Source organism: Chlorocebus sabaeus, chromosome 15, assembly GCF_047675955.1.
Source record: "Chlorocebus sabaeus isolate Y175 chromosome 15, mChlSab1.0.hap1, whole genome shotgun sequence".
Classification (NCBI taxonomy): domain Eukaryota; kingdom Metazoa; phylum Chordata; class Mammalia; order Primates; family Cercopithecidae; genus Chlorocebus; species Chlorocebus sabaeus.
This window is the reverse complement of record NC_132918.1, coordinates 44,496,686-44,568,774: the sequence shown is the minus strand read 5'-3', so window position 1 is coordinate 44,568,774 and position 72,089 is coordinate 44,496,686. Positions and strand designations below refer to the sequence as shown.

The window sequence follows — 72,089 nt, the reverse complement described above, 5'->3', positions numbered from 1 at the left end:
GAATAATAATGTATAGACATTACAACTGAACCTATCAAGATTTTCTAAGCACCTTATTGCAAGATAAAAATATAGAATACATAAGGAGGGTATTAATGCAAAAATAATATTTCTGTGCTGACCTTGTGGAGGAAAAGTCTTCTCAGCTAAGTTTTGAAAGAAGAGTAGAAGATATTCACAAGCAAAAGACAGCAACATAAGCAAAGGAAGGCCATGGTGTATTTTAAGAATACAAGCAGTTAAGTATGACTATAGTGCAAGATGGAGCAAGGTATGGAATTTACAGAGACTCTGGATCTTGAGGAAGAAACAATTAACTGTGGATCAAAATTGGTGTTCTCTCTTTCATGGAATAGAATTGTTGCTAAGAAGTGGCTGTCTAGCCTGGGACTGTATTTCCTTGCATAGAGGTGTGGCCACATGACTGAATTCTAGCCAGTTGGAATGTGAGAAGAAACAAGGGTTTAAGTTCTAAGCAAGAATTTTTAATAGGTGAGCCTTCACTGCTATTTTCCATCCATTGGTTTGATGCAGAAGATGATGAGCTCTTAAGGGATGGCTGAACTGCAAAACAAAGAATCCCTCCACCCTGAAATTCCACATGAATAGAAGTTGTCCATTAGCCAGAAACTCTCACCTTGATAGTCATATAAGGGATAAACAAATTCTGCTGGAAAATTTGTTATAGCAACTAGCACTATCCAAACTAATAATCCTGGAAAGATTGAGGAGTCGTTGGTATAAGGCCATATACCATAGAGAGGACATTGGCTTTTATCTTGGAGGATAGTTTGAAAAATGATATAATTTTAAGTATCATAAAGACACTATTAAGCTCTTGTTTTAAAAAGACTAAATTAGTGACAGTGTGAAGAATGATTTGTATGATAGGAGAAACAAACAGCTAGATCATTTTAGTTACAATTCAAAATCAAAATAATGTAATCCTGAACTAAAATAGTGAGGTGGTGTTAAGTAAAATTAAAAAGGAGGGAGGTCTCTAAGGAATTTTTAAAAAAGAATAGACAATGCTTGGCCACTCAATCGATTTGGGGGAGAGGAAGGAAGAGAATTATCTTAAGAATGTTTCCACCTTGGGCAATTGATAGTACCCGTATATATATGAGGGATTGCAGAAGAAGATTTGGGGGAACAGTCTGGTTACATTAATTTTGTTTGAGAGGCTTATGGGACATCAAAGTGGAAAAAACTGATAGCTTGTTCAGATAATCTTGCTTACCTCTTAGGAGTGAAACAGCTATATGCACAGTAATTGAACCCATGGATTAGATAGATCAACACTGCTGAAATGTTATTGCATGAAGAGGAAGTTCAAGTATGGGAAATGGGGACACTCGTGTTTAAAGACCATGGGTTTGTTAATCTTTCCTAAAGCAAACTGAAAGGGAAGACCAAGAAAGATGTGTAAGACAGCAATGTGGTTTTTATGAAACTAAAATGTGACAGACTTACCTAAGGAAGTGATGAATGGTGTCACAAATTGAAAGGAAATAAAAGAAATTGGAGCTGTGGTCGTCAAGTCCTGCCTCACAGTTCACATAGTATCATGTCCTTTTGTTTGTACCTAGTGACAGTGAAAGAGTACTTACATATACCTTGTGGTAAAACACAATGTCTGATTGACTATGCTCCCCATCCCCCCAGTTCCATAAAGGAAAAAATGTCAATAATCAGAAGATATATCCCACAATGTTATGCCGCAATCTGAAGCCAACTGGGCAGATGCTATCTGAATGGAAAGAAAGTAGGATCTCACAGTGTAGTTTCTGGTTTTACTAATGTAGTTGTCATGTTTTCTTCAGGCAGGGGAGAGAAAGAGAGCATTCTTTTAGCCAGCAGGAAGGGAGTGAGCGTGCTGCTGCCTCGGGTTTCTCTGGGAGGAGGCACAGGCTGAATCTATCTATGAGGCTAGCCAGTTGCAGCTATGGTTTTATCAAGCACCACCTGATGAACTTGACTGCTTCATTTATTCACTTTGCAAACAATTACCACTTACCACAAATCCAAACCTCCCAAACCAAACAAAATGGTTAGATTTACGGCCTAAAGGTTTCTACTTGTTTAGCCAATTGTTGAGTGACTATCTTAAGAGACAAATATTATAGAAATTGAAGCACACACAGAAAAGAATTTTTATAGATTTCTTCTCACTTTTAGTTCAATATTTAAAAGTTTACTTGAGTGAGCTCTAACAATTAAAAGGCCATTACCAATTACAGAAAGGTCAATTTTATTTAAATGGTGGGGGTAGAAACTATATTTCAGTGGTTTGCAGAATAAAAGGGAAGACAATGAAATACAGACAATACATTTAGAATTTTTTTTACAGTTACTTCAATTACTGTTAACCAAGCTTATTCAAAAGACATTATAGGCAAATATCATGATCACTAACCATAATATGTAATGAAAACCTAAACTTCACCTGAATCCATTGAACGCTATGTTTATTAATTGGAAATATAAATTTTCCTGGAGGTATCACAAGCAAAAACAAGGAAAGAGACATTTTAATATAAAGTTCTGAGACCACTTTGAAACCTATTAACTGAAGATCCTAAGATTCAGATATAAGGTGTATTTGTCAGGGCTCTTCAGAGAATCAGGACCAACAGGAAGCATACAGGTGATAGAAAGGATTTATTGTGAGGGATTGGCTATTGGGATTATGGAGGCTGAGAAGCTCCATAATTTGCCATCTGGAAGCTGGAGACATAAAAAAGCCAGTGGTGTAGTTCCAATCCAAGCCTGAAGGCCTAAGAATCAAGGAAGCCAGTGGTGTGGGTTTCAGAGTCTAAATGCCTGAGAACCACAAATGCTGATGTCTGAGGGCAGGGGAAGATGGATGCCCTAGCAGAAGAAGAGAGGGCAAAATCATCTCTTCCTTTGCCTTTTCCTTCGATTTCGTCTGTCCTTCAGTGGATTGGATATTGCCTACTTACTTTGGTGAGACAGACCTTTATTCAGTCTGCTAATGCAAACAATAATCTCTTTGGGGAACGCCCTCACAGTCTATAAGAGATAGAAAAAAACAATTTGTTTTTCCTATTCTCACACACTACTCAGCACTCACTTTCTGACAATGGATGTTTTTGTATTTTTCTTCACATGCCAAAAGGACACCAACTAGGTGTCCTATAATTCAATGTAGTTCTTACACTGTCTACCTGGAGTTAGAGTCAGATCCTACAGGTTAAGGGATCAGTCCCAAAAAATGTCGCCCCCACTTCTGATGCCAATCACGAGGAATAAATTGTCACTTATACTTCTTACCAACAGGCTATAAATCGGGTTCTCATGACCCACTCCTAGGTTTGACTAATTTGCTAGGATGGCTCACAAAACTCAGGGAAATACTGGCATTTACTGATTTATTACATAAATGAAAGATATGATAAAGGATACAGATGAACATATGGAGAGATGCACAGGGTGAGGTCTGGGGTAGAGAGAATGGAGTTCCTATAACCTCTCTGAGTGTGTTACCCTCTAGGTTCCTACATGGATTCAGCAATCCTGAAGCTCCCTAAACCCAGTCCTTTTTTTGGTGGCTTCATTATGTAGGCATGATTCACTAAATCATAGGCTGTTGCTTATCTACTCAACTTTCAGCCTCTCTCCCTGTGTTCCCAGGGGTTGGGACTTTAAAGTTCTAACCTTCTGATCACATGGTTGTCTCTCTTGATAACCGCTTGCTCCTGAGGCTATCTGGGAGCTCATCAACAGTTATCTCACTAGAACATGAAATATTCCTATCATACAGTGAATTCCAAGGGATTAATGAGGGTGTCTTCATCAAGAACCTGGATCAAAGACCAAAAATCTAGCAAAGGATGCACCTAACACTCCCATTGTTCAAGAAATTAAGAGAGTTTTAGGAGTTCTGTGCTGAAATCTAGGGGCAGACACCAAATATATATTTCTTATTACCTCATGATATCACAAATCACACCCAGAAATAATGTTCAACAAGCTATTGGGCATTTCTTGGCCCAGTCAGTTTGACACATACAATTAACCATCACAAAAGGGTTCATACTTCTGAAGTACAAACATTTGCTTACTCAGTCAGAGGCTGAGATTAGATGTGAAATTCATACTCCTTTATGAATGCTAAATTTAAACAAAGTAAAATATCACAAAAACCCAAAAAGGGTCAATAATGCCCTTAGTTCTTTAAAATCATTATGAATCTGTCATATATAAATCTAACTTGAGTTCAATATAGGTAACATATTACATAAGGTCTATAGATAAACATCACAATTACTTATACTCTATCTTGTTTGCCCTTTGCTTGCTGTGTCCTCTGATCACTTTACTCTTTATTTGTAACACCTACACCCAGGTCACCAGTGGAATCAAAATTGAAAACAAACAGTAACATGTGGCAACCACATATGGTTTCTTAGATGTTAGCTCTCCTTTCACAAGTTCGGTACTGGTGGTTGTCCAAAATTTTATCTATATTTTAGAAGGGTAATATTTTAATCTTGAATTTTCCAGTAATGATAGCTGCTAGTTATTTCTTTTGTGATATAAGAAAGTAATTACTAATGTTTATTGCAGGTTTGAAAATTCAGATGGTGACCTGAATTCATCTGCAAACTAATATAATACAAATTTATACCAAAGCAGGAATTTCATTTATAGATTGAGTCATTTATCTGCAAAGAGATAATCATAAAGAAAAAAATTTTCATAGCTAGCTTGATAAATATAATGTTACTTCAAAGAAAGTAACTTTCACTTGTTAGTCTGGCAAGCAGATTAAAACCTTTCCTTCACTGGGTACTGAATGTCTAATTCATTCCTTTGCAAATTGGAGTATTACCAGGTTAAATTTAGTCTGGGCTATAGTAGTTGAGAAATTCAACAATTCACGATAGATGGTTATAGATTTCGTAATGCTCATAATTGTAATAAAATTTAAAAACTGGAAATAAATATCCACCATTTTTCCATTTTTTTAACTTCTGAATCATTTCATGAAGATAAATTTCCGGGTGGGTTTCTGGGTCATAGTGCATGAACATTTTGATACACTTTATCATCTTGTCAAAATGCTTTCCAAAAGAATTTTATCACATTTGCTTTTACATGAACATTGATTTATATATCTACTTCTAGGATAATATACATGAAAAATAAGATGCTTTTATTCATGAAGGCTGATATGTGCTTAGATTATTAAGCTTTAAATTAGATGGCTAAAATGATTTTGAAGAATTAAAATAGTTTTGATAAATATAGTCTCTCTTTATGTATTTGTAAGCGCATCTATATAATTTTTTAAATAATGAACTTGATTTAAAATTCTTCCTTACAAACATGAGGGCAAGGAACACCTGGCCCACCCAGGGTAGAGAACTACTTAAGGCATTCTTAAACCACAAACAATAGCATGAGCAATCTGTGCCTTAAGGACATGCTCCTGCTGCAGATAACTAGCCCAACCCATCCCTTTATTTTGGCCCATCCGTTTGTTTCCCGTAAGGAATACTTTTAGTAGATCTTATGACTAGCTTGCTGTCAATAAATACATGCGTAAATCTCTGAGACTGTCAGCTCTAAAGGCTGTGAGACCCCTGATTTCCCACTCCACACTCTATATTTCTCTGTGTGTGTGTCTTTAATTCCTCTAGCACTGCTGGGTTAGGGTCTCCACGACGGAGCTGGTCTCGGCATACAAATATTATTTTCATATGTATAATGTTAATACCAGGAAATAATAATAGCATGAAGAATTTGAAAAGGAAAATCACAAATAAACTACTCTATATAGACATCATTTACATAAGATGTTACTTAAAGTGAGAAATTAAGATAGCAACTTTCCAGTGATTTGCCTTCTAGTTTGTACTGTCTTAACATACTAAAAATGAAGTAGTAGGATGAAAAATAAAGAAGACTTTATTTATTGTGACTTAGTAGAAGACTCACATTCAGTGTTCAGAATATGTTAATGCTCATAAGGGACCAGTACAATAGTGACACGAAGGACAGAAACAGCAAACTGCCAAATCGAGGTGATAATTGTAGGGCAATATATCATACACTTAAGCTTTTCTTGAAGCTGCTTACTATAGTTCGGATGTTTTTCCCCCAAAACTCATGTTGAAATTTAATCTCTAATGTTGGAGGTGGGGCAAAAACAAGGTGCTTGGGTCATGGCAGTTGATCCTATGTGAATGGGCTTTGTGCCATCCTTGCAGTAATGAGTGAATTCTCACTCTGTACTTCCCTCCTCTCTCTCTCTTGCTTCTTCTCTCATCATGTGATCTCTAGAAATACTGGTTCCCCTTCCCCTTCTGCCATGAGTGGCAGCAGCCTGTAGCCCTCACCAGAAACAGATGCTGGCACCATGCCTTTTTGTGCAACCTGCAGAACAGTAAGACAAATAAACATTTTTTTAAATATATAAATTACTCAGTCTCAAGTATTCTTTCATAGCAATGCAGTAGACTAAGTGATTTCTAAAACTGGATATTTCTAGAATGTTTGTGTTCAAACCAATGCTAGGCCTTTTAGGTCAATTTTATTTTTAAATTGCAAAATTGTTAATTTGGCAAGGAAGTATGTAGAGTTAGTGACATATATATAAATAGAAGGCTAATTCTACAGATTACTGTCTTCTTAATTACCTTTTTTATTTTATAAAAGTTCTATATATTATAAAGTAATAATAAATATAACTTTTATAAAATACACAAATAATAAGAATTTCTAAAACCTTACCACATATTAACAACCTCTCAAACATAATGTTCTTCTTTCCAGTCTTCTCTGTGTGTGCAGTTCTATTTGTATTTTTAATAAAATCGCTTCAGACTGTTGATACAATTTACTTTCCTACTTTCCAATTATACATGACAATTGGATCCCTACAAATGTATTTCAAGGTTTGCATATTATTCTAATAATTATATCATAATATATTTAAACATTATTATTATATATAACATGGTGAGCAACCTTATATATCAAATATATGAGCACCTAGAATTATTTGGGTGAGTTAAAGTCCTAGGAATAAAATTATTAGGTAATCAGTCCTATTTGTTGTTGCTAACAAGTAGTGGTACAAAATGAAACTAGTGTACATGGAGAATGAGGAGTCTGGTATCTATTTTATCCATACAGGCTTGCAGATAGAATGCAGAAATAAATATGCAACAAACAAGCTTTCTGTAATTCAGCAGTTAGTTTGGCAGTATAATAGTTGTCAGAATCAAAATGGAATCAGTAATGATTCCATTAGGAAAATCCTGACAAATAAAACCTGGAAAGACCATGAAGAGAAGGTTCTCATGCTTACATGCCTGATAGGAAAAAAGACTCTACAAAACCACAACCTTGCACAAAGGCCACCACAACCTTACACAAAAAGTCCTTCTGCAAGAATGTCTGCCCAGCAACTGCCTGTACAACCTCTGATTGGTATCACCCATCTTATTGATCTTTGTAGCCAATGATAATTTTTAAAAAATAATTATGTAATCCTTATTTTTTCTGTTAAAAACCTTTGTCTTTCTTTATATTCCTGAATATGAGCATGGTGTACTACGGTAGGGATACTCTAATTGTAATGCTGTATTCTCAAATAAACATCTTGTCTTTTAGAGAGCCTCTCTCTTTGCTATTTATGTTGACAGTAGTGCTACTAGTTTTAGGTAAAATACTTTATGGCATAGTCCGGGCTGATATTTAGCAGTTATGTGCCTGCATGCAAGTTATACAAATTGGTTGACACTTATATTAGTGTTTTTTTGTTTTTTTTGTTTTTGTCATTTTATTACTGCTCTAACAAATTACCACAGATTTAGCAGCATGTAACAACACAAATTTGTTGCCTCATACTTCTGTATGTCAGAAATCTGGGTAGGCTTGAGTGGTGTATTAGTCAGGGTTCTCTAGAGGGACAGACCTAATAGGGTATATGTATATATATTAGAGGGACTTTATTGAGATGAATTGACTCACACGATAACAAAGTAAAGTCTCATGATAGGTCGTCTGCAAGTTAAGGAGTAAGGAAACCATTGGTGGATCAGTCCGAGTCCCAAAATCTCAAACATAAGGAAGCTGATAGTGCAGCCTTCAGTCCTTGGCCAATGACTCAAGAGCTCCTGGAAAACCATTGGTGTAAGCCAAAGAGTCCAAAAGCTGAAGAACTTGGAGCCTGAAGCTCGACGGCCATCTGATGCATCCAGCACAGAAGAAAGATGAAAGCTGGAAGACTCAGCAAGTCTGCTCTTCTGTCTTCTCCTTCCTGCTTTATTCTAGTTGTGCTGGCAGCTGATTAGATGGTGCTTACCCAGATTGAGGGTGGGTCTGCCTCTCCCAGTCCACTGACTCAAAAGTTAATCTCCTTTGGCAACACCCTCACAGAACACTCAGGAACAATACTTTGCATCCTTCAATACAATGAAGCTTACAGTCAATATTAACCATCACAAGTGGGTTCTCTGATTTGGGTCACATGAGATTGAAAGCAGGTGTTGGTCAATTGGGCTTTTACTAGTGGGAAGCCCTGGAAAGAATCCACTTCCAAACACCTTTAGGTTGTTGGCAGAATCCATTACCTTGAGTATGTAGAACTGAGGTCCTGGCTTCCTTGTTGGTTGTCAGCTGGGGAACCACCCTTAGGTCCACAGGGGCCCCTGCATCTCAGGGCCAGTGATTTGTCTGACCTCCATCTCTGATGCAACTTTTTGACTGCCTCATCTGCTGTTTAGGCCCCATGTTATTACATTAAATCCCCCCTGGATAATCCAGAATGCTATTCCCATCTTAAGGTCAACTGATTGGTAGCCTTAGTTAAATCTAGACTAATGTTTGATCAAATAACCAGGGTAAAGAAAACTTGGGGAGAAATCTTTATAATTCCATCAGTCACAGCATCTATTCTAATTGCTCAGCTCCCATGCCATCCCAGTCATATTTTTGGTTATCATTCCTGAATATAATATTTTTCTGATAGCAGTAAGATATGTCAGAACCTTGGTTGTCAGCACTATTCCTCTACTCAGCATTCATGCTTGTGGGAGAACCAGTTGTAATCTTGGTATGACTAAGTATTGAACTCCATTGCAATTGCAGCTGTTTTATCATATGGATGGTTCTGAGTCACTCTCAGCATTCTATCAGAAGTTCTGCAAGCTAACTCCCTATCTGGGAGGCCAAGTCCTCAAGAATCAATCAAGTTAAACTTTACCATCTGTCCTGCCCATAAAAATGCTTGTTTGAAGTTCCAAGATTTGGAAAAATGGTGGTTTTTTGGTGCTTAGCCTCGTGCTCACAGGTAATAATTTGGTACAGGTCCACAGTAGCTCCAAATGACCCTGAAAGCTGTCAGTGTCTTATGCTGTGGAAATACTTACTTTGGATTAGAGTTTGTGAAAATTCAAAGTCCATTTTTTGGAGAAGACTTGAGACCTTAAAACATCTCATGTACCCCATAAATATACCTACTATGTACCCACAAAAAAAATCCCTTGAGTCCTGGAATAACCATAGGATATGAGTTTCAGAGGGACCTCTCAAAACAAGTGCATTTTCTCCCATTACAATAGAGCTGAGTCACCTTTGCAGAGTACTTTGAGAACTCTGTATTAGTCCATTTTCACACTGCTATAAAGAACTGCTCAAGACAGAGTAATATATAAAGGAAAGAGATTTAATTGACTCACAGTTCTGCATGGTGAGGGAGGACTCAGGAAACTTACAATCATGGAGGAAGGTAAAGGGGAAGCAAGGCGTCTTGTTCAGAAGGTGGCAGGAAGGAAAATGAATGCAAGAGGAACTACCAAACACTTATAAAACCATCAGATCTTGTGAGAACTCACTCATTATCATGAGAACAGTATGGGGGCAACTGCCCCCATGATACTATTACCTCCACCTGGTCTCTCCCTTGTCATGTGGGGATTACGTGGTTTATGGAGTTTACAATTCAAGATGAGGTTTTGGCTGGAGATACAGCTAAACCATATCATTCTACCCTTGATTCTGACCCCTCTCATATCTCATGTCCTCACATTTCAAAACACAATCATGCCTTTCCAACACTCCCATAGAGCCTTAACTCATTCCAGCATTAACCCAAAAGATCCAAGTCCAAAGTCTCATATGAGACAAGGGAAATTCCTTCTACTTATGAGCCTATAAAATCAAAAGCAAGTTAATTACTTCCTAGATACAATGGGGATACAGGCATTGGGTAAATACACCCTTTTCAAATGGGAGCAACTGGCCAAAATAAAGGGGCTACAGACTGCATGCAAGTCCCAAATCCAGAGGGGCAGTCAAATCTTAAAGCTTCAAAGTGGTCTCCTTTGATTCCATGTCTCATATCCAAGTGATGCTGATGCAAGAAGGAGATATTCACAGCCTTGGGCAGCTACACCTTTGTGGCTTTGCAGGGTACAGCCTCCCTCACAGCTACTTTCACAGGCTGGCATTGACTGCCTGTGATTTTTCCAGGTGGACAGTGCAAGTTGTCGGTAGATCTACCATTCTGGGGTCTGGAGGACAATGGCCCTCTTCTCACAGCTCCCCTAGGCAGTGCCCCAGTGGAGGCTCTTTGTTGGGACTCCAACTCCCATTTTTTTTTTTCATACTGCCCTAGCAGAAGTACTCCATGAGGGCTCAACCCTTGCAGCAAACTTTTGCCTAGATATCCAGGTGTTTCCATACATCCTCAGAAATCTAGGTGGAGGTTCCCAAACTTCAATTCTTGACTTCTGTGCATCTGCAGGACCAACGCCACATGTAAGCTTCCAAGGCTTGGGGCTTGTACCCTCTAAAGCAAGGGCCTCAACTGTATGTTGGCCCCTTTTAGCTGCAGCTGGGACACAGGGAACCAGATTTTGAGACTCCACAAAGCAGTAAGGTTCTGGGCCTGGCCCATGAAATGACTTTTTCCTCCTATTCCTCCAGACCTATGAAGGGAGTGGCTGCCATGAAAACCCTTAACATGCCCTGGAGACATTTTCACCACTGTCTTGGTGATTAACATTTGGCTTCTTGTTACTTATACAAATTTCTGCAGTCTGCTTAAATTTCTTCCCAGAATATGGGTTTTTTTTTTTTTTTTTTTCTGTTGTATGATTGGTCTGCAAATTTTCCAGACTTTTATGCTCTGCTTCTTTTTTAAACATAAGTTCAATTCCAAATCATCTTTTTGCGAATGCTTAAAACTGAATGCTATTAACAGCACCCATGTCACATCTCAAACCCTTTGCTGCTTAGAAGTTTCTTCTGCCAGATACCCTATATCATCTCTCTCAAATTCAAAGTACCATAGATCTCTAGGGCAGAAGCAAAATGCCACCAATCTCTTTGCTAAAGCATAGTAAGAATCACCTTTATTCCAGTTCCCAACAAGTTCCTCATCTCCATCTGAGAGCACATCAGTCTGGACTTCGTTTTCCATAACACTATCAGCATTTTGGTCAAAGCCATTCCACAAGTCTCTAGGAAGTTCCAAACTTTCTGTCTTCTGAGCCCTGCAAACTGTTTCAACCTCTGCCAGTTATCCAGTTCCAAAGTTGCTTCCACATTTTCGGGTATCTTTTAAGCAGTACCCCACTCCCTATGGGTATCAATTTACTGTATTAGCACATTTTCACGCTGCTATAAAGAATTGTCCAAGACTGAGTAATTTATAAAAGAAAGAGGTTTAATGGACTTACAGTTCTGCATAGCTTGGGAGGCTTCAAGAAACTTACAATCATGGCAGAAGCATAAAGGGAAAGCAAGATACCTTTATCACAAGGCAGCAGAAAGGAGAACGAACCCAGGAGGAACTACTAAACACTTATAAAACCATCAGATCTCATGAGATCAGGAAAACAGCATAAGGCAAACTTATTCCATCAGGGAAACAGCATAAGGAAAACTGCCTTAATGATTCAATTACCTCCACCCAGTCTCTCCCTTGACATGTGGGAATTATGGGGATTAGAATTCAAGATGAGATTTTGGGTAGGGACACAGCCAAATCATATCAAACTCTTTTACAATTATATATAGTTTTTTTTTTCTTTTTTTTTCTTTTTTGACAAAATCTCACTGTGTTGCCAGGCTAGAGTGCAGTGGCATGATCATGGCTCACTACAGACTCAACCTCTCAGGCTAACTGATCCTTCCACCTTAGGCTACCAATACCTGGGACTAAAGATGTGGTCCATCATGCCCATCTAATTTTTATATTTTTGTCAGAGATGGGGTTTCGTCATGCTGCCCAGGATGGTCTCGATCTCCTGGGCTCAAGAGTTCTACTCACCTTGGCTTCTCAAAATTCTGGGATTACAGGCATGAGTCCACCACACCCAGTGTATAATTCTTTTTAGTAGAAGAAATGAAGTATTTTATTTTGAAAAAGAGTGCAATTGTCTCTTGGAATCCTTGGGGGAGTTGTTCCAGAATCCCCCTCAGATATCCCAATCTGTGGATGCTTAAGTCCCATATGAAATGATCGTGTATTTGCATGTGATCTACAAACCTTTTCCTCTATACTTTAAATAATCTCTAGATTATTTACAATGTCTATTAAAATCCACACATTTTACTACATTTGTGTGGCTTCAACATAGTACTTGGCAAAGCAAATTCAAGTTTTGGTTTTTTAAGTTCTATTACATTATTTTTTTCTGAATATTTTTGATTTGCACTTGGTTGAATCCACAGATGTAAAACCCAGGAATCCAGAGGGAAAATTGCCTTCATGAAATATGAAACAGAGCATAAAAACTACCAAGATTAGTGTCTTCTGAATCAGAGTAGCATGGCCTTTTAGTGAGTACAACTTTGCTTGCAATGGTTATTTCTCTTTTTACTGGCCAACGTAAACCCGTGGCCATCTTACAATAGGATATTTAAATTTAATTTTATCTTTTATTCCCGTTCTTTCTCTCTTCCTCTCTACCCCTTTCATTTCTTTTCTTCCTTATTTTTCTGTTTTTTGTTTGTTTGTTTGTTTTTTTAATTAAATTTCTGGCAGGTTTTCTCAATTTATCTTTCTGACCCTAAATTAATTTTAAATTTTAGTTTCCTATTTTCAACTCCTCCTGCCTCCCACAAATATCCTTTAAAAAAAAAAAAGTTTCAGCCAGGCACAGTGGCTCACGCCTGTAATCCCAGCACTTTGGGAGGCCAAGGTGGGCAGATCATGAGGTCAAGAGATCGAGACCATCCTGGTCAATATGGTGAAACCCTGTTCTCTACTAAACATGCAAAAATTAGCTGAGCATGGTGGCATGCGCCTGTAGTCCTAGCTACTTGGGAGGCTGAGGCAGAAAAATGGCTTGAACCCAGGAGGTGGAGGTTGCAGTGAGCCAAGATTGTGACACTGTACTCCAGCCTGGCAACAGAATGAGACTTTGTCTCAAAAAAAGTTTCTTATCCTTGTTAGGTAGTTTTTTTTTTTAATATTCCACAAGATATTAGTTATTAATTGGGATTTTTCCCCACTTTTTTTCTTGCTACTTGCAATGTCTCTGTTTCTTTTATGTTTTGATTTTTGTTTTTCTGAGATCTTTCTTAAACATCTGGGGATTTTCAGATAGTGTATTTATATTTATGCCAGAGGAAGTAAAATAGCAGATCTCAGCAGCAGGGTTTGTCCATCAATTTTCCACACCATGTGGTGATTTGTTTAAAATATGATTCTGTGAGGTATTTTCAAATTTTGTAGAGGTTTCTTTTTGTTCTTTAACTATTTAATTTCTCCACAAAACTTTTTTATGTTCTATTACCATTTTTTTTGTCTCCTAGAAATATCATCAGAATAGTGAATATGTATTATTTAGTCCTCCCATGTGTCAATCAATGAATAACCTGTTTATCTATTGAATAGACATAAAATTGGGCAGTTAATACATCTTAAGATTTTGTTTTTAAGTTACTGAGTGACACTCATATTTTAATATTGCCCAAACCCATTTTATGTTTTATAATATATGTTATATTTATGTGTTCCAAATTCTAAAACTATAGTTTAGATATTTTACTACTGAAGTAAAAATAATCATAGTGCTTGTAACATCCAAGATGTAATATCATTGTATTAGTCTGTTCTCACAATGTTAATAAAGGCCTAACTGAGACTACATAATTTATAAAGGAAAGAGGTTTAATGGACTCACAGTTCCACATGGCTGGGGAGGCCTCACAATCATGGCAGAAGACAAAGGAAGAGCAAAGACACATCTTACATGGTGGTGGACAAGACACCTTGTGTGGGGGAACTTTTGTTTATAAAACCATCAGATCTCATGAAACTTATTCACTACTATGAGAACAATATGGAGGAAACCACTGCTGTGATTCAATTATCTCCACCTGGCCCCGCCCTTGACACCTGAAGATTATTGTAATTCAAGATGAGATGTGGGTGGGGACACAGCCAAACCATATCATTCTGCCCTAGCCCCTCCCATATGTCATGTTCTCACATTTCAAAACCAATCATGCTTCCCAACAGTCACCTAACATCTTGATTTATTTCAACATTAACTCAAAAGTCCACAGTCCAGAGTCTCATTTGAGACAAGGTAAGTTCCTCTGCCTATGAGCCTGTAAAATCAAAAACAAGTTAGCTACTTCCTAGATACAATGGGGGTACAGTCATAGTCATTGGGTAATTACATGCATTTCAAGTGGCAGAAATTGGCAAAAACGAAGAGGTTGCAGGCCCCACACAAGTCTGAAATCCAGTGAAGCAGTAAAATCTGAAAGGTCCAAAATGATCCCCTTTGACTCCATGTCTCACATCCAGGTTATACTGATGCAAGAGGTGGGTTCCCATGGTCTTGGGAACTCTGTCCTTGTGGCTTTGCAGGGTAAAGCCCCCCTTCCGGCTGCTTCCCTGGGCTGGCTTTGACTGACTGCAGCTTTTCCAGGAGCGCAGTGCAAGCTGTCAATGGATCTACCATTCTGGGTTCTGGAGAACAGTGGCCCTCTTCTCACAGCTCCACTAGGCAGTGCCTTAGTGGGGATGCTGCATGGGGGCTCCCACCCCACATTTCCCTTCCACACTGCCCTAGCAGTGAGGGCTCCACTCTTGCAGCAAACTTCCACCTCAACATCCAGGCATTTATATACATCCTCTGAAACCTAAATGGAGGTTCCCAAACCTCAATTCTTGACTTTCATGTACCTGCAGGCCTAACACTGCATGTAAGCCACCAAGGCTTAGGGCTTGCACACTCTGAAGCAAAGGCCTGAGCTCACATTGGCCCCTTTTAGCCACAGCTGGGATGCAGGGAACCAAGTCCTGAGACTGCATAAAACAACAAGGCCCTGGCCTGACCTGTGGAAAACATTTTTTCATCCTAGGTCCCCAGTTTGTAATGGGAAGGGCTGCTCTGAAGACCTCTGTACTGCCCTGTGGATCTTTTTCCCATTGTCTTGGTGATTAACATTTGGCTCCTTGTTATGTATGAGAATTTCTGCAGCTGGCTTGAATTTCTCCTCAGAACATGAGTATTTGCTTTCTATCACATTGTCAGGCTGCAAATGTTCTGAACTTTTATGCTCTGCTTCTTTTTTCAACATGTTTCAATTCCGAACCGTATCTTTGTGAACACATAAAACCAAATGCTTTTAACAGTACTCAAGTCACCTCTTTAACACCTTGCTGCTTAGAAATTTCTTCTACCAGATGGCCTAAATCATTTCTCTCAAGTTCAAAGTTCCACAGATCTCTAGGGCAGGGGCAAATACCACCAGTCTCTTTGCTAAAACATAGCGAGAGTCACCTTTGCTCCAGCTCCAAAAAGTTTCTCATCTCCGTCTGAGACCACATCAACCTGGACCTTATTGCCCATATCACTATCACCATTTTGGTCAAAGCCATTTGACAAGTCTATAGGAGGTTCCAAACTTTCCCACATTTTCGTGTCTTCTTGGAGTCTTCCAAACTGTTCCAATCCTTGCTTGTTATCCAGTTCCAAAGTCACTTCCACATTTTTGGGTATCTTTACAGCATCACCCCACTACCCTGTGCCAATTTACTGTATCAGTCTATTCTGATGCTGCTAATAAAGACATACCTGAGACTGGTATAAAGGAAATTTATAAAGGAAAGAGGTTTGATGGACTCACAGTTCCACATGACTGGGGAGGCCTCACAAATCATGGCAGAAGATTAAAGAAGAGCAAAGAGACATCTTACATGGTGGCAGGAAAGAGAGCTTGTGCAGGGGTACTTCTATTTATAAAACCATCAAATTTCATGAGACTTATTCACTACCAGAAGAACAATATGAGGGAAACTGACCCCATTTTTCAATTATCTCCACCTGGCCCCACCCTTGACACATGAAAATTATTACAATTCAAGGTAAAATTTGAGTGGGGACACAGCCAAACCAAATCAATTATTGACACATGCAATGCAATAGCTACCCCTATGTTATGGACATACATTTCTGTCAGTTCATCTCAGTAAACATCTGGCTTTCTAGGCAGTTACCTGAGCTTGTAGTTATGTAAAACTCCTGTTTGTTTGTTTGTTCATTTTACATGGACGGTTGTGATGGAAGATTGACATACTCTCCATTTTGAAATTTCTTTTTTTTTCTTTTTTTTTTTTTTTTTGAGACGGAGTCTTGCTCTGTAGCCGGGGCTGGACTGCAGTGGCTGGATCTCAGCTCACTGCAAGCTCCGCCTCCCGGGTTTACGCCATTCTCCTGCCTCAGCCTCCGGAGTAGCTGGGACTACAGGCGCCCGCCACCTCGCTCGGCTAGTTTTTTGTATTTTTAGTAGAGACGGGGTTTCACCGTATTAGCCAGGATGGTCTCGATCTCCTGACCTCGTGATCCGCCCGTCTCGGCCTCCCAAAGTGCTGGGATTACAGGCTTGAGCCACCGCGCCCGGCCCTTGAAATTTCAATGATGAATATTAGTCAAGTCTTAGCTATTACAAGTATCTGCTTAAATTTTCATCTGTTCTACAATAAGACAATTGATCTTTATGGAAATTAATTATATCCAAAGCACAGTGTTCTTGACACCATGGGGAACAGACAGGAAAATGGTTCTGAGTCAAATCCTGCCCAGAACAAGCTCACAGTCTAATAAAGAAAGTGCACCAGGGACAGAAAGTAAATAGCTGTAATACACAGTAGAATATGGTAATTTCACAATAAACTTATCATTGCATTTTTTGCATGAAGTGAATGGAGAAGGTAACACACACTGGAAAAAAATTAGAGAACAATTTTGAGGCAGGAACTATGTTGACATTAAAAGATAAAGTAAATCAGGCATAGTGGCTCATGCCTGTTCAGTATTTCACGAAGCTTGGTGAGAATAGGTTGAGGACAGGAGTTTGAGACTAGCCTGAGCAAGATACTGAGATCCCATTTCTCCAAACAAACAAACAAACAACCAAAAACACAACAACAAAAAAAAATTAGCCGGGCATCCTGGCATGTATCTATGGTCTCAGCTATTCAAGGAGGATGAGGTGGGAAGATTTCTTAAGCCCAGAAGTCAGGGCTGCAATAAGCTGTAATCACACAACTGCCCTCCAGCATGGGTGACAGAGTGAGACCCTGCCTCAAAAATAAAAAAAAAAAACTAAATATGAAGAGTATTTGGACCAGTAGAAAAATAGAAAAAAAAATGTACTAAGGGAGATGGAAAAGCATAAATGAATGCAGGGACATCAGAGTGCCTCAAGCATAGTTAAATTTGAACAAAGTTAGTCAGGCTGAGATTTAAAATTAAGATGTCATTCTTTTTGCTTCAGAATTAAATTTGAAAGGTGTTATACTGATATTTCAACTTTTTAACCTTGAGGTTTCACTGCCTCCCTCTCTTGTAGGCTAATACATGTGCAGGTTTGTTTTTGTTTTCTTGTTTTTGTAATTGTACATAAATGTGTGAAGGGCAGGAATTAAAATCTGCATCCTGTGTGGTGATTTTTGATAATTCCTCAGCCCTCACAGCTGTTCAATTTGCAGTTTGAATAACTGAAACATTCCATCTTGCAAAGAGATTTACATTTTGGTATTCTCTGGAAGATACAACCAGGCATAAACACAGTGAGTGATGTGCCTATATAAATGTCTGTTGCAGTCATAAATGCACATGGTGGACCCTATTTTATGAGAACAAAGGGATAGAATTACAACTTGAATATCAAGAGTTGAAATATGTTTTACCTCCCACAATGAGAAAAAATCATAAGTCATAGCAAAGAGTTTACTTTAAGAGTCAGTCACTGTAAATCATTTTATAATTATTGAATACATGTTTTTAAAAATCCATTCTACTTTACTTATAATATTTATTTTTGCAAAATCTATGTTATTTATAATACAAAGCAATACAATAATGTTTCTGTACATTCAATCTCATGGAAAAGGTGAGTAGTTCATTCATAGTGGTTATTAAAGACTGTGGGTAAGAAGGAGATAACATTAATTTCGTATAGCTGAAAATGTTTTATAATATATATATGACAGAATTTTATATTTGCTTCAGAAAAGTAATACTAATATCTAAGAAAACAACTAGCAGTTTGTCAATTACTTGTGACAGTTTGTGAATCACTCATGTGGATTATACATTTACAATTTTCCTTTTCTTTCTTTTATAGTATTATGAAATAAAGCAAAAAATTAAGATTCTGTTTTATTTTCTTTTACTAATACACAAATCTGGCTCCTAATTCTTGTGCCAAAGTGCAGAGTGACTGGTGCATTTATTAAGCATATGTTAGCAAAACAGTCAGCAACTGATTATACATTTGTTTATGTGAAATCTACATGTTTTGATTACTTTTTCTTGTTTTGGTTAGTGATGTCTTTATTGCTGATATTTACCTTTATTTGAGAATGAAAAGACATAATATTTATAATTTGTAGATTATGCTTCTTACCAACACTTATATTAAAATATTTCCTGGAAAGGGAGTGAAAACTCTGAATTCAAATAGAAAATAAAAATTTTCTTTGGATTATACTAAATCATAGCTTTTCCAGGAACATAGTAATATGTTTATATTGCATGTGTAATTTACATTTCCTTTTATTTATTTTTCAGACCCTTTTTTTCTTCCTTAATGGATGTATTAATTCTTCAAATTCTTCAAAATACAGTAAAACTTTGTTTTTTAAGTTTTTTTTATGTTTTTTGATTTACATTTGTTTCTTCATTGGTCAGCTATGTTTTGGTTATCTTGGTTTTCTATGCTTCTTATATGTAGTGGTTCTTAGTTCACTTATATTTAAGAATGGAAGACTGGTGACTCTTGTTATTTTTCTCTGTTGTATATACTGTTGTCCATTTTTCTACTAGATCTCTCCCACTAGTAGGACTAGGATTGGGAACCAAGGTAGAGACTGTGCTTATTGCAATTAGGGTGAGCAGATGAGGAAATCACTCTTTGGATGCTAAAATGAGGAGAACTTCTTCCTTTGGCGTGGGAAGCCATTCCAGAAACTTCAAACTCTTAGTTCTCCCTTTGCAATTAATTAAGATTCAATAAGAGTACTAATTTGGATTCCTGAAAGTATAATGCTGGGCTGCTTAGGCTTAGTGTTCATTGAAACAAGGAAGAGGCTAGCAGTGAGGTTGGTGTGGGACACCTGACTAGCATATTTCATTAGACAGACTTTCAATTACCTCTGTTTTTAGTTGTTTTTCGTACTCCCACCTTGCATGGTATTGCTGTCTTTGAGCCAGGTAGCTCCTTGGGATAAGGACTTTTCTCCATAATAGGCTGTTCGCATGTACACATTTAATCTGACTGATAGGTTCACGTATTCCTCGATCCATCAGTGTTCCAATATGACTTGGAACTTCAGCCTAGAATTTATGAATATCTTTGTAAAAATATCCTGTGCTTGCTTTGGCAGCACATATACCAAAATTGGAACGATACAGAGAAGATTAGCATGGCCCCTGCCCAAGGATGACACACAAATTTGTGAGGCAAATTTGAGAGGTTGTTTTGTCTATCATCATTTGCATTTGCTATAATTGTATGGGGAACTTAGGAGAGAGGAGAGACAAATTATTTTCAGTGTGCCATTTTGAACTTTAAAAGGCACTTTCAGACACTTGGTTTTAAAAGATCAGTCTATGCCAGGTGTGGTGGCTAGTGCCTGTAATTCCAGCACTTTGGGAGGCTGAGGAAGGCGGATCACCAGGTCAGGATATCGAGACCATCCTGGCCAACATGGTGAAACCCCATCTCTACTAAAATACTGAAAAAAAAACAAAAACAAAACCCCACAACAACAACAAACTGTAGTCCCAGCAACTTGGGATTCTCAAGGGATCCTGCTGAGGCAGGAGAATCACTTGAACCCGGGAGGTGGAGGTGGAAATGAGCCGAGATCACGCCACTGCACTCCAGCCTGGAGACAGAGGAGACTCCATCTCAAAAAAAAAAAAGAAAAAAAAGAAAAGGATTAATCTAGCAATTATATGGAAAATGGATTGTAGGATAGACTGGATGGTGTCAGGGAGAATAAGCAGGTTTAGGAATAAGATAATGACAGTTGTGAATACACAGGAAGAAATAATTTCTTCCCTTAGAATGATAGATACAATTTTAATGTAAATACAATATGTGAATATCCAGACTACGTTCTGCTCTAAATTATTTTCTAATTCTATAATTAGGTTCTACATAATTAAAATTTTAACTGCTAACTTTAATTAACAAATTATATTTTCTAAAATCTAATATGGAACCATGACATCTGGGTTTGCATGCAGCCCATACAGAGGAATTTATTCAAAGTTAGAAGCTCTAATTCTTTATCTAATTCTTTATTTTTCTTTGTGTTTTTTCTATAACCCCAGAAAAATTATATCTGAGCTTAATCTCATGATTAACAGAATGTGCAGGCTTTTGATTCTGGAATAAGTACCTCACTCTTACTAGAATAACAGGTTTATTGAGCTGTTTTTATATTATTATTCTCTGGACTTTGTTTATATTTCTGGTAATTCCTCTGCAGCAAAATAAAATAGTCCCGGCTTCATTACGACCTGGCAGTGCTACCCTCTCCCAGATCATCGTGGTTGTTATTACCTTTTTATGTTAATTCCAAGTTATTTTTCTTACATTTTTAAAAGTCACCCAGTTTATTTACTTTCTTGCTTTTCATTTTGCCCAGATGCATTAAATTAGGACCCTCAAGAAAATGAATTTAAACTGCCTTCTCCAAGGCCTAATAATATTCTAAGATCTAAATCCAAAGGAAATAACTAAATCCTATCTTTTTTGTTAACTTGCTGTAACATTTAGCCTGGTTAATCACTGCCCACTTTATAGAAATCTCTCCTCTCTTAATTTCTAAAGCATCAGACTTTTGTTTTTCCTGCTATTCTCTAGGCAGTTTTGCTCTGTCCCTTGTGGACTCTTCTATTCTCGAAAGTATGGTATCCCAGGGCTTTCTTCCACTTTTGACACTTATCTTTTCCTGCTCTGTAGCTTCAAGGTTTTACGTCATGCACTCATGGTTTAAATTTCTAGTTCAAAACTTTAAGCTAGAACATTCTCCTGGCAGGTACTTGCAAATTTTCTGGACTTTGATGTTCCATAAGCACCTCAAGACCAGTACATTAAGAAATGAATTCCACCTTCTCAACTTCTCTTCTTACTGAACTTACGTGCTGTAAAATAAACTAGTAATGAAAGTATTACAGTATGCATTGATGGTAAATTAGATACCAACTAATTTCAGAGTATATATTTTGTCCTATTATTTTGATGAAAGGACACATACATCCTCATAAATTATACACTTACAATGCACCCATAAATATAACAATTTAAAACACTTTTAAAAAAGGATGAATATATCTTTCCCACCTTGAGTTCTCATGTTGGATTGATGCCATATCAAATCAAATAACCACTGAATTTTGTGAAATAAAATACTAACAGCTGAGATTCTAATATGTTGGGTAGTATGATAAATCCCAGGAAAACTTATCCATCTTTATGAGTTAGACATTCTGACAAATAAATCAATGAAAAAATGAAATAGATATGTACCAAAGATGGATTTATTTAGTAACAACTGAAAAGAAAGGTTGACAGTAGTCATATAGAAAAGAAACATTATTTTTAAAAATTTTATTCTTAACTTTTTTCCTATGAATTCAAATGTCACAAGGTTTTCCTTATGAGGCAAATCTGAATAATTATTTTGAAAAATAGTTGTACTTTAACGATTGTGTGTGTATGAGCCGTGTGTGTGCTTATATGTATTTTTATATCTATATATTAAATGGGTTTATTATTCAAAAATTTAAAAACACAGAATTATTTAAAGTAGTATTTAATTTCCTCCATTATGCCTGACCCTACATTGAAATAATTACTGTCAAAATTTTAGTATGTATTCTAGATTTTTGAATTTTAGAATGCCCTATTTAGTGTACATGTAATTATTTTTGTTTATTAAGATTTTAAATGTATTATTTCATTTCATTCAATTTCATTTCAGTGTTCACATGCTCTGAAAAGGGCTTGTTTTTCCTTTACCAACAATATTACAGATTCTTTTCATCCCTGCTTCCTTCCCTTCCACTCCCATCTACTTGGCTACCAATCTATTTCATTGTTAAGAGGAGATGATTCCATTCTATGTTTGAACGATAATTTATTAACTAAGTCACCATTGGTGAACATTAGTATGTCTTCATTTATTTTACTGAGAATATTAAAACAATGTTGCAGCAAGCACCCTGATACATCTTTGAAAGCTTTTGTGATTACTTAGTAAATCTACAGGCAAAGTTGCTTACTCGACTAAAATATACATTTAGAATGAATGCACTTGAAGCAAATTTTCTCTCCTGATTAGTTGTATCAATTTACCTTACTGCTGAGTATATATACTTTCTTGAATCTTTGATAACAATGGATAATTCAGATTTTTGAATCTTCTATTCTGATTCATTTATTTAATAGATACTTTGAACATAATTTTATTTTTACTGGCCATTAATACTGTCTTTTAGTGATTTTTATGTTTCTGTGCTTTTCCTATTTTCTTTCAGTATATTTGTCTCATATATTTGCAGAAGCTCTTTCCTCATTATGGATAAGCACTGTGTCTTCTTTTATATTGCAAGCTTTTTTTTCAATTCTCTTAGTTTTCATTTGCCTTAGTTGTTTTTTAATTTATGGCATAAAAGGAATGTTAATGTTGAATTCCATTTCTCTATTTTTATATCTAGATTTATATTTGTATGTGGCCTAAAATCATATTTTAATGTTTCTAAATGGTTGTATTAGATAACAATCTTTTCAGCTTCATGTTACAGTGTACCTGAACCCTTGTGACTTAAACAATAACACCATTAATGGTCTCAGCTAAGAATTTTGGAGGTAGGTAGTCCAGGACAGGGAAAACAATTTCATCGTATCATCAAAGACCTGTGTTCCTTCTATGGTTTTTAGTTCACACCTTTAGAAGTATTGGCTTGCTGACTTGTTCACACAAGATCAATGCTCTGTTTTCAGGTATCACATTGTGTTCCCTGGAGGAAGAAGTAATCAGAAAAATAGAACCGGCAACATCTTCCCCTTTTTACAGAAAAGTAATGCTTTACTAAAAGTCCTAACACAGTTATGGTTATGTTTCATTGACAATACCTGACTACATGGGGCCCCTAGATACAAGGAGGCTGAGAAAGTAATAGACGTAGGTCTGTAGAGTAGAACTATAATCTGGCTATCATGCTTTTAAACATATATCAAAAACATCTTACATGGCTTTTAGATGATTGCGTACCTGTGCTTCTGCTGTAGCAAGTAAGGAACATAACATTTTCATATTCCTTTCTCTCTTTCTTTCTCTCTCTATCACACACACAGACCACACATTTAGCCTCTGAGATTGATATGGACAAAAGGGAGTTTGGAAATGCACTAGCTAAACAAAAGTGGCTCCATATTGGCTGAGGTTTTCCTTACCAGAGTTTATTGAATGATTATTCAATGAATAAATAGTCATTTATTTATTGACTTATTCCTTTGAAAACATCCTTTTATCATACATTAACTTTCCATATAGAGTAAGCATCATTGTATTTCTGGACTATGTATGCCCTTTTTTTTTTTTTTTTTTTAATTTCTACTAAGAACCAAACTATCTTAGTTCTTCTTATTTATACTGAGAGGCTGTGAGAGCCAGTAACTGTGTTTCTGGAACTTGGCTGCCAAGAATCAGGAAGACACTTATTCCTATTTATGATTGCATGTCTATTTCTCCCAGCTGTGTTTTGTAGGCCAGAATAACCTCACTCATTAAGGTTGTCTGACTAAGTTAAATTTACGAACAGCCCTCGGGAAGAACTTATTTCCACAAAAAATATGTGTTGTTCTGAATTTGATCACAATCATACGGGTTCCCCAGAGTTAGATCTAGGAGCTTAATACTTCTCTCAAATCTTTACACTATTTCTGTTGATCAAAAAAGTTATCTCATGGTTTTGAAAGGTGAGCTACTAATTTGAAATACCTTAGAGCAGATCTATGTCCTGGCTGGCATTCTTTTAAATGCATATCTTAAATAAATCAATATGGCTTTTAGGTGATTTGCATACCTGTGCTGCTGCTGTAGCAATTAAGAAATTTAACCTTTTCCACTTCTCTCTCTCTCTCTCACACACACACACACACACACACATACATTATATGTAATTATTTTTTAATTTTACAAGAATTGAATCATAGTTCTGCACACATGCAAAGTAAATGTTTTCCTTTACCACCTATATTATAATTTCCATCCTGTCTATCTCTCTATGTATTTTATCATCTAAAAATTTCCTTTTAAGAAAAGAGAACTCCATTCTATGTATGAACCATAATTTATTAAACAATTCACCATGGTGAGCATTTTATATATTTATGTACAGTCTTTTTACACATACTCTTGTATAGTAGAAAGACTTGTAGGCACAAAGTAAAACAAAGTAATTTAGTTTTTATATATCTCATTTTCTAAGTCTTCAATATACAGAGGTTGTACCTGGTCATCTCTGATGTTATGTACAACTGAAACCCTCTGTTTTCTTGTGAGGTCCAATGCAGGCCACTCATATGTATGGAAGTGCTTTGAAATATTCTAAAGAATTCTAAAAAATAAGATGACATCATCGTTATTATTGCTTAAAGATAATAGGCTAGAGATCTATAATGGGATTCCGGAGGGGCATTATAGTACTATAATACAAAGTCTCAGGCTAAAAGAAAGTCTATGTAAGTAAGCCAGACACTGATTACTAAAGCATTTGAAAGCCAAATTTTGGATCTGGACTTAAAAATAGAAGTTATACTATTTTGTCAGCATTAGAAAAGAAGTTGTTTATGACACTGGTTGTATATTAGAATTACTAGTCATTTAAAAAAAAAAAGAATTAAGTGTCTTAAAAGATACTCTTGGGGATTTTGACTTAATTTGTACAGAATGAGGTCTGGGTATGGATATTTTTTAAAAATAGCTATGCTATTTAAACGTTTAACCTGGGTTAAAAGTCAACATAGAATAAGTTGACTTTTCTACATTTATGTTGCTTTTCCCTGCTTCTGACCCGGACCCTAACTCTAGATAGAATATTTATTATGGTTTTGTGTTCGTATCACCTTGTTATCTTAAAAACCTATTTAAAATGGTGGGGCATTTGTATCCATTGTTAGACCTACTCACACTTGCTCGATGACCTTGAGTCACCAAACTGGGACTTGACTCTATGGATGTGTCTTGGCTTGGCCTACAAATTTCCTCTGAAGGTGATCAAGATGCAACATACAAATGACCAAAAATGAGTGGATTTTCTGCATAACTTTAAATAATTTTAGATTTTGTATACTGATGATTTAACTCTTAAGTGACAAATAGAAAATCAGAGTTGGCACTCTACTTTCAATTATATGCTTGATTTTATGGTGTTTTTATTTAACTATTTGATAAGCTAATGTTACTCAGTTTCCTTAGAAAAATAGGAATATAGGCATTCACTAAATTGATGGAAATTGTCCATCAATTCAGTCTGCTCATTAAAAATAATAATTACTAAACTCTCATCATGTGCATAATACATCAACAAATACAGTGTTTCTCAGTTATTAAAAATATAACATCAAATTTCACCCTTCTACATGCAAAATTGATGTGTTTTATTTCCCAGATTACAGAAAGAACAAAATGAATACTGAATAGAAATTTGTATTTTCAAGATTCTGCTGTTGTAGCTAAGCAATGTCATCACAATGTGAAGTGTTGCTGCCATCTGCAGCATGAAAGACTTATTAAACGTGTATATTACCTAGGCATATGTAACTGGATTTTAAAAAGTAAGAACTGTTTAATTTCTCTATTAGTCTTTCTATGTATTTTCTACAGCTAGCCTTCAACATAATAAAAAATATGGTATAGTTTAAAACATTCGGTGCACTTAAGTATATAATACAGGTGCCAAAATGAATACTGACATTTTATTTTCTTTTATTACTTGGTTAAGCTACAATTAATACTGAAGAGGCAATGAAATGGTAGACCAAAACCACTTTTATGATTTATTGGTATTGGAAAATATTTTCTAAATCTTTTATGTTTCATAAAGTTTTTTAAATTAAATAATCCAATGCAATGTAAACATTTTCTCAAAGGTATTTTTTCAGGCTTACACAGTAGCTACTTTATCGATTATATGGAATAATAACCAAAAAGATATCCACAGAAAAACACCGCAGATATACTATCAGTGGATGAAAGATCTAAAGTTGTTTATATGTTACCTTTCTAAATAAGAACAGCACATAATATTGATGAGAATATTATTAATTCAGGTCTTAAAGGAATAAAAGCACCTCTCCCCTAGTTTTTTGGATTCTCATTTTATTTTATTTTAGCAGTTATTTCATCGTGCCATTTCCTGCCCACTTATATTCTTCATTCTGGAAGGTCGACAAAAAGCTAACGGTTTTGTAAAATCTGGCAAGTTACTTAACCTTCCTGAGCATTGATTTTTTTCATCTATACTTTTGGGCTTATAATGTGTGGTACTGGAATCAGATGAGAAATGTATGTAAGAAGTCTAGCCCAGTGTCTTATAATTCTCATTAATGCTAGGCTTTATGTATTTGTGAAGCAAATAGTCTTATTGCATTTTAATTTTAGTTCAGGCAAAATATCAAATTTTAATATTTGAAATCTCTTATAGTTCCATCGTAAATGTTTTTAAAAATACAATATATTTATAATGAAATCAAAAATGCCCTGAAATGCGTTTTCAATAATGCTGATAATAGTACTTGGCAGACAGTCATAAAATAGAGGCTCAGTTAGTTAAAACTAGTTAGTTTTTTCCTTTTCTTTAAAAAGATTTTTAATGAAAATTTTTTTCTTTTTAAGATATATTATAGATTCCTTAAATTATTCAATTCAAATTATTTAAATAAGCGATGCCTAAATTTAACACCTACACAGTTGGAATGAACCACAATACATGTCACTAAGTACAGTTCCCACCTATTTTTAATGGCAAAAGTTTCACAGCATAAGAAATAGACAAAATCCATTTACATTTATTTAGAGAAATTTTATTAAAAAGAATTTTTTCTTCTAAGATGAGCAAAACACAATGTAAGGAGAAATGATAAAAATCAAAAGTGTAGAGAAAGAAAAAAATGCTTAATTTGAAAAGTCAAAATATGATAAACAATAATTTCATTTCACCTTATTTTAGCAATTAAAGAAACAATAATATAAAACTTACACAACAGGAATGAGAGTAAATTATGAAGTAGTAAATGTTTATGTTATTTCTTCAGTTTGTTTTCATTTTGAAAATAAAATATAACAAATCTAAAAATAATATGTCCGTAAACCTCTAATTAAGGCTCAAATGAATTAGAATTTCAGTTTGCAAACTGTCGGGGCTATAACCTGAATTCTTCAGATCATCTATCCAAACCTTTCTTTTGTAGGGAAGTCTGATTTATCTAACAAGTTTTATCTTCCTTCCTTCAAGATATTATGGCTTGGGAAAAATACTGTTTTGTTCCCCCTTAATAGTTGTCTATTCGCTCAGATTCAGTTTCCGAGTTTCAATACAGTTTCTAAACAATTTCCAAAGCCCCTAGAGGATGCTTTGGCCAAATACAGACAAAGTACATAAATTCGGAAGAAAATATTATTTGAATCATGATCTAGCACCATTACTTGGAGGATACCTGGGGCACAGCTGAGTGGGAAGATGTGGCCTAGCCTAAGAGAGTCTGACCTCATTAAGCACATTCTGATCTTATGCATCCTCTTCATTCTTCGTTTTGACTACTATATTTCTAACTCTTCTGTGCCTTTGTTTGTGCTGCGCTCTTGGCTTGGAATGTTCTCCCAGCCAAACACTTCCTAGCTTTGACCCCACCTAGCATGGAAGACACATATTCAACTCATGGGTTATTTGTTAGCTACTCTCTAGGGGTACTAACCTTCCACCTTAAATGATATTGGATGTTTCCTTTTTTTGTGTCTTTGTGGTAAATTATCTTTATTGTAGCACCTGTAACACTAAATTGAACCTGTTCTTATGAGTGTCATAGCCACACCTTCAGTTTCTAATGACAAAAATTGGAATGAACTGATTTTTTATACTAGAATTCTTAAAATCCTTTACATTCCATATCTAACGAAATGCCAAGTTTTGTCAATTCCTCTTCCTAACCTTGCCTTGCAAGACTGTATGTGATTTAACCCCTGGCTACTTTTCCTACAGCAGTTCATTTCTCTCTCTCTCTTGTTTACTGTACTCCATATCGGCTTCCTGTGCTTCTCACACTTGCCCAGTTGCTCTCGACTCAGAGCGTTTGAATTTGCGTTTTCTTTTCTTTTTTTTTTTTTTTTATTGAGACGGAGTCTTGCTCTGTTGCCCAGGCTGGAGTGCAGTGGCGCGATCTCGGCTTACTGCAATCTCGGCCTCCCAGGTTCAAGAAATTGTTCTACCTCAGCCTCCTAAGTAGCTGGGACTACAGGCGCACGCTGCCATGCCCAGTTAATTTTTCGTATTTTAGTGGAGATGGAGTTTCACCGTGTTGCCCATGCTGGTTGAGAACCCCTGAGCTCAGGCAAGCCATTCGCCTTGGCCTGCCAAAGTGCTGGGATTACAGGTGTGAGCCACTGCACCTGCCCTGCATTTGCTTTTATATCTGTTTGGTACACTCTTTTCCTAAATATTCTTAAGTCTTGCTTTCTTCTTTCTCGTCTATGCTAAAATGTACAGCAGTTCTATTTCTATTTTGTTACCCTGAATTACTTTTTTTCATGGGTTTGAGGGTGTAAAATTCTCATCCTCCTAGGCTTTTTTGATTGTTCACTCTTTGCATTAACAATCAAACGAGTAACAATCAAAACTAGTATTAAACCTGTTTAATCAATCAATGATTGATTACAAAAGTACACACGCTTCTGAAAGATAATCGGAAACATCTTCTTCACATAATTTCTGAAAATCAGATCATCAGTAATAACAGATTCTTAAGGATCAGCCAGTCAGCAATTAGTATAGTGAACATATTTACATAGCTAAAGTCAATACTCCATCATTTAAACTCCACACTTTCCCAAAACCCTATATAATTTACCTTCTTTTCTTATAAATTGTGTCTTGCAAAACCAGTTCTCCAGTGCCTGAACACATAATAAGTTTAGCTTTTTGTTTTAGATATTGAGTGGTAGATTCCTTGTCAATATTTGTGATTATCTGTGGTAACCTTATCATGTTGTTACCTGTTGGTTTACCATCAACTCTATTCTACGTAAGCCCCACAAAGGCAGGCACCTTGTTGCTTTTGTTTACTGCTATAACTTAATGCTGGGATTGATGCCTAGTACAGTGTATGCATTCCAGAAATATTTGTTGAAGAGAGTTTAAAGCAGGGACAATGTACCTTTGAGTATAATATCCCCGTTGCCTAATATGGAGCCTAGTACATAGAAGTGGTTTCAAAAACATTAGCTAAATAAATGAATGAATAAGAAAAAGTTCAGGAGTGACTCTAGAATACAATGTTTTGTATTCTTGAAAATTGCTAAGAGCAGATTTTAAGTGTTCCCAGCACAAAAAAAAGTGAGATAATGCCTATGTTAATTAGCTCAACTTAGCCATTCTACAATGTATAGATATATTTCAATACATCATGTTGTACATGATAAATATTATATTTTGATTGGTCAATTATAAAATAAATAAAAATGAAAAAAAAGATTGTCTGTGTATTATTTAAAACATTTTTAGGAGCATCCTTGAAGTAAACCAGAAAGTATTCAGATCTTAATGCATCCATATAGTTCTCATAAACTCACTTCTCTTTTTAGAAATATTCTAGTTGAAAAGATAGCCACTTTCCTTTTTGACATCTCTTTTTGAAAGACTTAAAGGCATTGCAATTTCCATGACTAAAACTGAACCCATGCTCTTTGCCCTAAACCAGATCCTCTTTTAATATTTCCTCTGTCAGTAAATGGCAAAGGCCTGAAATCCTTTCTTGCTCACAGAGAGTAGGTAGGGAGAAACTGGTCAGGCAGTCAGTTAGGGTGGGTCCTTGGTTGAGTTCTTTCAAACAAAAGAACAGCCTGCAAGCATAAATAAGGGAACTTGCACAGGAGAGCTTGTCTAAGACATGGCCACACTACATAGATAAGACAGGCCACACGACTGACTTGCCCAGACATGTCTGCAAAGGAAAATTCCATCCACTGACACATGTGCAGTAAGGGGAACAAAGCAATATGGAGTAACTCAAGGTAAGGGCCTGCATGTACACTAGGAGGACAGGGTGGAGCTACCAGAAATTTGCACTTTATGCAAATTAGATGCCCAGCCCTCATTGGTTTCTTATAAAAGCCTCTGTATTCAACTGTAAAATGACAACCCTTTTCTGGGACCCCTCTCTGAGGCAGAGAGCTTTCTCTCTTTCTTTTTCTTATTAAACTGTTGTTCTAACCTCACCCTTGGCATGTCGCATTCTTGATTTTCTTGGCTGTGAGACAAAGAACTTTGGAAAAATTTAGTTTGTAGTTTAAAAGAGAATAGCCCTTCCCAGAACAAAACTGCCTCTATAAATCTAATGAAAGGCCACCAGGTTAAAAGGATGAGAGGGGCCTGAATTCTGCTAGGATGCAGGTGTAATTAAAAGATTACCAGCCATTATACTGCAGGTCACAAGATTTACAACTTTCTCGGTTACTCCTGTAAGTACCATTACTATTATAGAAACTAAGTTTGGCTTTTTGAAATGTCTTTTCAGGCTTTTGCACTTCAAATAACCAAATGGTCCTGCCTAGACCAGCAATTCCTCTGTGGCTTCCACCCAGAAGTGGACTCAGTGCATGAAGACCATTTTCCACACCCCTTATGTTTGTATCCCCAGCCAATCAGCAGCACCCATTCCCTAGCCCCTTGCTTGACAAATGATTCTTGAAAAACCCTAGCCTTCAAATTTTCAGGGAGACTGATTTGAGTAATAATTAAATCCAGCATCACTCCCTCCTTCTCTGACCATGTCAAATTGCCATACCTTAGCATCTTGTCCATCTCCATTAAACACTTCTCATATCTGAAATGTAATATGTGTTCTTGTCATTATTGGATTAAAGGCTATCTCTTCAGCTAAACTGTTGCCACTACAAGAGAAGGGTCTAGATATTTGGCATGTAAGAGCAAGTAAATATATATTTATTTAAATGAATGAATGAATGAGAGGTGTGTGAATCTGGTCAAGTCTTTCCCAGTAAACACAGTAAACAGAGTTGGAGTAAACAGAGTTGGAGCCTGTGTTCTGCGGTTGTTCTGGGGACAAGAAGCAGTAGTGCACTAGGAAACACTGTTGTACAAGTATCAGTCCTGTTCTAGAGCTGCATGCTTTTCACTAAAAATCATAAGGTCTTGCTAGTCTCTCATGGACTTACGTTTGGTGGAAAAGGGAAAAGTAGAGCATAGAAGAGATAAGAAGATAAATTTTACCTTTAATAAGAAAGGAGAGACAGGATGGGTCTCAGTTTATTGTACTATGCCAACTTGGAATCAAAGCACTACATCAGGTTTTTATTTAAATGCAGCCAATTTAAAAATGAGTGATATATTCTAAGAAGGATTTTAATCTTTAGTGAGTCTCCCTTAAGTGTAAGTGTTGAATCTCTGTCCAATAGTTTTAGGGTTCATTTAATATTAAAAAAAACCTCCAAAGCAGTTTATCATGGTAAAATGCAGCACTTACAAATGATATTTTCTTTTTCCCATTTTTGCCCCATGGTGAAAATCTCAGCTGTTGCTGAAAGATACTAATTTAATTGAATGTACCGTACTCTTTTACTTCTGCATTTGACTCATGGATTAAGATTTTATTTATTTGGTTTCCTTTGCTTGTTTTTAAGTCCTTGAGTTGTCTATTTTTCAGAGACTTAGATCCCTTAACTGACTGAATTTTCTCTGCAAATAGATAAAATTCCTGCTAGACAACACTGTGGGACTTAGAGGTCTGTTTATATGCTTATTTAAATCTCTGGCATGACTAGGTGTATAAAGCATTCTTTGGTTTGTAAATACTAGTTTCTTTATGGAATGTAACTGTGCCTCTTACCACTAGAATGAATTGATACCATCTATCTTCCTCTTCATCTTTAGATGTATTATTTACCCAGCTTTTAACTTTTCCAGTGTAAAGTAGTAATATGTCACTACAATAAGAAAATTAATATACAAAGTATAAAGGGACTACTTTTGAAAAAATGTTTTAGAAACTCAGTCCTTTTGATTAGCAACCAGCCTTAGTACCAGAAAAACTTCAAAGTGTTCTCTAAACATTGAATTTTCATCAGTGATGCTGCAAGCCTTAGTTCTCATCTTTCATGCTTACCATTGCAATAACTTCAAAAGGATAAAAAGAAAGAATGGTAATCTCTCAAAGCAACCTTGCGCTCAGGCCAGTAATCACGTATTTAGCTATCATGCATTCACAACTAGATAATTGCCTCATTAAACTGTTTTAATAAATATAGTAATTAACTTTTTTTTTTACAGAAAAGCAAACACTCAAATCATTCAGAAATGAAATCCAGAGCCCAAGGGATTTCTAGAAGAAAATGAAAAAGAATTAGATAGCGTCAAATATAGACATCTTCAAAGGGAAAGAGATCATTTAAACTTGCTTTTTACTTACTGAAATATGCTCTGCATATTTTATTGTTTTCATTATCTTGGTTATTATAATCCAGCCAGTGAATGTTCAAAGAACATAAAATCCTGCAAATAAATAAACTGAATATAAGTGAATTTACAAAAAGAAAACAAGATCAAAAGTTTGACATGCAAGCTTTGATTCTGTAAAGCAATTATATTTCCAACGGTGTTCTAGTATTATGATTTATCAGAAGAAGAAAAATTTAAAAGGTTTAAGCTTTACAACATTTTATTTTCATGCTGAATTTTCAGAGTATAAGTAACTTGCAAACCTTATCTGAATCTGCATAGTATTGTCAAAGTGTTCCAGTATTATATGATTTATCAGGAGATAAAAATTTAAAAGTTTTAAGCTTCATGACATTTTATTTTCATGTTGAATTTTCAGATTATAAGTAACTTGGAAACTTTATGTAACTCTGCATAGTATTGTCAAAGTTTTGGGTGATAAACCCTTTGCAGAATTAGACAGTAGGCATTCTGGGTCAGTGTAGGAAGTTATAATGGATATCAATATTTGAACAAAAATTAGATTTATTATCACAGATATTTTGGTCAGCAAATAGGTGGCTGAGGGAGTACTAAAAACTATACCAGAGAGAACTTAAAGAGTGAGTGGTGAGTTGGAGGAGTGGTGGGTTGTGAAGTGGTAGCCTGGAACCAGAAGAGACCAAAAATTAGATTTCATTTGTGAATTTAGATTTGTATCTAAATCAGGAAATACCCTTATACCAGCAGCTTTCTAAAGCTTTCACCTGAATAAAATAGAAACAGCATTTAAAAAATAACAACATAATTCTTTCTATAAAATTATATGTAGAACAAAGTAATTTACCTAGGTAATACATGTAAGAAATAGTTTTAAAAGCTATATTGGCTGGCAAGAAAAGGCAAGTATTTTACAATATGATGGTAAAAAGAAATAAAGAGAAATGAATGGGAGTCATTAACTATTCTCAGTGAACATATTCCTCCCTTAAATGCTGGAGTTTAAAAGTTATCCTTTTAGATGATAAGGGTATTATTTAGATCAGTGCTTCTTAAATTTATAGTGCGTAGAGGAAGCACCTGGGCATCTTTTTCAAGTGCAGGTCCTGATGCATCTGGGGTGGGATCTGAGATTCTTTGCTTTGAGCAAGCTTCTAGGTGGTGCAGATGCTTACACTTTGTACCACACTTTGAGTACGACCTAGATCAACCTTTATGGAACCTACATCTCATCAATCTCTCAAAGCATATGGACTAAGAAATACAAGCTTTTTCAAGAAGAACGTATGTTTAGAGGGTTCTGAAACAATAAGAAAAACTGGTAAGGTTTAAAATACAGAGAATTGTAGTTCCAATTTTGGCAGTACATTTTAACCATCAGCTTGTTATGTAAAATAGATGAGTAGGGCAGATTAAAAATGATTGGTTTCTAAATATCAACATTAAGTGAGGGGCTTAATTAGAAAGGCCTAATGAAGATCTTGGGGAAAGGGTGTGTGTGTGTGGATGGGTTGGTGTTGAAGTCAGAATGATCAAAGATGGGAAAATAAGCAAAGGAAGGGTGACAAGTTAAAAGCACTGTTCAGTAGATAGAGGAGAATATGGAAGAGATGACATTAGGCAACAGGCAAGATGGACTGAACTGGTTAGATTTGCAGATGAAAATGGGAGTTGAGAGTGACAACTTAGTTTAAAAATCTAGCACTTTATAGATGTTACTTCCACCTTCTACCAATAATAGGAGACGGGTAAGTTAAAATAATTCCTCCGAAATCCTGGAGAAATAATCATAATATACATACATGTATATGTATATATGCATATGTATATGTATATATGCATATGTATATCTACGTCTGTAATAAATTCTGAGTTTCCATCAGTGAAGTCATCGGGAATAATTTTTAGTTCATATATTTTCCAAATATCATTAGAAGACTCAGTAAGTAGGGCATTAATGTAAATAATCAGATTTAGCATTCTGAAACCCCAGAAAACAATAAAATATGAGAAAGACTTTAACTTTATAAAAATTTCTTGATTACCTACAGTGCATAACCTGAATCTAAACATGACACAAACTGAAATTAGACCACAGTTTACAAAATAATTGGCTTATGCACTTAAAAAAATGCCAATGTCGGCTAGGCGAGGTGGCTCACACCTGTAATCCCAGCACTTCGGGAGGCCAAGGCGGGCGGATCACGAGGTCAGAAGATCGAGACCATCCTGGCTAACACGGTGAAACCCCGTCTGTACTAAAAATACAAAAAAAATTAACTGGCTGTGGTGGCACATGCCTGTAATCCCAGCTACTCGGGAGGCTGAGGCAGGAGAATCACTTGAACCTGGGAGGTGAAGGTTGCAGTGAGCCAAGATTGCGCCACTGCATTCCAGCCTGGGCGACAGAGCCAGACTCTGTCTCCAAAAATAAAACAAAAACAAAAATGCCAGTGTCATGAGACTCAGGAAAATGCACATGAGTGTGCACATGCTCATGCACACACACACACACACCTCTTAAGAACTGTTCCAGGTGAAAGGAAGCTAATGAGATGTGACAAAATGGACATACTTCATGATCTTGGATTTTCTATTGTTAGAAAGGACATCATTATGGGAAATCGGTGCAACCCGAATAAAGTCTGCAGATTAGATAATAGCACTGAATCAGTGTTTAGTGCCTGATTTTGACAGTAGCACTGTGATGTGTAAACAAATTCCTTGTTTTTAGCAAATGCACATTAATATAATTAGGGGAAAAGGCATAATGTCTGCAACCTACTCTCAACTCTTATACTGTTTTAATCACTTATGTGTGTGCCTGTGTATACACATATTTTTCATGTATTTATAAAAAATACATGTGTTTATATATCAAAAAATAAAAACTCCATAAGTTGAGTTTTATGGCTGCATTGAAAGCAGTAGGAAATTAGATAAATATTAGAGGGAAAACTAAGAACAGGATATAGGTCAAGCATTTTGACACAGTTATTAGTTGACTTCTTTTCTTCTATCATCAATCTCCATACACCAAAAAAGAAAAGGTTTTCAATATAATTGTAAGTTGGAAAGTAATAACAGGAACATAATATCTTAGAAATAATGACAACTGGTACCTATTAACTCATCAAATCATTTCATGTATCTATGTTCATATTGAGAAGGCAACATCCTTAATATCATCTAGTTCACTATCATTTAATGAACCAGTCTGGAACTTTACCCAGGATAAATCATGTGATATTTATGTTTGCATATATTTTAGTTAAAGTGAAAATAAGCCAAAAATCTAAATTGAACATAAAAGCAAGGGGAAACTCGGTTTTTAGGGAAATGATGAAGAGGATGGGATAGCATATCAGTTTTTGAGAAAGAGGATATGAGATCACTGGAGAGGGGCTGCCTAACAGAAATGCAGGGTTCTAAATTCTAATTTTTGAAGAACATTGGTCCTAAGCTATCCTTCTATGAATAAAATATACTTTTTGGGGGTAAAAACTGTGTAAACGGAATAGGCTATATTGTAATTAACAAGCAAGAAGGAGAATAACAAGTCACTCATGCTCTCGAAGCCTATACTTACAAGGAGAAAACAGGCACCGATCATGGCTGCTTTGACTGTTACATCTAGATCTGCAGGAACATGAATTCCAAAATTGTCAGCATTTGTGAAGACATCATTTACAAATCCTGACCAGTACTTTGAAATCTTCCCAATTGTAAGCTTTTCATTAATGGTTTTCACCTTTAGAAAGAAAATAAGGGGTATTAAATTTGAAAGTGAAAAATGTTGGTTTTGTACTTCCAAGGGTGTTTACTTCATGAGAGATTTGAATTATTTTATTTGTCATCTCCAAATGACACTTCCATGTTACTCATTCCACCATATAAGCATAGGTTTGTAAATTTAGCTTTTCAGTTTACTTTTTAGAAACTTTGCTTTTCTGACAGTTTTCTCGTTCATCATAATTCTTTTTCTTTTTTTTTTGTATGCAGGATAAATAATTAAGGCTCAACCACCACAAGATGGCAGCAGGTACATAGATCAATTGTATTATCTAAGCATGAAGGCAATTTCTTTACCTGCGGTCCAGATTTTAAACCTGAATTCTGTGTCTTAAAAATATAAAAGAAGATATGTTTGAAAAATATTTCAGAAGGAATTAAATTAATTTCTAGGCATAATTTGTAAACTTTCAAATTTCAGTTGCTAAAATTTTATAATTATTGAAACATTTAAATATTATTGGACATTGTTAAATCACATTTTTATATTATACTCAGACATTTATTAGGTCAATCCTTTGTAACAAATCCTAAATCCAATTTTACATTAAAAAAGTCCTGCTGGCTAATGTGCCACATAGGAAGTTAAGACCAACTGGACATCAAAGTCTATCAGTCCTTCTCAGCTAGAAGGAGTTCACAAATCAACTTCATCAGTTATTCGTTTGTTTACTCTGCTTGCCATCCTGATGCTGAAAGTAATTCAAGAGAAACTATCACTTTTTTCAGGGTAGTGAAAGATAGAGAATAGAGAGAGTTACTTAGGACATTTCTATAGCATGAATGCTAAAACTCATGTTTAATATCTTTCTCAATCATATTACTCTTAGAAAAGTCATGCCAAATCCTTTGGGAACAGGGTGAAGTTAGAACAGCTCAGTCTGCAAAATTTGCATGGTATTTTATGTGCATAGTGTTTCCTGAAATCCTGAGAACTGAATGCCCTTGCTGAGATATTTATGTATGAATGCATGAAAAATAAATATACACTTTCAATTAAGCTGTCTCCTCTATCTAAGATGTATGTCCAGGACAACCTGTTAAGATAGTTTATATGGCTGCAGATCAAATTTGCAACTTCTATTTTTTAAATATTCAATTCAGACACATATAAGAATAAGGTTTTTTGTTTGTTTGTTTGTTTTTTGTTTGTTTGTTTGTTTTTTTACAAAACTAACTTAGCAGGTCTTGGAAACACAACTTTTGAGTTACTGCTGTTTTAATGCAACATGCTGCTGAAATGAGACCTACTGGGATATGTGATCACAAGGGCCATAGGAAAAAAGATACATAATTTAGGTGATTCTAAACTATATTTATTGACTTTATGGCATGTGTCCTGTGATTCTACATTAATAAAACATACTGAAAAGAAAATGAAGTGCTAATTTTCAAAATCAGGAAATATTGGTTATCTTAAAAAAGCAAAACTATATGTCCAAAAATTTTTGATGTTCAAAGTCTTGGACACATTAAAATCGCAACACATTTAATATTCTAATCAAAGAGATACAGTAGCTTTGTCCATAAAACACATAGAATTATATTTAGTTAAATATGCTTTTTTATATTAAATTTATTAAAATTATTTTGAATAATACTTACACTGGTCTATGACATATGATACGATGGCCAAGGTGATAAATTTTGTAGTATTATTTTTTTAAAATCCTTGGACTTTATATCTCTGGATTTACATATTCCTATTCTTAGCATGTACAATATGGGCTGATTACATTATATTACAAATATGTTATTTTTCTGAACTTATCTGAGATGAAATTAATTTGAACATATAAAAAATTGAATTATATTGCAAAAAAAAAAAAATCAGGACCTAAATGAAAACTTCTTTCATTTTGTCAATTGTACCTCAAAATTCACATCGCCAAAACAGCCACATGTCGCACAAGGACCAACAATTTTCAAAATGTCTTCTTTGTTTGCATTTTGGATTGTGAATTTAGGCAGAAAGGGGTCCCACTTCTGTGCAACGTAACCAACTATAGTACCAGGAGGGGCTTGGATTTCTAACTGCAAGAAGAGATAATGACAAAATAAGATTTTCTTAGGTTATCATATTTTAATTTTACTATAATGTCAATTTACCTGTAAACAATATACTGTTATAAAATTATTTTGATATCCTATAAATCATTCTAAATATCTGCTTTTAAGGATACAGATTTTATAAAATATTTTACAGAGAACAAAGAAATTCACTGTATAAACATATGTTTAGCACAGTGCACTAAAAGTCTTTGTCTTATTTCACTAAAGAGAATCTACCCAACGACTATCTTCTGACCCTGGGACAGTGGCTTCTTTGTCATTTTATCCCAAGTACAACAGTTGTTCAACCACTGAAGCTGTTCCTATGCGGTAACTCACATCTACTCCTTCTAATTGTAGCCACAACACTCATCTCTTTTATCAATTATTGAGTATTCATACTTTTTTCAGTCAGATTATAAACTCCCAGATTATCTGCATTTAATTGAAAACAAATGCTTCTTGCAGAGTTGTAGTCATTAAACACCAGTTTGATTGCTAGTTCGTGGCTTCCACAGTGTTGGAGACTAGTAGTTGGATTTTTGCATTATCAGGCATTACTTTAGTATTTGACTCCATTACCGTTACATATTTATGTAATCAAATCAAATATTTTGTAAAATAAATTGGGGGTGGGTACAAATTTGTAAAATGTTTGCATTTAAACCAAGCCATCTCTCCATCATCTGATCTCATTTTGACTTTTCTTATTAAGTTCATAGTCTTATGCATATGTCTGTAACATTCTTGGATAGATAAAAGTGATTTCAACTAGACTGCTTAGAATTAATATAGATTTGTTCTGGGGTCACTTTTAAAGTTATTAATTTGCTATTGACCAAATTTTTTCAAAAGTTACTAATAGGTATCAAGATATATATTATGTTTAATTTATGACCCTAGACTACCATTAAAGAAAACATTAATTATCAAAAATTTTTAAATGAGCATAATTCTGTGATCATAATGACTACACTCTCTTGGGGCATATTAATATTAAATATCCTCAGTAGACGGATGGAAATTCTTGGGCTCCATGCATGAGCACTTCAGTCATCTTATCGCTTAGTCAGATGCTTGCCTAAAGATAGTTGGAGAATTAGCTTTGATATATGTTATTAGACACTTCCCTAAATAACCATCTTTTGTATTAATATTTTCCCATCATCCTAAGGCCAGTACTTATCCACAGGTTCTAACAGAGAAGGTTGGGCCTAAGTTAGGACACCTGGATCAAGTCCCATCTATGATATTTCCTGATTTTTTGAATGTATAGTCATAGGTTAGCAGCCTCCACTCTCCGTCCTTGACTGCAAAATGTAGAGAGTAATTATTTCTAGCTCCTAGAGATTTCATGACTCTATTCTTGCTCATGAGTAGAATATCCTGGTATCAAAGCCAACAAAGTAAGTAAAAGTTCTGTGTCAATTGAACTATGTATGTCAATGAAAGTTATTATTATAGGTCTACTAAATAATAATGTCAATCTATTATATATTAAAATAAAATAATTGAATTATTTCCTGTAGAACAATAACATTGTCTTGCCAAGCCTTGGATTTTGTCATAAACGGGTAAATGCATTGTGAGATTCCATAATAAATAATAATAGCTATCCAAGAGGACACCTTAGAGGAGTTTAGTATCACTTAGCACTTTCTGGACTTTGCTCCAGTTGGAGAAGACAAAGGGTATATATGCCCAATGGTGGAATCTGTAGACATTACAATTACATGACTACTATAGAGATTCCAGAGGTCTATCTCATTTACATGATGCATGAGCTGTCCTCAACAGTTTACATCACGAAAGCCACCATAGTTTTTGGTTGGAAAGGAAAAAAGTTTTAGTGAATCACCAAATCCTCAAGCTGATCTGATCCTAAAGGAACAACATACTATTAATAATTGAAACAACTGACAGGTTAATTGCCTCATTGCTCCAAATGAATTCCTTTTGAAGAAACAAATGTTAATTTTAAAAATCAAAAAAGGCAACCATAGCCAGTAACTAACCTCTTGGAGGTAGCAAGGACACCAGCAGCTGTTACATCTCAAGGGCCTATTCACTGTAATGACCTCTCGACCTGAGTTATCTGTGATCCTCAGGGTGCAAGATCGCAGAGTGGAACAGAAAGTACGATTGAAGCAGATGCTTTCCTCCACTGCAAAGTAAATTCTTTGTCCCAAGCTGTTTTTAATCTCATATTTGTTGGAGGTCTCAGTACCAAGTATCACTGATGGAGCAAAAAAAAACCATTTTTTATAAAAACATTTTTTTTCCTTAGTATTGATAACTAAATAAAGGGGAGATGTCACTAAAAGAATACAGTGTCTGATCACTTATTAAGTATATGGTATCTTCTTCACACAAATTTATTTCTGTGCTCTAAATCTGTAGGACTTAGCCATGGAAATAAAAGTAAATGGTGAGAATAAAGTTATATAATTAATTAATATATATTCCAGATATATGACCTACTTGAGAACATATAGTGTACCTTTTCACTAAAGGACAAATGTTTTAAAGAGTAATTTATAACTCAAAAAATAATTATATTATTGTTATAGAACTGTTGGCACCATATGGTGATAATAGTGATTTTGTCTAAAATATTTGCTGGTAATATATCTAAAGTTGTATGCTATCCGGCTATTTCAATTTTCACATATATTTAGGAATAATATAGAGCACCAAAACCAGAAAATACTCAAGTAATTTGAATCCAGTTAGTCATGCTTGTAAATTTGTAGATTCTTATATAATTTTCCTATTTGGTAAATCAGTGATAAAATGATAAAACAGTAACATTTTGTTTTGATAACTTAAAACCGCGGTTTCCATTTTTGAAATTATTAAGAAATTTAAATGATTAACATCCATGGAAATAATCAAATACGTTTTACTATTTTAAAGTAGATGTAATGTCAGAATTTGAATGGCAATATCACCAAAGATTCAGAGTTTTATGCTTCTGTTTTATCTAAATAAGACTAATAATTTTACTTTTAGCTTTTAATTAAAAAAAGACCTAGTACTCTTTTTTATCTAATTCTGTTTTACACATTTAACTTTCTCGTTTATAACATCTTTAGATGTAAAGAAACTTGTGAAAACTAAAATATTTTCAATAGTTTTAATAAATGCATGATATATATAATGCACTTACTTCCAAGCAGCTCCACCTGCTGGTGTATAATTATCAGGTCTAACTGTAAAGGATGACATAAAGGAAATAAAAAGTATTACATCACATCGAAAACCTTTGGAGATACTACTATTACCCTATTTACTACGTTGCATAAAATTAGGTGATTTTCATGCTTTCTATTAGGAAAACGGTTGAAAATATCTCACATTTTATAATGCAAAAGAATGTAACTTTTTTTAATTATTATCATTTAAGTAAAAATTTAGAAGAACCCTGAAAATTACAAGGCAGTATTGAGCAAGAATAAGAATAGGAACGGAGCTGGGTGCAGTTCCTATATTTACTCCAGAGGTAAATGCAGTACTTCTGGAGGTCAAGGTAGGCAGATTGCTTGAGCCCAGGAGTTCGAGACCATCCTGGGCAAAATGGCAAACCCCTGTCTTTACAAAAAATACAAAAATTAGCTGACTGTGGTGGTATGTGCCTCTAGTCTCAGCTACACTGGAGAGAGGCGGAGATGGGAAGATCGTTTGATCCTGGGGGGAGGTTGCGGTTGCGGTTGCGGGGAACCATGAGCCCAGTACACTCCAGCCTGGTCCCCAGAGGGAAACTCTGTCTCAATTAAAAAAAAAAAAAAAAAAAAAGGAGGCGGAGACAGAACTACATGCTAACTCTGCGATAATGAGAAAATTAGAGATGATCTTGAAAACAAGAGTTTGTGAAGATTTTTAAACAATCTCTGAATTATAATGTTTAAGATGTTTTACAATTCAATTTTTTTTTTAAATATAGGAAACAACACAATAATGATTTGAAAGCCTGGCCTCTCCTCTTAACCTCTGCCTACCTCTACTATCACTCGGTCAAACTGCAACTCATTTCTTTCAGTGATGGAATATACTTGTTAAACCTGAAAGGTTATTGTATATATTTTTCTCTCATTCACACTTTCCTATGAACTAAAAATAAAAATGAGTTCCTGCAGATGCCAACAAAATACCAATCTAAGTCAAATAAATGTTATGGCACTAAATACATTACAAAATTTGACTTATGTAATTAAAAATAAAGTTAATTTACAGAGATAAAGTATCCACAGATAATTGAGAAATGACTATTAAAATAAAAAGTCTGCAATGCAAATTGTTTTTTAAAGGAAATATGAAAGTTCTGTTCTTATAAAGAAATTTATTTGTGCTTATTTTATTTTTATTTTTATTTTTTGAACAGAGTTCAGCTTTGTGGCCCAGACTGGAGTGCAGTGGCACGATCTTGGCTCACTGCAACCTCCACCTCCTGGGTTCAAGCAATTCTTGTGCCTCAGCTACCTGAGCAGTTGGGATTATGGGTGCTCACCACCATGCTTGGGTAATTTTCATACTTTTAGTAGAGACACAGGGTTTCGCCGTGTTGGCCAGACTGGTCTCAAACTCCTGACCTCAAGTGATCCACCCACCTCAGCCTCTCAAAGTTCTGGCATTACAGGTATGAGTCACTGTGTCTGGCCTATTTGTGTTTATTTTCAATCTGATATTCAGTACTTGAAGATCCAGTAATGCAAAAGCATGAACACTGAATATGTTGCTGATCACTGTATTTTCTAATACTTCATTTTTCATTTCACCTTAAAATTTTCTTCCCCATATTCTCCCTTTGCATTAATAAACTCACCAGTAACTTTTAAACTAACCAGTCATTACTAAAATTTGGTATTGATTGGACATTACAATCTCAGAACATTTGAAACTACGTGATTTCCCTCATTCTCCTTGTATGTCCTAAGGTGGAGATAAAACTAATATCATTTTCTCTGTTTAAATCTTCTTATTGATAAAATAATATGTATGGCCTCTTTTTTAAGATTCACAAAAAAAAATTTTTCCAAAAATAATTTATGATCAAAGATATTCTAAAACCTAAATTAACAATAATGACAAAGCTTTTTATTAGAAAAAAAATATTTGACCAAGTCTTTAGTAATGTACTGCATTAGTTCTGTTATCTTCTGAGGAAAATGGAGTGGTAAGCCTCAACAAGGATGTACATTATTATTTAGCAGTTGATCTATGCACAAGTAACTTAGAAATGGAGATCTGTGTGGTCAAAAATAAAGTGGGAGTTTAGGTACTCTGAATACTGATGTCGTGAATCAAGTTTTAGTGTTGAAATTTAGAAACTATTAATTGAAATCCACCTGACAATGAAAAAGAAGTAGTACCTCTCTAATATCCAACAACAGCAGCTTTTTAAATTGAATAACTACCATAAGGTAGTCACTGTGCTAGATGTTTAGACAGTGTCTGATTTAATCCTCACAAAAACTTGGAGAGATAAATATCATTAATTTTAAATGTGAGGAAACAAGCCCACAGAGATAAGTAATTTGCCCATGATCACAGAACTTGTAAATGGCCATCAATTCTGCCATGCATTCTACTCTGTTTCTTTACTGACATCACTACGCTAAATTTAAGGGAAATAAATCTCAAGTGACAATATGAAACTTGAATACCTTTCATATTTTCTTACTTTTATACCCTCCCCACCCTCTGTAATAACATTTGATTTGCTCTCTCTTTGAAAAAATCTCCTGGATTTGAGGGAGTTGTTTTTGGTCATTCTTGTAGTTTTCTTTAAATAGCACATAGCCACTTATAAACCATGGCCCAAAGGGGCATTTTTCATTCTTTTTCTATTGATTGATAGACTAGGAATTTTGAAAACTTTAAACAGATTGAATTATACATTTAGGTGTCATGGCAAGTAAAACTTAACTCCTTAAGTATGAAAGCTGTAGAAATGAAAATACAATGAGAGGGTTAGATGTATGGCTTAAGAATTAATTTTCTTAAAAAATCACATTGACAGCTATCAATTATTCCATTTGATATACGTATTTCAAAATAAATTGGATATTTATATGTTTTGTAGACTTCACCTCATCACTCTTACATACAGGTGACTAAATTATAATAATTATTCTTTGACACTTTGACACTATACAATAAAATGTTATTGACTGTATGAACATGTAAATCTAATCTGTAATGAATCTATCAATTTTATTCTTCGATTTTATATACATTATATAGCTAAACACTCATATACATATATTTTCAAATTGTTTATGGAAACAAGATTCTCAATAGTAATTGGATGGACTTGATTAAAAGAGAATAATGTTAAAATATTTTATTTAAATTTTTTAATTTAGAAAGATATTTATTGTATATTTCCTGTTTATTCATTGATTAATGTACTATTTCCGAATGCTCATTATTTTATTCGATTTTTGTGACTTTTAGAGAAAACGTAGCATCTAAAAATTCATTTTGTATTGTGCCTCTTCCAGACTCATGGCATAACACTTTTGAAATGCTCATTCATGGTTTTATATGTGCACTGCTTTAAAGTAAATAAAATAAATGTTCTTTTAGTATAAAGTGAGGAAATTATCTTTCTCTTTAGAAGTAGAATATTCAACAATTGGTGGTATATTTTTTTTTCTTGGAACGATTAACAAAGGTATATTTTTGGAAAATTTATTCCATTTTAGAACCAAAGCCAACGGGTTCATATCTCTACTTATTGAACGTAACAAAAATGTATTCATGTCAAGCATCTGGCTCCGGGTGTGTCATCATTCATGAATGGAAGAAGAATATGTGATGACCATATGTGATCATCAAACCTCAGCCCTCTGGCACTGGTATATCACTTTTATACTTGGCAAAACCTTGTCTGACAACATTCCCAAACAGCTTGCAGCAGTTAATCAACTCTAGTCAGCTATTACAGCTGATCCTTTCTGCAGATGGAAGATGGTAGGTTCACGTTTCCAGCTCTTTTACATATCTCCCTGAGCTCTCCAGTCTCTAAAGTACATTTGTCTGCCAGTGGGTTTCTGGAGAAGGCATCTGCAATTATAAACATTTTACCAGGAACATATGCTGCATGCAGCTTAAACCCTATCAGGCATAACAGAAATCTCTTGTACCTTAAGGGAATTAACACAGAGATTTGATTTTGATAAAGGAGATAGACTTTATAGTTTGAAAGAATGCCAAACAAGCTGAAAATTGCAGCAGATGTGCTGACATCTCAATATTAGTGTAATTGTACTTCTAATCTTTTTTAGGATAAAATACAAAAGCAACAATAATATACATACACGAATATAGAATTTATATGACATAAAATTCAGATAGTGATATTTTGATTGATTTATTGTAAGGTTTGAATGCTGCCTACTCTACAATGACTGGAACAGTGACTATATCCAATAGCAATATGCTCTTTTAAGCGAATTGGCCTGGAGATGCAGTGGTATCAGCAGACAATGTTCACTTTATAACTGCTTTCTCTTGGATTTGTGTCCTCCTTTGAAGATTCAGTTGATGACATTGAGCTCTCAGCTCATTGCTGAAGTCTCTTTCAAGTACTTTGATCCTTAAGAACCTCTCTCTCCTCTATACACCTGAACAAATTACAATAGTGTGCTTATCAATCATTTGTATATAGGCATGCACTTTGCATTAACTTTTTTTTTTGTCTTGCCATTTAGGTTGCAGAACTTCTGGGTGACAGGGGCTAGGTTTCATGCTTTTTATATGTCTCGAGTATAGCAAGCACTCGACAAATATTCTTTAATTAAATAGCTGTAAGTGACTAGATACATTAGAAAATTTCTTTTCTTTTTTTTTTTTATTTTTTTGTTTTTTGTTTTTTTTCGAAGTCAGAGTCTCACTCTATCACCCAATCTGGTGTGATCACAGCTCACTGTAGCCTTGACCTTCCTGGGCTCAGGTGATCCTCCCACCTCAGCATCCTGAGTAGCTGGGACCACATGCAAATGTCACCGTGCCCTGCTAATTTTTGTAGAGATGGGGTTTTATCATGTTGCCCAGCCTGGTCTGGAACTCCTGGCTTATCCACCTGCCTTGGGCTCCCAAAATGCTGGGATTACAGGCACCAACCACCATGCCTGGCATATTAGACAATTTCTTGAGGAAAAGTTTGCTGACACCTTGATCAATGAACAAGTGGATAAACATGCTAAACAGCTCCATCAAAAATATTTAGCCTCATCATTCTGTCAAATAAATAAGGAAGATAAAAGTAGTAATAAGACACACTTTTAAAAATAGTATAAATAAATAAAATTAATATTTTATAATTTTATGATTTATAATGCTTTTTTCACTTCAGTAAATTATTGGTTAAAGTCTTTCAACCTTGATTGAAAAGTCAGAAAGAAAGTTTGTATTAATTTTAAGGGTAGAACATATCTGTAGGAATAGAAAGATAAAAAACACCTGGCTTAAATATTCTAGACCAGGAGGGAGACTGACTGTTGGCAGGAAACTTCTTGGCAAAGGGCGACTCAGCTGCCATGCTTGGTTCCCTGGATTGGAAGATAAGGCAGGAAGGTTTTGGTCTGGGTCTGGAGCTCCAGGAAGAAAACTAGGCAGACCTCTTCTTTGGTTCTGGGCATCTGCAAGAGAATGGAAATCCCAATCCATATTTAAATTTAGGCCATTTTATTTAGTCCTTCTTAAAATATTTGTTACTTCTTGATTGATAGGATAGTTTATCTCCTGCCTCTCATTTTAATGCCCTTTTCCTTATTTTCACTACTCACTGCCATTACCACTTGTCCCCTAAGTTAGAAAAAAAGAAGTGCAGAAGAATTCCGGTAGTAGTTGTGAGAAAAAGTTGAATTTAGCCAAAATAGATGACTTTAGAAAAAATATGCGTATGTGTATATGTGTGTGTGTATATATAATTACTTGCATATATATACACACTTACTGCATATATATTTATATATATTTATATACATATGTAAATTATATATTATATAAATATACAAAACAAAATGTGGAGAGTAATTATTGGTTACTTTATACATATATAAATTATATATTATATAAACATATATAAGTATATACATATAAATTGATGTTACTTGAATATATATGCAGTAATATATGTCTATATAATTATATATATACTTATTTTTATATATTTATATTTATATAAGTCTATATATAACCAACAATAGTTTGAAGCTATGCATCCTTTTGTAGCTCACCCAATATTACAAAATATAAAAGATATCAAAACCAAATAATTATATAAAGTTTGACTAAAATTTTTAGAGAAGATACCTGTTTTCTAAATTATTGCCAGGTAAATATGTTACAATTTAATTCTCTTTTACTTTGAAATTTGGGGGTTTATAATTTACTTCGCATTGCTCTGTGTAATTTTATGTATAACCCCTAATAAGGTGGTATATGCAAAGGCCTTTTTGTTTAAAAATATAAATGATAGCTTTTCTATGATTTTTTTCTTCTCATATAACTACCATTTGGATATCTCTCTCATTAGATATCATTTTTTTCAAAGAATATCAGTATATTTACTTCTCATGTTTAGTAATCAATAAAGTGTTAGAGCTTTCACAAGTGCATTCAGTTAGTTTATCCACATTATGCTGTTTTAGATTGGGTATAGATGTGAAGCAAGGTTTGTGACAGGTATTTTCAAATATAAGAAGGGCCATTACGAAGACAAGCAACTGAGATTGTCCTAAAGACATATAAAAGAGAAGGGCAAGGACATTGCTTCTGCACTGACAACAAGTAGGAAATTTATAACAGCTACACAAAGATTTGAATAAATATTCTCATTACTCACATACCAAAATTGAAGTGGAATCTATATAATTAGCAGCAAATTACAAGGTTCGCACTTCAGCAATGACTCTCAGATTCATGAAGGTTTGTATGTGTGTGTGGCGGTGGGGTGGGGAAGAAATATCTTTATCTTTTAAATCTGTGAAAAATAAATTCTAAAAATGAATTTGGGTTTCCTTTGGTGGTAGTAAATTTCTCATCACTAAGAAAACTCAAGCATATTCTGAATTCATTCATTCATTCATTTATTCATGAAGTAAATTCATTCATTTATTTATTTAACCTTAAGGTTATTAGAATCAACTGAATTTATTATTAATAGTGTAGGGCCATTCGGTTTGTACTGGTGTGTGATATGTAGAATGTAGGCATGCTTTATGGTTAGGATCAAATGGAATAACTTGTCAAATGGCCCCACTAAAATACAGCCTAATACTATAATACTATAGCAGTTTGGTTTCCACAAGGACCCCCATGTTGAACTTCTCATACATCTGGGGCAGATACAAAGGATATAGGTTTTAGACCTCCCCTTGCTCTTGAGAACATCTCCTCAATGGGATCCTAAGAAGTAAACCCAGAGAAAGACTATGTAACACTATGTCAGATTTGGGAGAAGAGCTAATGGCCATTAATATAGCAATAATGACTCAAAAATATTAAAAGATAATAAACAATAAACATTTTTTCTTTAGCATTAGTGTAAGATGTACCATTATCACTTTCAGAAAAACATAGAGGCAAAATTATGATCTAGGGAAAACTAGTTCACAATGATAAAATCCAGAATAGTGGTCCATCTTGGAAAAGGGAGGATGCATGACTATTGGCTAGAAAGAGAACTTAATAGATTCTAGAAATGTCTATATCTTGATCTTGGTGGTGGTCATGAGTGTGTCCTTATTTTAAAAATCATGGAGCCTAGATTTTGTGCTCTTTATGTCCTTCACTGCACATATTATCTCTCAATTAAAAACCATGTGTAGGGATCAATTTCTAACAATAGCTGGTATAAGATTATTATTTTCTCTCTCACTGTAAACTTAATTGTTAAAGGGACTCACAGATTACCCCAATTTTATCCTGTAAATTATGTTTGCTGTAACAAAATGCAGTAGGTTATGGAGGATTTGGCAAGTCACTGTATATTCCCACTCAGGCCTGGAGGGCCTTAGACTTCACAGCAGGTCCAGGGGCATTAATGCACTTGAGGCTCAGAGGATATTACGTCCAAAGTCTTTATTTAGGAGTAGAGTATGGGTGAGTCTCTGCCTGAGACTGTTGAGAGACATCAGTATTCTGCGCTCACCTGCTGCTGCTTCTGGGATTTTAGTTCACATTGAAGCAACCTTTGGAGACAGCTCTTGCTCAGTTCAGATCACCCTGTTTGAGAGCAACTTGCTCTTAAATTGTGTTAATTTCTACGGAGTCAGGGGGTTCCAGATCACACAAATGTCTCTTCAGTTCTAATGGCACCCAGCATTTAGACTGTCTTTTGGTTTAGTAGTGCTGATTGATCTGCCTATGAAATGTGTGAAATGTACACTTAGTCTGCGTTCCCTGGGAAAATGGGAATTGCCAATATAGTTACTGGGCAAGAAAACATTATGTTATAAATGATGTCTTTATATACAGTTGAAGAAAACTATCCGCAAAAGTGTTTTACTTAGATAATGGTGATAATTTGACTTGTCCTCTTAAACAAGGTATCTAATTCACAAGAAAGCTTCGTTGTCACTTATATTCTCCTAGGTAGTATGAAGTCTCTAATAGGTGTTTTATCCACTCCATGTATTAAATATTTTGAGCCGGTTGCAGAAGGAGGGTCAGTTTTCCACCTGAAGTTTTGCTTCTAAGTTTAGATTTGGGTCTTTATCATTATGGAACATCACTGCTTCCTGGTAGATTAATCATATTTTGACATAATATTACTTTCCAGTCACAAGTTTCTTCAAAGACTCAGACCACCAGATGAAGAAGGAACTCCTTTGAATTTCTTACCGGCTTTGAATTTCTATCTACTCTTTTAAAAATGTATAACTAGTTTATAAATATTTTATACACTCTGCAACTCTTTACCTTGCAGGCTACAGTATTGCTGTAACTCTTATTTTATAAAGTGACAAAGTATTTTGGACTAAATGTTAGTGTCAGTCTTAAATGAAAGGAAATTTTGTCAAGGTTTTTTGTTTGTCTTCAGACAGAAAAAATGATGACACATATATCAAATTCATGATTTTGCTATTTCACATCTATATTTTACAATTTGTGTGAGCTTTCCCAGTGATTCTGAGGGACCAAGGGACTGGTCTATATTAAAGATTGATAAAAATGGAAAGATTATCTCATTTGTTTCATATTAAACAGTGTCCAAAAGTATGTTTTGATAAAGGAAGAAAGTAAGTATACAGATTTGTTTGAATGGATCACTAATTGAGGATACCACAAATTGATGGGCCCTATTATCCTATTTGTAATTAATTTTAAAGGTTTTCACCAATTATACTAATCATCATTCTTCATGCTAAAACTTTTAATTAGAGCCTAGGCTTTAATGGTTCATTCTGACAATGAAAGGAGAGCACATTATAATTTTATTTTTTTATACAGTTTCACAAGTGTTTTTAGTGAGATTGCAGCTTACTTTAAAAACAACTATATCTCTTGTCTTTTGAGAATTTCTTTAAAGTAAGATAACAGTTATGATATTTTTGCAGTTTTAGGAATTTGAGAAAAAACTCATCAGTCCTACTCCCAAAAGTCTGCTAAGTGATCTGCGTGCTTAAAGTAGATATTTTCTGTTTGTTTTCTATCTTTAATTTACCATAAGGAAATTTCAAGATATTTTTGCGTTATAATTCAGAAATACTTATTTCTAGCCAATCAAATTTGAGAATCAATAACAACACCTGTCAGATTCTTTATAATAAATGGTTTTATTACATAATTTGAATAACAAATGGGAAATTAAAACTTAGAGAGTGTAACTGGATTGTTTGTAACTGAAAGGATAAATGGGATGGATTTATGGGATGGATATCCCATTCCCCTTTATGTCCTATTTCACATTGCCTGCTTGTATCAAAACATATCATGTATCCCATAGGTATACATACCTACTATGTACACACATACATTTTTAAAATTTTAATTTTTAAAAAATTATTAAATTGCACTTTAACACTTTCTGACTTATATGTGAAAAGTTTTCTTCAAATCCTTTTAAACTTAAAATACCACCCTGTCCTTGTGTTTAACATTAAGTTAAACATAAATGTTTAACATTTCCCATTCTAAACTTTGCTATGCAGCTTTTCTTATTAATTCACTATGTTTGTGTTCATGATAACTAAAACATCATTTACATCTGAACTTTTACAGTCTGTCACATAGAGTGTTTTTAAATTTAACTCAACATGCTCCTGGGAGTTAGAATTTTAAAATCACAATGTTCAAAAGTGACAAATGACAGCTTTTAAGATACCAATCTAACTGGTTGTAACACATCCACAATTGTTCATTTTTAGTCATAATATAAGAAAAAAATTATTAGTTGGTTATATTTATTCTTACCTTTAGAGGCCATGAAGATGTCTGAGTCACTTCTTCAAAGGCTGCCAGGTTGGAAAACAAAGGCTTTTCTTGTTGCAGCAAGGAGAGAAAACGCAGCATGCATAAAACTTCAGAAGGTGTTTGTCTACCTCTTGTCAGCTTACATATAACAGAGGAAGGGAGTCCCTTGCTGTTTCTAGACTTCCGGATTTTATCAGTTTGGACAACAGAGTGAGATGAAACTGTCACAAAAGTAAACACTGTTCAGAAACCATCATATAACTTTGGTGGCTGAAGGAACAATTTAAAAATAATAAAAATCAGAAAGGAAAACATACAACACTCATTTTAAGTGTCTTTTTTTTTTTTTACCAAGTTGTTTTTGTATTTCTTAGAATATACATGCTTTCATTCAGTCTTATATCAGAAATATCCTGTATTTCTTAATTTCTAGAAGTCTCCATTCCAGATTCTGTGATAAAACCTCCTATTGTGTAAATTTTTGACATTTCTAAATACAATTATTTACATGTTGAAAATGTTTGAACATTATTATTTTTATTTTTCTTTTGGCTTTATCTCCATCCCTTCAACTCAAAACAAACAAGAAGAGGATATATTCCCTACGATTATAAAAATACATCTTTATTTTCATTTTTTAATTGAATTTGATTAATCAGAGGCATTGGAATATACAAACCTTCAATAGCCTGGCAAAGCGAATCAAAATTTAGATGATATTAACTGCATTGAATTCTAAGGAAAGAAAACAAATGCTGTAACCTTGACTAGACAGCTCGTATTTCTAAATGCAGCTGCCCAGGTGACCATGCAGATTTTGCTCACCAAGTCAATTGCCCTAGATGGTATGATTCACAAAGGTTGAACATGCAGGATATATTGCGTTATCAGCAATAGTGTCTATTTCTAAAAATAGTTAAGAGACTTCAGAGACTTAAAATGGGTGTTGTGAGACTTCAGAAGGTATACCTGGTGATGAAAAATTATAAAGTCAATCTCACAGTTTGCAGACTGCCAAAAGTTTGAATTTTCCTTATTTGACAAAGAGGAGTAGTTTTGTTGTTGTTGTTTTCTTAGTGTTTGGAGTTGAAAAAAGCTACCATTATTTAAGTTGTCGTTTGGCAGAAAAGATGTGTAAATATGGTTAGTATTTTTAAATTAAACTGTATGTTTCCTAAGTTTTTTTTAATGTTTGTCATGAGCATTTGGAAAAACGTGAATGCAAAAAATTAAGTTATTAACACTATCAAATAAGATGCTTTGAAATGTGGTCATAATTCACCAGTTAACTTTGACTGCTCTACACAGCACAAATTTTGGAATAAAGATAAAAATCTAAGTGAATTAAACATATTTGTGAATTCTCCAAGGACAACCATATATGACATGGGCATATGATGACATAGGCATATGATTGACTGATGGGATCTTTTAATATTTAATCTGCAGTGGAGGCTTTTCAGATCATCGAACCTGGTAATGCTACTGCTGAGGTACAGTCAAAGCCTCTTTCTTCCCCTATGCACTCTCCCTGTCTTGCCAAAGACAATACCAATATTGTATTTTTTTCTTTTTAAAGGCTCAGTGTTTGCCAACCTGAGATCTCCCTTCCTTCATTCCTTTCTTTTTCTCAACTTTTCTCAAGGAGAGGCTCACAAACTCTGTTTAATAGGACTCTCACATGTTTCAAGTGTTCTAACACTGTGTGTTCATGCAGCTGAGAAATACTGCTCCACAAACTGGCCTCTCTCCTGTTGCTATTGCTGCTGCCATTCAACTTCACCTTCATCGTACTCAGTGCTCTTCTCCAAACACCTGTTGCCTTCCCAGAAGAACCAGGGCAACTATTTTTTACTCAAGATGGTCACACTATCCTTTTGGCTCTGTTCCATGAAGCCCTTGACCTATTCAAGAAGCATCAGTTTCACTTAGCCACCAGCCTGTGGTTTTTCTGGCCCCCTCACTTGATTGCAACCCAAGGTGCCTTGTCTAACAGACAGCACTCAAGGCTTGAGATCACATCGAGGACATTGCTGTAAGAAAGAGGAAACTTGAACATGAATATCAGAAACCATAGGGTCAATGGGCTTTGCCTCTTGCCAGGAAACTCCCTATTGGTCATCGCTGTCTCCTGAGTCACTGGTCTGTTGCTCTGCTGTATGGGCTTGCTCATTTACTCAGGATTATCTGCCTTTCTGGTCCTGTCCCTCCTGAAACAAGAGAAGCCTCTGATATCCCCCCTTCTCTTCAGTTCCACCCAAAAGGAAATGGAAACAAACTCACCATAATTCTTGCACAATTACCTTCTGCCCATAGACTATTTTCAGGACATATCACAGCTGTTTCTAAAGAGCTGTCCATTCAATATTCCAGTGATGTTCATAACTTTACTCTTTATTTAGTGGTTAGTATTTGACTTACATTTTAATGTCTGAAAGATGCATCAAAATGCTTTCTCTCAGCACAAGGTGAGAGAAATGTCAATTAAATCTATATAGTGACAGAAAAGAAATGTTGCCTATTATAAATCAAAACAAAGACTAATATTCTCTTGAATGGAAAATGGAGTAAGATACAATCTTATAGGTCTGGGGCAAAACCAAGGACAGGGATGAACTGTCTTTAGAAATACTTTACTGGACTTATGGTTACTATGCCTCTGACTACTACAAAATGTATATATCTTAAAAATTCTATACATATATACATCTACAAACATATACATACATATATATGCAAATATATGGAATGAGAGATAATTATTTGTTTTTTGAGTTATATAAATATTATTTTAGGTATAATTCTAAAACAAATTTTATTCACTTAAGATTATATTTTTAAAAAATTCACATTAATACATAAAATTACACTTATTTTAAACCACTGCATGTTATTTCATTTTATAAATATAATGAACATAATTTTTGGCCATTGCCTTTTTAATGGACATTTAAATTGTTTTCATTATGTAAAACAATTATTCTTATGCACATTTGTAGCAGTCTGTTGAAGGCATATATTCAGAGATAAAGTTTCTGGTTTACGGGGTAGGAAGAGCTTCACTTTTACCAGATAGCACTGAATTGATCTTAAAGTACTTGTGCCAGTTTACATTCCTAACATTAGTGGGTAAGAGTTCCTACTGCCACATGTCACTTCCAATACTGGCTTGGTCAGTGTAGTAGAGGATTAAGTAGGGGTCTTTCATTTGTGAGAAGGCAGAATTCAGAGGTCTTGATTACATTATAATCTGGGTAACATAAACACTTTGTGTTTTTTTCGTCTTTTCTTATACTGCATCATATAAGAATAATAGCACATTTTGTGAATAATTTGTTATAAAAGTGACTGTAGAGGTGGGGAATGGTGTGTAAATGAACTATACTCCAGTGATAAATAGCTCATTTCATTCAGTGATGCTACTGGCATGATCTGCTAAAATATGAATCCACATAAGAATTCAACCAGGCAGCACCTAAGGCATGCATTTCTATGCTTAAGTCTTATCATTCCTGTATTTATCATTTTCTATAGTAAGATTCATTGTGGAGCAAGACAGAGTATGTGTAAATAACAAATAATAGAAATAAAACAAATATGGTAGTAAATATTATAGTTTTTCCACAGTCATGTGATTTATAACTACCATATTAAATATGAAACACCAGTTTCTTAATGTAAATTGGATGTTTCTGTTCTGGGAATGTGCTTTTCTATTAGCCAGTTATTTACCCTTTGTAAACCTCCTATCAATGCGCATTTTTTAGTATCTGATTTAAACCTGCCCTTTTTATTCAGTGCCTCATTCATTTATTCATTCAGCAAACATTTGCTAACTTTTTACCACGTACATGACATTGTGGAGCATACTGATGTTTAATGATGTGAACTCCACTCTGGGGAATATGTACTCTAGTGAAGTATCATAATACAAGGATGCAATATTGCAATTTTTTTTTTATTTTTTTAAATTGTAAGTTAGTTACTACCTCCAGAAAATAAAATGATATAACTCATCCTCCCTAAAAAGCAAATGAAATTAGAATGAGTAATGTATCATTCAAATGAGAAATTCATTGTTTCATATATATGTGTCAGATTTTTCCTTAATCTGTTACTTTAAAACAGGAAAGTAATAACAAGATATTCTTTCTTACATAATGAGGATAATAAACTGTATCACCCTTCTTAGCTTCTGATAAGAGATAATTTTTTAATTCCCTCTTTTTCTACCTACCTAAAATTATATTGATCCAATATCCATTCTTCAGAATGAAAGAAAAAGAATCCTGGGTACATGGTAGAATCTGTCTGAAACTAAGAAAAAGATATTTCTGGAGGAGATATATCTAGGTCTCCATGTACCAAGGTGACATGGAAAAAAACTTCTAATTTGGAGTCCTGTGCACAGACACAACATGGGACAAATGATATTTCATTATCAGTAGATTATAAAGTCCAAGGCAGAAGCAAAAGTTTCGTCTATAGAAGTCTTTTTTAAATGTTCAACCTTATACATTTTCTTGGAGCAAGACTAGTGCTTTTGTCTTCTGGCATTTGCATGATTTGTTACCCACAATATGAACTTTTAATGATTCACAATGGTACTTTCCTCTAAAGAGTCTAGAAAGAAGAGCAAATATTCTGAGAGGTTCTTGCATGTAAACATTGTAGGCTATGTTACAAGAAAACGAGATGGAAATTGAAGCAGAAAACTGCCCTCTACAGAGTCGTGAAACAGCAGCGACTATTTATCTAGATATTCTTCAGAGTATATGTTTATGTATGTGTCTGAGAGAGAGAGAGATGAAGGGAGGGAGGAAGGGGAGAAGAGAAGAATTTGGAGCTACTAAGTAGATGAAGGGAAGAATTAAGAAGACATTAACAATTTTCAGAGATCCCAATTCTTCCCACCAAGAATTGCTTTACTGTTTTTAAAATCTCTTTATTTCTATCGTTATTTAAATTATATTTACCTTTGCCTTCGTTCTTGTGTTTTGCTCAATGTAGTCACTTTGTCTTCCCAACATCTGTCTGCATCTTCAGATATCACCAAAATACTGCAATGTGCCCTTTGGTAGCTGCAGCCGACAGCCCAGCAGTGCTCTGCATACAACTGCCTTCATTGACAGCAGCCATATCATGCACAGCCAGTGGAGCTGCAATTCAGTGCCAGGAAGCGTGTATAAATTGTTTCTGCAACACATTTTCTTTGCATTTCCAGCAATGAAAATAAGTTTCTCTGAGGTTGGATCCCCCAAGAGCAAAGTTTTCAAGAAATTGAGATAATTATTATATTAAATATACATTAAATATATAGGCAAAACACATTAGAGTTAATTTATGCTTAATAGTTCATGTTTAGTGTTTACTTCTGGTGCTATTTATAGGCTAAATCACTGAGAAAATGTTACTGCATTTGAAGGCATGCTTTGCTAAGCAGTGGCTAAAAGTGTGGGATGTGTCCTATATACCATGTAGAATCTTGCTTCCCTGAATGAAAGGTTAAAGTTTGGTGGAAAAAGGTCTGTTTGTGCTGTTTGTGAATTTTTTTTTTCATTGTTGTTGCCTAATGGAGAGAAGCTGCTAATGCAGGTCCTGGCCCATTATCTGCTTTCCTGAAATGTTCATTGAAAGAATGAAAGAATAGATGTCACTCTAAGCATTATTTCTGGCTTGAGTCTTCCTCCTTAACAATTTTGATACAAGAATATATATATATACACATACATACATACACACACATACACACACACACACACACACACACACACACATTTTTTTTTTTTTTTTTTGAGACAGGATCTCACTCTGTCACCTAGGCTTGAGTGAAGTGACGTGATCAAAGCTCACTGCAGCCTCAACTTCCTGGGCACAAGTAACTCTTCCACCTCAGTCTTCTGAGTAGCTGGAACTGCAAGTGCACACCACCACTCCCAGCTAATTTTTTTTAAGAGATGGGGTTTCACTGTGTTTCTCAGGCTGGTCTGAAACTCTTGGGCTCAAGTAATCCTCCAGCCTCAGCCTCCCAATGTGCTGGGATTACCGCATGAGTCACCATGCCTGGACCTTGAACTTTGAAAAATAGATAAAAACTATGGTCTGGCTCCTGACTTCAAATTATAGTCATATATATAAAATAACTGCATTTTTGGTATGACTAGAAATATAGACTGCTATAATTTTTGGAAAATGTGTTTTTAAGATATTCTTTGCAGAACTAAATAATGATCAAATGGACATGGCAAAAATTTAGGCTTTGAGATTTTTAGCTTACCTCAGATTCGTATTCCTACTGTACCTTATTTACACACACAATTTATATGAAATTTTTGACCGGGCATTTTGACCCATAGCTCTTAAGAGGTATCCATCAAATGTCAATTCAAAAATATTTATTGAGTCTTTTGGAATTACCATGTACTGTACTATGTTTTGAGGCTAAAAGATCAAATAAAAAAATGCAGTGAGTAGTCCAGTGAGAAGCAGCTAAATAAACAAATAATCATGATGCAAAGCATAACATGTACAAAGTCCTGTAATTAAAGTATGTATAATATAAAGAAAAGGATAACACTCTCTCTGGTGTTGGGGTTTTCGAGACTTCTTATGGGATGAGATATCTTACCTTGATTCTGAATAGTACAAGAATTGTGCCAAGTAGAGTAATAAGACACAAGCACTCTAGGCTGAATGAATGGCATCAATAATAAATATAGACATGAAACTACAGTGGGGTTATTGTATAAATTAAGCAAATTCTTAAAAAGATGCATGTAAAGAGATGCATGTAAATCAATTTAAAATGTATTAAATACTCAACTAAATTATCTTTGCCTACTTTATTTATACAATAATTCATACATTCATATTTCACTTTCTGTGAACACTCTTCAAATTCTGTTTTGTTTCAAGTGAAGTACATTTTTGTATAGTTTTTTTTAACTGCCTTAGTCATGCCTTTCTCAATTTATTAAATAGATTCCAGTGCAATGCTGTCCGTAGAAATACATTGTAAGCAATGTAGACAATTTAATATTTTCTAGAAATCACATTGAACATAAAAAGAAATAGGTTAAATTAATTTCAATAATATATTTTATTTAACCAACTATTTTAAAAATACTATTATTTCATCATGTGGCCATCGGCACATTTGAAGTGTTCAGTAGCCACATGTGACTATTGACTACTGTACTGAACATGAAAATCCTTGTGTATTGATCTAGCAAAAGACTTGGCTGGTGACAGATTACATGTTGTTTATTAACTTTATGTGTTTTTTTAAATATAAGTGTTTGAAAATAATTTTGAACTTCAATTTTTAATTTATATTTTAAAAATAAAAGTAGCACATTAATATGAAAAACTAACTTTAATTATACTGTAAAATGAGAAATAAAAATTAAAAATATTATTTCCCCCCTGCCATCAGTTCTTTTCCCTAGAAATAATTGCTTCAATTATTGTGTATCTATTTTGGGTCAAAAATGTACTTTTAATTATATATGGAATATATATATATTATAATTTCTACACATATGAAATCTTAAATGATTTTGTCTGTACACTGCCCAATTCAATAGTAAATAGAGATAAATTAGATAAGCTACCATTAAATACTAGATGGAGAGGCAAAAATTAAGAGGACTGACAATATCAAGTGTTAGAAGAATGTAAAGCAATATCAGCTCTTACATACTCCTGGCAACTGACTGTATGTCTACAATGCTGTTGAAACAGTTTGGCAGTATTTAGTATATTTGAAGAGATACATACTCTATGTCATAGCAATTCCACTTTTTGGTGTATAGGCTTAAACCTTGCATAGTTTTACCATGAACACTATGTAAAATTATTTGTAGAAGTATTGGTCATTATTACCTCAAATAGAAAACAACCAAAATGTCCATTTACGAAACATGAGACAGTTGCATACCTATATAATGAAATATTATTCATCAATGAAAATAAATGACCTATGACTACATGCATATGACATGGGTATTATAGTCATGGTGTCAAATGTAAAAAGCAACTCAGAGACAACTGCTTATAAGTATGATTCAATTTTTATATAATTTGAAATGGCTTAAACCAATGGCATGCCTGTATACTAAAACTATACTTTAAAAAATAAAACAGGCATATGACTAATACAAACATCAGACTGATATTTATTTACCTTAGTTAGGGAGAGAATGGTATGAACAGGGTAGGGACCTACAATTACATTCTTAGTTTTAATTGTAGAACTAAGAATATAACTTGGAATATTCTAATTCTTACTGGTGTGGTTTGTAGATTAGTGTTGCCACTTTAGAGTGTAATCTGGCAGTATTTGTGAGTATACAGAGGGTGCATACCTCATTGAAATTCTTCCATGGGCTCATAGAGGACACTCATGATAGCTAGAGATAGTGAGAAGTTGTAGGCAAGTCAGGTGTTCATAACAAAAAATGGATAAAAGTAAAATGTGATGGAGGCCCACTGTAGAATAGCATACAAATAGTAGAAATAATGAAGTAGATGTGCATACAGTTACCTAAGTAGATACTGACAAAAGTGTTTAGTAAAAAAGTAAGAATACAACAAAGTTCAATCTGTTGCTGGTATCTGACATTCCTTTTTTACTTCTTAATGATTTTAGATCCTGACTTTCTGTCACCATTTGCAATACAAGAATACCTTGTTTTACTGTTGTTCGTAGATATGTGTTTTTTTGTTCATTTGTTTGTTTTTGTTTTTTTGTTTTTCACAAATTAAAGGTTTGTAACCCTGCATTAAGCAAGCTCATCAGTGCCATTTTTCTAACAGCATGTGTTCACTTCGTATCCCGTTTTGGAAATCTTGATAACATTACAAACATTTTCATTACTATTGTATCTGTTTTGATAACATGTGATCAGTGATATTTGATGTGACTACTGTAATTGTTTTTGTTGAAATACATGAACCATCAACTTATAAAATGGCAAACAATAAATGTGTGTATTCTGACTGCTCCACCTATTGAGTGTTCTCCCATCTCTCTCCTCATCCTCAGGCCTTCCTATTCTCAGGGACACAAGCTGAACAGGCCAATTAATAACTCTATAATGCCCTCTAAGTGTTCAAGTGAAAGTAAGAGTCACATGTCTCTCACATTTAATCAAAGCTAGAGATGATTAAGTTTACTGAGCACGGCATGTCAAAAGCCATTATAGGTTGAATGCTAGCACTGGTTAGCCAAGTTGTGAATGCAAAGAAACATTCCTGAAGAAAATTAAGTGAAACAGCATTACTGCTGACATGGAGAAAGTTTTAGTGGTCTGAATAGATCAAATCAGCCACATTATTTCTTTAAATCCAAGCCTAATCCTGTACAAGGTCCTAACTCTTCAATCCTGTGAGGGCTGAGAGATAAGGAAGCTATAAAGAAAAAGTTTGAAGCTAGCAGAAGTTGACTAATGATATTAAAGAAAATAGCCAATTCCATAACATAAGAATGCAAGGTGAAGCACCAAGTGCTGCTGTAGAAGCGGCAGCAAGTTTTCCCAAAGATGTAGTTCAAATAATAGATGAAGGTGGCTACATCAAAAAATAGATTTTCATTGTATATGAAACAGCTTTTGACTGGAAGAAGATACTAGATAGAACTTTCATACTTAAAGAGGAGAAGTCAATTCTTAGCTTCTGATCTGGGCAAAGTAAATTGAAAGCCTTTTGGAAAAGGTTCACCATTCTACAATAGATGCCATTGAGATCATGATTTATGGGAGAAGGTCAAAATATCAACATTAGCAGTTGAAATAAAGAACTCTCATGGATAATTTTGAGGCGTTCAACACTTTGGTGGAGGAAATGATTACTAATTCTCTTGTGGTGGAAATAACAAGTGAACTAGAATTAGAAGTGAAACCGGAAGATGGGACTGAATTGCTCCAATCTCACAATAAAATCTAATGAATGAGGAGTTGCTTCTTACGGATAAGCAAAGGAAGAGGTTTCTTGAGATGCAATTTACTCCTGGTGAAGATGCTGTGAACATTGTTGGAAAGACATAAACATGCAGAATATTACATAAAAGTTGGTTGATAAAGCAGCTGGGATTGAGAAGATTGACTTCACTTTTGAAAATTCTACCATGGGTAAAATGCTACCAAATAACATTGTATGCTACAGATAAATCTTTTGAAAAAGGAAGAGTCAATTGATGTGGCAACATTTATTGCTGTATCGTTTTAAGAAATTACCACACCCACCCCAGCCTTCAGCAACTAGCACCCTGACCAGTTAGCAGCTATCAACATCAAGGCAAGACCCTCCACCAGCAAAAAGGTTTTGACTGGCCGAATGCTCAGATGATTGTTAGTATTATTTAGCAATAAAATATTTGTAAGTTATGTACATTGTTTTCTAGACATAATGCTATGCATACTTAATAGACTGCAGTATAGTATAAATATGACTTTTATATGCATTGAGAAACCAAAATTATTTATGTAACTTGCTTTATTGCAGTGGTCTAGAACTGAGCCAGTGATATCTCTAAGGTAGGCCTATATTACCCTTACCTTAACTGTTAGAAAACTCCATGTACATAAAAATGATCCCAACATTTGCATGTCCTCTTAACTTTTCTCCAATGATCTTGTCTCTTCTTCTACCTTGGCCTGATTTAAATAAACATAATTTTATAGCTATAACTTAGATTTGTTGTAACTTGTAAATGCAGTCCTACTACAATATCAAATTCAGGTATCCTATTGCCCTATTTTCTTCCTCTATTTCTGGCCCACTCCCTCTGGTACTCCCACTGAAATGAGCTTTTGATGCACCAAGGTCTTTGATCTCACTTATTTTTTGCCTCCTTGATGTCCTCATTCTCTTAGTCACCCAGCCTAAATTCCAGAAAGAATTTTTATAATTTCACTCCCGAATATAAGCATATCTTGTTAGATAGTACTTACTTGATCAAACTAAAAAAAGAACAATCCTGGTTTATTCTGACTTTTCTCCTTTTCCAAGTTTGTGCCTAAACACATGTAAAGCAAACAAAATAATACTTACTGTTCTCACTTTCATATTCAGAAGCCTGAAAATCAAGTGGGCCCTCAATGCTCAAGATGTCCATGTCACCCAGTCTCCTAGATGACTATTTCAAACTTCTTTCACAAGAACCCAACGCCTCCTATTCTATGCTTGTTCTCAACCAGTGACTTTACATAAACTGATAAATGGAAGCTATCAGAAGATGACTTTTAAAAACTCCCCCCACCATGTCTCCCCACCAGTGTCCAAGTCCACCCACATGTAGTCTGCTTTCCCCTGTGTTTCCCAGGATGATACAGCCAGGCTTCTCCCTCACGGGTGCACTAGGTCTCATCCTCTCTTCTTACACTCAAGTACAGTGCACCAGCAGTTCTCTCTTCTTTCCGACTTCATCAAGTTTTCACTTTCCACATGATCATGTCCATAGTAGGTGTACATATTTATGGGGTGCATGAGATGTTTGGATACAGGCATGAAATGTGAAATAAGCACATGATGGAGAATGGGGTGTCTATCCCTGAAGCATTTATCCTTTGAGTTACAATCCAATTACACCCTTTAAGCTATTTAAAAATGTACAATTACCTTATTATTGACTATAGTCACCCTGCTGTGCTATCAAATAGCAGGTATTACTCATTTTTTTTCTATTTTTTGTACCCATTAGCCATATCCACCTCCCTCCCTTCTTAAATGTTTTTTTCTTGACCGACTGACTCCCCCTACTTGTTGCTATTCCGTTCTTTGCTCCACTTTGTAAGCAAAACTCTTCAGAAGAGTTTTGTACTTGCAGTCCCTGAATTTTTTACTCCCATACTCCCTCAACCCACTCCACTCAAGCTTCTGCCTTCACTCTTCCACAAATTGCATTTGTTAAAGTTAATAATAATTTCCCTGTCCTTGAGTCCAATGATTAATTTTTGTGTCTCCTCTTGTTTGACCTACTGACACCAAGACACAGTTGGTCACGTCCTCCTTCTTGACACACTTTCCTCAATAGACTTTTAGCATTCCACATTTTGTTGGTTTTACTGATCATTCTTTCTCAGTCTGTTTTGCTGGCAACATCTCTTCTTTCAGACATCTATTTTATAGTGCCTCAGTCTTCTTCCTTAATCCCTTATCTATATATTTACTTCCTGGGATATCTCGTCTAGTCTCAAGGCTTTAAATAAAATATACATCATGACTGTTCCAATTTATTTCTCTAGCTCAGGCTTCTGTTTTGTATTCTTTACTTGTATAATAACACTTCAAACTCAGCAGGATGAAAACTGAACTCTTAATATGCTTTACCCACTCAGTCCATGCCAACTCTCTCTCTCCAGTTAGGCCAAATCTTGTGGCCATTAGTGACTCCACTCTTTATCTCATACCTTATATTTTTACTTCTCTGAAGAGTTCACAGAAAAAAAAATCATGTACCTTATATTTTACATAGAGAATCCCTTGGCTCTTCCTTCAAAATACATAAAGACTCCAACCAGTTCTCAGCACTCTATGACTTCTATCCTAGTCCAGTCATAATATTTTGTTGCCTGTGTTATTGCAGGCATCTCATAAACAAGCTTCTCATTTCTGACCCGTTCCCTACAGTTAATTCTCAAAATGACAACAGAATTGTTGAAACATACAACATCAACCAATCTTACAGGTATTTCAAGGTACACACCAATACATGCATCAAGTACATTAGTGTTAAACAATACCTAAATAACGGATGGTTCTGATAATGTTGAATTAAAAAGGTTTGTGATTAACTCAATTTCTAGATCATATGCCCCCCAAAATTTTAAATGTGAAATAAATATAGCTGATTTTTAAAAAACCATCATATCTGATAATATACATATTTACAGTATATAAGTACATAATGTGCATATTACTTTTATATTTATTTCAATTTCTGATTTATTTGGGCTTATTTCTACCATGTTATTTCATGTGTTACCTATTATTTTCCTGATTCTTTTAAAAAAGTCACGTTGTCTCCTTTTGAATTGATAAAGTTTTATTAATTCTTCCTCCTTATTTTCTTTTTCTTTCTTGGCTTGGAAGGTAAAGATTTTATTTGCATTCTTTTAGAACCTCAACCTTACAAACTGATCATGCATATTAAATAAAGTCAAAAGTTGTTTTCCACAATCATATTTCTTAACAACATTTAAGTCTAAGTCTTATTACAGAATTTTTAGAGCTTATCATTAGCCTTTTAACCACAACATTACCATATCATTGATGGTTATATTTTTCATAATGCTGTGTTTTCATGAAGGGTTCATGGGTTCATATTTTCTTAATTCAGCTGTATCTGAAAATTTCTGTTGCCTTTATACTTACTTGGCATATTGGTTGAATATAGCATTCTTGGTTTACATTTCATTTCCCTTTACAATGTAGACTGTTCTATGGTCTCTGAATATTCATGTGGATGTCTAAAGGCAATATGCATTCTCTACCTCATAAATGTCTTGCTTTTACTGCTTACATGACTGAAGAAGTCTATCTTTACCCTTGAATCTCAAGAGGTGGATGTTAGATTTCTTTCTTAAGAAATTTTTTTGTCCCATTGATTGTGTTCTCTACTTAACATATACGAATTATTCTAGATTTTAGGTTTTACTTTTATTCCCTGCTCTGTGTTTATAGTTTATTTTTCTAGTTACTTTAATCACTTGGTCTTGTTTCTCTGTATTCACTTTATAGCCTCAAGGCTGTGTTATCTGTTCTACTTATGTTATTTAATATTATCTAGGTTACTTATTTTACCTGTTATTTTCCAATTATTCTTTAATTATTTAATACTGCTAATTCTATTCAGTTTTGTTTTAGCTCTGTATTTTCACTTTAGTCTGCTATTTTATTATTGTAAACTGAGTATACTGATACCTTGAATGTGTGTTTTCTTTAAGTTCTTCTCCAAGAAACAGTACAATATTTTTCTTTATTTTGTTAGGTAATATTTTTCTTCTAGAGCTGATTTTTTATTTCATTTTTGTATGCCATCAGTCCTTGCTATCTCCCTGGTCATTCATCTTCCTTTTTTCTTCCTCTCTTTCTTTTATCTGTTTCTTTCTTTCTCTTTTATTCCTTCCTTTTATAATGGTATATTTGAAGTATGACATGCTGCTTTCTTTTTTCTATATCATGGTCTTCTAATTGTTATGATGCAGTGTGGGTAAATTTTTCAACCAAATTTAAAATTCACAGAGCTTCAGTTTAACACTGTTATTTCGCATTGCATTACTTATGTTGCCTAAGACCACGAAGTTTCAAGAGGAGAATTCAACCTAGGTTCTGTGATATTTTATATAAAGGATATGTTTTCTGTGCTCCCTTTTCCATTTTTTTTGTGAAATATGTTGTATCAAGTATCAATACACTAAGTTGGCTGTGCAGCCTGCTTCTGTTCTGTGATGGGTGCTCTTGCATTCAAAATAAAGTGGACCCTAGAGCCCTCCTTTGCTCCTGAGGTGGTTAGCCTAGGTAATTCTCTCATCACTTCTTCCAGCAGCCATTTCCACACTCTCTCCTCACACTGGAATGAAACACAAGTGGAAACCATTGTTTTTTATCACAAAATTTCAAGAATGACTGATCAGTTGACTATAAGGTTAGAGTTTGAGGGTTTAGGGCACTGCATAGTAGAGGGGACTGAGGTTGGCGTTAAGGTCCCTACTAAATCCATGGCCTTTACTGCACCCATTTCACCTTCTTCCCCCCTCTCAGAGGATTTGTGTTTTTTTTTTGTTTTTTTTTTTTTTTTTCAATGCATTGTCTTCAATTGCTTTGTTTTTCCCACTTAACTCTGGGAAAGATCGTTCAATCTTTCTTTCTTTCTTTCTTTCTTTTTTTTTTTTTTTGAACATTCTTCTGTCTGAGAAAAAGCCCTGAAGAGTGTTGAATATTTTTCCTGAGTCTTCTGAGGCTTGGGGGATGAAACTATCTAAAGCTTTGTCCACATTTTTTTCCTGGACTGTCTACACATCTCTTCAAGTTTATGTTTCAAATTGAAAGAAAATGTTTTAAAATCATAGGATTCAACGCATACAGGACATTCTTAAAATCACGTAGAATAGTGTTTCCTAATCAGTAACTTAGGTAGTTTTTCTGTTTCTGTGTTATTTTTGATAGTGTGTACTGTTAGTTACTTGGTAAGAAGAAAAGCAATTTGCAACTAAAATGATATACTCAAATTATGCAACCAGCCACAGAGATACACTTGACTCTAGTTTTCTAAAGGCCCTTCTTACTATGCTTTCTATTACAACCTTTTTTTTTTTGGTCTATTAAACTCCATAAAATAATACAGAGATTTAAAAAAATATGCATTTCAATCTGCGTTCATTCACAAGGTAAGTTAAGTAATAGATTTTTCAGCTAATATTTAAAGTAGATTATAGACAATCTAGTATACTTCAGCTAGTTAATCAGGAGCAGGAATTTTTGTTTGCGGATTCAAACTGTTAAAAATGGAGATATTCTGCCCAATATTTAATGACGAAGCAAAAGTTTCATTAACTTTCAAAGGTCTGTCGTGTGTTCAACCATCAATATGCTATTATTACTTCCAATGCCTAATTTCTTATAGGAAAAATATGTTTTCTTTTTTAATCCTCTGTTACTTTCCAAATCATCATTTTTGAGAATCTACCAATCAAAGGAAATTGTGATTCTTTGAGCCTTTCGGCTGTACTCTTTGTAACCATGGAAACCAAGCAAACTGTTACCAAGGTTACCCTTCTGAAGCTGTGATTTCATTCTCACTACCAATTTTTCCTAGGATTAATAAATTCATTGAAAATTTAACATAAATAATGCTATGTTTGTGTATGATATATTGATGACCATATAATTATTTTTAATTATCTTCCATTTAAAATTATACATAACTAGATTTGCAGTTCAAGGTGGAGAAACGAGCACACTCATGATTCTGAGCAATTGATAATCTGAAAACAGAATTAATTTGACCTTAATGCTGAGAATATTTTCCCTTTAGTGGTTCATATTTAGCAGCTTAAGGTTACTTGTACCTTTTTCTTTCATGTAACTTTGTTCTGAAGTATTGTATGCCATTATATTATAAATAATATTATTGGCCTTCACTTTTTGTAATCCACCTATGGATAAAACCCAAACGTCTTGGTTATACATAAATAATAGAAGATAAATTATATAAACCTTGAAAACATAACAGCAGTTGTGTATGTGTACACACATGTATATGGAGAAAGTGTAATCTCCTTAGATAGCTAATCTATATTGAGAATAAATGGATACTGTTAAATTGATAAATCAGGAATCTGAAGCATTATGTTAGGTTAATCTTATAAGTGTTTCTATGTATTTATAACATTTAGAATGTTGAATATTTTTAGAACATTTTAAGATTATTTTTCTGGCATCTATCCCAAGAGAAAGGAATAAATTGTTAAAAAAGACAATGGAACCAGAGTTTGGAGAATGGAATATAAAACTCATATTTTAAAACTTTTATACGGTTTGATATCATGTTTTGAGCACAAAGCACTTTAAACAAATTTAAAATCAAAATATTTCTTGTTTTGCAATCTGTAGTAGCATTGCTTAAAGTAAAAGGGAATTTCTAGGAATTTTTATTTCTCTCCTAATTGAAGATGAACATAAGCATATCTGCTAGATTTTCTACTACAGTTTTTTTTTTTTTTTTTTTTTTTTTTTTTTGAGATAGAATCTCGCCGTGTCACCCAGGCTGGAGTGCAGTGGCGTCATCTCGGCTCACTGCAAGCTCCACCTTCCAGGTTCACGCCATTCTCCTGCCTCAGTCTCTGAAGTAGCTGGGACTACAGGTTCTCGCCACCATGCCCGTCTAATTTTTTGTATTTTCCTTTTTTTAGTAGAGACGGGGTTTCACTGTGTTAACCAGGATGGTCTCGATCCTCTGAACTCGTGATCCGCCCGCCTCGGCCTCCCAAAGTGCTGGGATTATAGGGGTGAGCCACCACGCCCGGTCTCTACACTTCTTTTTAGATCGTCCCCTTGCTTCCTTTTTCCTATTAGGGAGATGCAGAGGCATATATCAGTAGAACTGAAATTCTGAATGTGGAGCATGAGCACAAGGAAGGGCTAGACATGAAATGCCTGAGTGTGCATGAGGAAGGGACCTCCTGCAGTCAGGGTACAAATAGAAACTCGATGACACCTTCAAAACAGAAGAAGATCCAGAATGCTCATTTGCAAAGGCATTATTTATAAATCTGTGAGTGTGGGACCAAGGACAAATACCCCTTAGTCTATTAGTCAGTCCTAAAGAGAAATATGTGAATTGAAGCAAGAATCGAGAAGAATAGAGTCATGAAAGTTGGCTGTCTTGAGAGGGATCGAAACAGGGAAATAGCTACTCTGACCTCACTCTCTTCCTACCTTCCCATCTCCCGGCCCTTCACTGACTAAATGCCAACAAGAAGACAGAGGACATGAAAATTTTGTTTTGTAGGAGAAAGAAGTCAGTTTCCCTTGGCAGACAACAGGGTGGGGATGGGTGGAGATGGACAGAGAGTGGGTGTATGGGGCTAAAATAAATATCTGCCATGGAATCCCTACCTTGAAACCCTTTTCTGATTTTGTTAGAACTGAGATGTTACTTTCATCTGTCATAAAAATCATTGGAATCAATGATTTTTGCCCTGTGTGCAATTGAATAGCCTTCTCATAGATAATACTACATTGTATACTGCACAACCTGCAAAGCCATGCCTCATGTGTGAGCAAAAATTCAGAATTAGGAACCCAGCATGACTCCATGCATTGTGTCTTTTGCTTAAAATGCCCCCACTAACCAGTAAAATTGAGCTACTGTGATTTTAAAATTCATTACATCACCAGGGTCACACTGATAGAATTCAGAAGTGGGAAACCAGTCCCATCAAGGTATAGCAGGTCCTAAAAGCCATTAATGGGAAATTCCTTCAAATTTATTCCATTTTCTATAGTCCTTGTTTAGAATATGTACACTCATCGTTTGGGAAACACAACGAAATAATTCTTATTAGAGAATAATGACTTTAAATAAAGATTGTTTTCTTAAAATAAGCCTAAGGTGTATCTCTACATCCCTTGTTTCATCTGAGAAAGGGAGTACTTGAAGAAGGAAAAGGGAAGGAACAAAATTCACATGCACTTAACATATTTTGCATCAGATGCTACAATAAGGGATTGTGTGCGCGTGCACACACACACACACACACACAGATTTAATTACAATGAATTAATACAGTGAGTAATTTTCTCTTAATTTCATAAATGCTGTGTATGTTTTCTACAAAATTTGGTTCCAGCCACGTTGTTGATTGATTTTCAGTTGAAGTGATTATGAGCCATAAAATAACCCAAGTTGGAAAAGGAATGAAAGGTGATAAAGTAAGAAACTAGATCAAGAGGTTGCTATTCACATAAAACTCAGTATTACCTATTTTGCTCCACAAACAAAGATCCATTAAGTCATTGAAAGCCAGATAGTTTATTAAACAAACATGCGATCCCACGTGAGCAGTTCCTTCAGAAAGTGAAAGTGAGAAAGGGAGTACCACGTGACCTCTCAGGCTAAAGATAATTTTCATGTTCCTGTTTAAAACCTGGCGTTTGTCAATTTTAGGGAGTTCTCTTATTGTCTTCTTACATTTATCAAGATAATAGCTTTAAGAAATTTATTCAATTAATAAGCAAGCATAATTTGTCCATTTACTGTATAAATACTTCATTTTCATGTCTATGCTGAATCTAGAAGTAATTTGTAATTTTGTCCAGGCAGGTGGAGGTGTGAAACCTACCTATCAAGTAACACAGAATGCCTTAAGCGGCTCTGCCACCAAGATATCTTGATAAAAGAGTGAGGGGATTATAGTCATCCTGTTGTACTATCACACACTAGGTCTTATTCTTTCTTTCTTTTTTTTTGTACACACATAACCCTCCATAAAAGAGGATAATTGGATTGTTCGTAACACAAAGGAGGTAATGGATATTGCATTGCATGCATGTATCAAATATCTTATATTACCCATAAATATATAAGCCTACTATGTACCCCAAAAAATTAAAAACAAAAGTTTAAAAATAAAAAGAAATAGGAAATCAAACAATTTTAAAAAAAGAGTGACATGAAAATAATTCAAGATAAATGTATCTTTTATTTATAACTGAAATAGGATTTCCCAAGGAGGAGACCATAGGGAATCTCACAGAAGCCCAGCATCCTCCTCCTCCTTACTGGCATGCTAGAGGAAAGCGAAGGGTCAGACGATCTTCCAGTTTAAACCAATGAAGAAAAATGAACTATATGTGAGAGTTTTCCATTTTAAAAATTATTATATATAGGAAAAAAGGAATATGTAAATTTTCATCTAATTCATTTGGACTGTTTCAATTTATTTACATTTGGATATATTAGTGTACAAGAGAACTCAAGAAGAAAACCCATTGTTAAGTAAAACAAACAAAACAATGGCAAGGAAGAGATGTGAAAATTGTAGTAGGATCTGGCTAGGATTTGGTTGCAAGTATTTGTAG

At 34.7% G+C, this 72,089-nt stretch overlaps 1 protein-coding gene and 1 non-coding gene across 3 annotated transcripts; one reads left to right on the top strand and one right to left on the bottom strand.

Moving 5' to 3' along the window:
* Positions 1 to 19,878: 19,878 nt before the first annotated feature.
* On the top strand, positions 19,879 to 19,989 carry LOC119625966 (U6 spliceosomal RNA). The gene has a single exon (XR_005242179.1). It is a non-coding gene; the product is annotated as a U6 spliceosomal RNA (small nuclear RNA).
* Positions 19,990 to 24,974: 4,985 nt separating this feature from the next.
* Positions 24,975 to 52,652, bottom strand: PLSCR5 (phospholipid scramblase family member 5). Of its 2 annotated transcripts, none has more exons than XM_008008806.3 (8): positions 52,506 to 52,652; positions 47,583 to 47,725; positions 42,250 to 42,292; positions 41,096 to 41,316; positions 38,901 to 39,062; positions 36,826 to 36,987; positions 33,229 to 33,311; positions 24,975 to 25,145 (listed from the first exon to the last, which is right to left on the bottom strand). In XM_008008806.3, exons 1-7 carry the CDS (start codon positions 52,516 to 52,518, stop codon positions 33,273 to 33,275), a joined length of 783 nt encoding a protein of 260 aa, XP_008006997.1. In that variant the 5' UTR covers positions 52,519 to 52,652; the 3' UTR covers positions 24,975 to 25,145; positions 33,229 to 33,272. The 2 variants fall into 2 exon arrangements, with proteins under 2 accessions (XP_008006997.1, XP_037858513.1); XM_038002585.2 differs by lacking the exon at positions 24,975 to 25,145 and adding an exon at positions 32,844 to 33,141 and having other exon boundaries at positions 47,547 to 47,725.
* Positions 52,653 to 72,089: the final 19,437 nt, after the last annotated feature.

What these genes read in the sequence shown, in the direction of transcription:
- PLSCR5 (XM_038002585.2), bottom strand. An exon ending in GCAGGTGGAGCTGCTTGGAA is followed by an intron (nt 41,317 to 42,249) that starts GTAAGTGCATTA and finishes TTGCTCCATCAG; the next exon opens with TGATACTTGGTACTGAGACC. An exon ending in TCGGTGCCTGTTTTCTCCTT is followed by an intron (nt 33,312 to 36,825) that starts GTAAGTATAGGC and finishes ATTTATTTGCAG; the next exon opens with GATTTTATGTTCTTTGAACA.